This window comes from Corapipo altera, unplaced genomic scaffold, assembly GCF_003945725.1.
Source record: "Corapipo altera isolate COAL_440 unplaced genomic scaffold, ASM394572v1 69, whole genome shotgun sequence".
In the NCBI taxonomy this organism is placed as follows: Eukaryota; Metazoa; Chordata; class Aves; order Passeriformes; family Pipridae; genus Corapipo; species Corapipo altera.
In genome coordinates, this window is record NW_020884908.1 from 664823 (window position 1) to 736911 (window position 72089).

Consider the following 72089-nt stretch of genomic DNA (forward strand, 5'->3'; position numbering starts at 1 on the left):
ATACACACTATCATGTCTGCTGTCATAAGTAATATTAGCATATTGTTCTTAGTGGGCTAAGTTAAAAGACCACAATGAGTCAGAATGCTGTTTCCAGGATGCTTAAAAATCAGGACAAATTTTACACAAAGTATATTTGTTTTCCTCTCCTTCATGAAGAGGATAATTTCCTGGTGATCACTAGAGAATGAAACCATGACACCATCCATGAGCTCCTCTAGATGACTCTGATTGACCACAGTCAATTGGACCAGATGATCTTTAGAAGTCAATTCAATCTCAACCATAATGTGATTCCTAAAATGAAGATGAAGCCTTTACCTAAACGGAATGTAAAGACAAGGGTTTGATGTACTTGAACACTAGCAGACAAATATTTCATATTTTACATACTTTATTAAATAGACAGTGTCTTTACATGCTTCTCTATAGCCAAAAAAAGAAAAATACTCAAGACTGGGACTTACAGCTGCAGAACTATGAGGCTTGCATGTTGCTAAAAAACTCTTGCAACTAAATTGCCCGTCCATTACTACTGAAACCCCCCCTCTATTTTTATTAAATTTAATTAAAATTTTCCATAATAATTAAGATATAAAGGTTTTGATTACCTTAAATGAGTTTTCATTAGAACTTTGATCCAGCAAAAATCCAGTCTAGTAATGGAACTTCTTAAGTATACTTCTGCTAAGTACAGCACTGTGCATATATCTTTGGGATCAAGGATAATTTTGATCCCTTTTTGGAAATTCTCCATGTCCTCCCAACAATACACCTGCCTCCAAATCAACCTGGCATTCACGAACTGGCTACTTCGCAAGCTCACTAGAAAAAGTACTCTTGAAAGAGAGATCTTTATTACTCATTTCTTCAGTCCATTCTATTTCTAGATTAGGAACCCAGTCATGCCTTCTTGTTGTTTTGTTAGTGCTACTTCTTTTCCTTTTTTTTTTTTTGTTATACAGATCCTCTAATAATTGTTTCATTAATGTCTCAGATTTAAAGACAGACACTGTTACGATTTAGGCTAATAGTTATAAATTTATCATCTGCTGTCTGTTCCATGAAAGATGTTGCAGAATTGCATGCGTTTGAAGAAAGGGGTTTTTTTAAAAAATTTGGTATCTTTTGAGCACTTACAAAAAGAGATTATGCAGTTTACTGAGCTAGATTGTGATTCTGTTTACTGCAACTATTACTTTGACCTGTCCCTGATTTCCTAGAGGTTGTTTGGGAAATCCCCCAACACGTGAAGAGCCAGAATGCGGCAAAGATTTTCACTGTTGGTGGTTTTTTAACTGTTCAAAGAAAATATTAAACTCTGATGTGCAAATTAAACCTCCAACACTGTTGAGATCTAGAACAGACTAATCTTTCAGAGTAGGTTTCCTTTTGATAGTCTGAGGATATTCACAGCCATAATTAATTCGTGTTTTCTTCTGTAATAGTGTGACGACTCTGTAGGGAGGAAAGGACTACACACACTTGTTCATTAACCCTGGCTTAGGTAAGAAACCCTCTTTGGTACCATGTGCACATAGTAATGGGAGCACAGGTGAACCCATATTCAGTTTTTTAACCTAGTAGTCAAGCCTACAAATTACTTCTGGCCATATAGTTTGGATAGCTGTTAGAAAACATGCTTTGTCTACATGGAACTGCAGCACTGCTTAATTGGTATTTTCCCCTTGGTTACCTGGTTGAAAAGTTCAGTTTGTCACAGCTAATCATTAATCCACAGCAACTCCAAAATGTGTTTAGTGCACTGAATATATGGAGTAGTACACATTGAGGATGGAATAATAAATTGAAAGGTTATTTGTGTGTAGTGAAGTATGATTAGGGATCTCCGTAGTTTGCACACCTCTGAGCTCAGATACCACTGTCAGCTCTATAGTGACAGTGCATAGCATGGGGACAGTGGGTTGACCTCAGCTGAGGGCCAAACTCCTCCCATCTTTTCACTCACTCCCTCTCCTCAGCAGGACAGTTAAAAAGTGTTTACCTGAACCATGGGCATTTATCTAGCTCAGTGGCTGGTGACATTTTCTGTAGCGGGGGATAAAAGATGCTCAGTGGTTCCGTGTTGGTTGACTACAGTATGCAGCTGGCAAGAACTTGTAGTGTGTGCATTATCTGTTTTCTGCCTTTTAACATTGGATCTTCTGTGTGTTTACACAAATCATTGAGAAAGAATGTTACACCATTATCAATTCTGTGTTTGATGAAGGACTACTAGGATCAGTAGAGAGATTATACAGAGAGACATACAGAGATGACTAATTTTAACCTTTATAAATATCTTGGAGGTTAAATAGCAAAGAAAAAGGAACTATTTTAATTAGAGAAAGTTTTAGTTGTCCCTTCTGTTGATCCTGTGATCAAGAGGCTGACCATGAGTGAGTTTACCACTTTGCTGTAGTTGGGAACATCCTTTTAACTGAAAGTTGCATCTCAGTCTGCAATGTAGCCCTTACAGCATAAGAGTTGCTACCAGTGACTCTTTCTCATTTCCTTTTCTTCTTGCTTTGATAAAGTTCTTTCAAATTCCTAAAAAGAAGACACCTAAACAATACATCCATCAGTGATAGGTAACTGTCTTAATTTAAGCTGTCCACAGCAGCTGAAGGCTGGTGATGACAGCAAAAGAGCAGAGAGGCACAGCCTTGTGTAACTTCTGCTCCTCAGCCCAAGGCGTTGTCTCCTAACTGCTCTACAACTTCCTTGTTGGAATCCTAAGCAGGATTTTCCCATTCTCCCACATGCAAGTGAAAGTCTGTGTCCTGGAGAGAGGATCTAACCCTGAAGGTGTGATCATATGCTTTAAGAGATTTCTTTAAAAGCTTAATGCATAACTGAAAGAAATGCAGGAAGAGAAACTAGAAAGGAACAAAGGACAGAAAAAGTAATGTACAAAATGCAAGATAATAAAATTAATTATAGTAATCTGACTCGTGTTCAAATTGAGATATGATTAATATATTTTGCTTTTCAATTTTTTAAAATATTTCTTTTATTCTTTATTTAATCCTCTACCCTCACTCAGGGTATTTTAAAGCTTCTTCCCAGGAATATATTTGATTTCTAATCATTAAATGCTTACGGAGAAGTTATAAAAATTCAGACTTAAGTTTTACAGTAATCTTCCCCTGTTAGAATATGTTCTGAGAAAGATCTGAGTATTTTTAAATAGGGTAGAAATGGGGTTAAATCTCCCTTGATTCTAAAAGCACTTGTACATGTTTTGGACAACTCAGCTCTCTGATTTTAATTAGTAAAAGGCACTTTCAGATCTTTTCAGCAAGGAAAAATACAGGCAATTTCAAGCACAGGGTGGATTTTACCATTATATTTGCAAAAAAAAGAATGAGTTTGTACAATTCGTTGTACAAGTATTGCCAAAGGTACATATCTAACAGTATTTGAGCAATCTTGAGAAGAATCTACACAGAAACACTGCCTCATATTGAAAGGAGATTAATTAAGTTTTACCTTTGCACAAAGAATGTATTTTGGAAAATTCTTGATGTCTTTTGATGTAGCCAAGATTTTTCCTGTTGAGCTAGTTGTGCTGGATTAACTGAGAACTATTTTAAACTAACTTTAAGTTGGCTTTTCTTTTGTTGTTGTTTTGTTTATTTTAAGGTAGTGAAAATTGAAAATTCCAGTAATACTTTTTGGAGTACAGTATAAAAACTACTGTAAATTTCCCTGAATCCCTAAGGAATTTTGAGAAAGTAATCTATATACTCTTTATATGTGCTAGTATGCCACAGGGTATCTTCCTAGGAAATGAGAAAAATTAACTACTTCACTACACAATTTTTGACATATATTTGTTATTCTCTGTTCACAAGGACATCAATATGCTTATAATAAAGCTGCAGCTTTTGAAGTTGCTTAAAAGACTGTTTCTGAAGATGTAATAAGTTTCTGTTAGAAAATATTTTGAAGTAAAAAAATAATTTGCAACTGCTTGCAACCAGAAAATGGTCAATAATGATCTTAAGCATGAATAGATTTCTGAGCTCTCTTGATATGCTTTTGTTGTAGCAACAGCTGTGAGTGAATATTGTTTGAAGTAAACATCTTTTCCTTGCAGAAATGTTGTCCAGCTGCACTGTTCAAGTTACAACATATGTCCCAGTGTCCTAACTATTGTGCAAAAACTGGTCTGGAATATTTCCTGGCAGCATAGGAGGAGTTAAAATAACTTTTTCCTTGAGCATTGTTTTGTCTTTTTGGATGATAAAAGACATTTGTAAGGCTTTTTGTTTTGTTCCACTAACTCATTCTAAGACCTAGTTGCTATAGATATAGCTATAACTGAGCTATTTGACACACTGTAGTATGTTAACAGAAAACTTTCCTGCAGACTTAGAGTTGCCTGTAGGTATAATCATGCCCTTCTGGAATGCCTTGTTCAAAAACAGCTCACTCTGATGACCAGGAATGTAGAGACAATCTCGAGCTCTACAGATTTCATAGCCAAAGGTTATTTGCCTGCACTGAAGCTGTATCCACTGCCTTAGGAGCGGTTGCTGTGATAGTGAAGGGTTTAATTAAAGCAGTTTGACAGTGATAGAATGATGCACTCTGGAAGTGCTTCATAGTGATGGAATTGAGTGAAATGTTTTTCTTTCACAGGGATGCACATGACACAAAGAAAGGAGTGGATATGTATCTCAAAAGATTTAATATGTTTCCTGTACAGTACTGCTTCAGCTGCAGAACCTAGGGTGGTCTTGCTATTGACAGCAATTAGGTTGGAGATGAGTGTAACCTGGGTGCTTAATGAGAGGAAAGTAAAAGTGTAATTCTCTTCAGGAGCAGAGGTCTGTAAAAAGAAGCACATAAAACAATTTTTACCATGAAGCAAGGAAGTGTTTTAGTGTGGGAAGGGTAAAGGCGGTTCTTGTTTTATATCACTGATAAACAAAGGTACTCATGGCACAGGCTGGCATTGAAAACAGTGTCTGATGCATAAGCTACTTAATTCTTACTCCCTACTTCTCAGAACCTTGAGATGTGCTAGTCTTGGCATTCATGGGCATGACATTCAGCAGAGGAAATACTTGTGTATTATTTTTTCTCAATTTCTCAGAGGTTGGATAACTGTGGTGGTTACAGAGTGCCTTTAGGTGTTAGAGAACACCATTATTGAGACGATTTGCACTTGAAATGCTACTTGTAGCTGGGTGGGGAGAAAGGATGCTCTGGTTTCAACATACTTTAGTATATTGAGTATAGTACACCTTGAGTTGGCCATGGTTTGCAGGCTTGGAGGATGTAGATAACAGCTTAGTGAGAGGAGTCACAGGTATCTAAGTGTCCAAATTCCAAGTCTTGCCAACTTTAACATTCAGTGGTTACAATGACTTTAAGGACTAGAGAAAAAAAACCCAAATCTCTATATCTTCAACCCCTTCTTGTGACTCCTCGTAGCAAATTTGTCAGCAGTGCTATCATTTTTTTCTTCTCCCTTTATGTCACTGCAGCTTAAAAATATTCATTGATTTCTGGCACTAGATGCAGACTCATTAATTTGTGTGGCCAACCACAAATAAGCCGTGTTGTGCCTGTTGGCCCTGGGGCCAAGGAATAGTTCCTCACCCTTTCTTTTTACCTGCAGAGGCATAGAGGTCTCTGATAAAGTCATAAGAACACGACTTTGTAATTTTTATTTTAAGGCAGCTTGCCTAGAAAAACAATTACCTGCATGAACACCATGTTCTCTGATAGTCTCACCTCTGTCATCACCATCCTACTTGGTTGATAATGGGACTTCAAGAAGCTCCGCTGCACAGAGACAGAAATTAAAACTTCTGGAGAACTGTTTCCAAAGAGTCATTGGCTGTTGATGTCCTTTTCCTGTGCATTGAGGAGGACAAGGCATCATTTCCATAGCTTGGCCTTACTGTCAGTCACCAAATGACTGAAATCCTGTGCAAGCACATATCTGGAAAAAACCTATGTTCCACCTGCTGACGCAAGTGATACCTGCTTTGTGGAAGTTTATCTGTTTAAGATTCCTTCACCAATGCTGAAACAAACCATAGACTACCCAGAGTTATCAGTGCTTTCAGAAGATCCCAGAAGATCATGATGGGAAAAAAGGGGACATTAAACTGACAAAAAAATCCCCCTTTAGGTCTTTAAGCCAATGGTTAACATCTGCATCTTATATGTTATAGCTGGAGAACTTGAAGCTTACAAACAACTTCAGAAATTCAATGAATTCTGTCTAAGTTTTCCCAGGTAAATCTTCATAATTTATTAGTGACATAAAATACTAGAGGATGAGGTCCTAAAAAGGAATTATGTGGTGTGATAAAGCTACAATACAGCCAAGGGATTTTGGTTAAGTTATCTTATCCAAATGACTGATACCCACTGCTAGGAAGATTGTCTAGGGTAAAATAAAGCCCAGCCACTGTCCTACAGTAGGAAGTATAAAAGAGAGAAATGTTGTCTGAAGGCTTCAGTTAAAAATTTAAAATGTCAAATGATGCATGAAAGCAGGAAGCTTGTTACAGGGAAAAAAAAGTTGCAGAAATTATTCATAATGATCTAATTTTCTTTGAATTAGTTGTAGCAAGCTTGCCAAAGGAACAACCGAAGGAAATACAGTGTAATGTCTCATTTGTTATCTTGCAACTAATAGAAGAAAAAGAAGATTCTTGAAAAATGCGATGGAAAAAGTCACAATTAAGGTTAATGAGGAGAAGAAATTCCCAGCTGTTACAATGGATTATGATTAACACCTGCTATGCAGTATTGCTGCCTCAGAGGATTGGGGCGGTCCCTGTACTAACTGAATAAACTGATCTGAATGTGTTGAGATTGACCAAAAGCATGGACTGACTTCTCAGTGCTCCAGTGAAAAGGGGAGATTCTATCATTCATAAGAAATATCAGAATTTTTTTTTTTCTTTTTAGAGAGAAAATTTTGGCTCATTGGGAAACTAATGGCTCAAAAGACCCCAAGCTGGGATTACTCGTATGTTCTATATTACTGCAAGACTATAGATTTCGAGGTAACCGAAGGAAGTATGTGAGTCTTAGAAAAGCTGGGAAAGGTAACTTTTAAATGGAATGGTTTCTCAGTTTTATCTGTGGCACAGAGAGCACACTGCTCCAATGAATGTTATCATTGTTTGTGCCATGTTCTAATGACACAAGAGTATTTTAAATTTCTCTTTGATTGTCTTTTGTCATTTTAATGAGGTCTGTTATGTGTAGTAGAACAGCCATTAAGGCTTTTTAATGGTCACTGACATGCAATACTTCACTTTGAAAAGCCCAGTACAGTTGCTTCCTGAAAGGCATTAAATAAACAAAGCTGCAAACTGATGGCTACTATTCATCTCACAGTGAAATACCGTACTTGGGTCTGATGAAGTTTCCTTCAGCAATACTGTCACTGTATTTTAACATTTGATTTTGAGAAAGTATCTTGACATATAAAAAGCTAGTTGCAGTTCTTTGTTTTCCTTAACTAAAACTTGTGAAAAAAGGGCATTAGAAACTGTTCTATGTATAGTGAAGTGGAAAGCCCTTAGGAATACTGTGTCACTAGGAAAAGAAGAAAAGGGGCAAAGTTTGTACGACTGAGGACTTTATGGAATTACAGTCTGGAGGTGAAACCACACTGTTGTTTTTTCTTGCCTAGGGAATTCAAATACAACGAGAGACTAGCTGTGTTTCAAGATAAATCTTTAGTAAATAATTAGGTTTAGAAATCTGAAGGAACTGTGGAGACATCCCAGTAGAGTATAAAGCCATTTTTGTTCCCTATGAAAATCAGATTTTGAAGGAATAGGATGAAAGATTCAATCCTTTTTTTAGGTGACATAGCATTAGAGTCAGAGTTGGTAGGAACTCTGTCATGATCCATTCCTGTTGGACATAGGTTTTTACAAAGGCACTCTAATAAAATTGTTGAGGATGAAGGCATTTACCTCGATTCTTTTATTCTGGTCATGAGAACATTTCTTAAAGGTTATGTCTCACACTTTAGATAACTCCTGATATTTGTTCAGCTGCCTCCCTCCCTATCCACCATCTGCTTGAGACTTTACCAAAGTCAGTCACCATTCACCTCTGAAAAATCTGATTCAGACCTACAAGGAAGAGAACCAGTATAATATATTAATTTGTATGTTACAGTTAAAATAAACTTCTTTAGCCTTTGTTTTTTCCCAAGAAATTTCCAAGAAAACCGCCTGATTTCTGTTTATGTTGTAATTTCATTCTTTTTTTCCTCCTATATATTTTTAACTTTTAGAGATAGTGAGCTGCTTATGCCACAGATAAGTCAGTCATTAAAACAGATGTTTCATTCTTTATTGTATTGCCCCGTCTTCTCTCCTATTTTTACAGAACCAATTGATAGCTGGTTGGCTTGACTTGACCAAGAAAATACCACGTATAGTCATGTAAAAGAGGGTGAAGTTTTGAAAAATATTTCTTTTTGTCTTTATTTAAGGTTTTGATTATTGGCTTAATTAGGCCATTTGATAAGGAAAGGTGAATTCTCCAACATTTCCATGTTTTGAAGGAAAATGGTTGGAAGGAAACAGTTTCAAGATGCTGATTTGAATTAATTATTGCAAAATACATAACTTGCTCATTTTTGGCCTTCTTTTCCTCCTTCCATGTGTGTGAGTAAAATTCCATAGAGTTCATAATAGCAAAGTTTGTTTCTACTCTGCCTCTAGAGAAGGTATAACTCTGTACACACTGCAGAAGAGTCCCATTTTAAGCATGGCTTGGTGTCATGTTGATTAGTCTCCTGATACTGTACAGGAATTCCAGTATGTGATGCTGTTTCTATTGCTAGTAAGGTGTGTCTTAATATGTATAAGCAGCAAGTGAAGGACACTTTGGATGAAAACTAATGAAATTTGTGTTTCTTGCTTTGATTTCATCCATTCATTCTGAGCAATGGATACTGAATATTAGGAAAGGAAAAGTAGATTTTAATTTATTGCAAACTCAGGAACACAGAATTATGCAGTCCAAAACTTCTGTGCCAAAAGGTAGTTGTTTTTCATTCTGTAAATAGAAACACTCTACTGTGAGTCACCTTAGTCCCAAACTGAGTTGGATTAATTAGAGAAAATAGAGTATTAATCTATCTCTTACCATTTGCCCACAGCAGTTGGAAAATATTAGCTAGTAAATGCCATGCAAATGACTAGACCTCATGTAGAAGAAATACCTCCTTCAACCCAGGTATGTTTACTTCAAAAGTAGGCACCTTGGCTCAGTTTCTACTATTCTGCCTATTCTGCCTGCAGTACTAAAAAGTCAGATCAGATGCATCCACGCCTTAGTCATATTGAAACTTTTCCTCTGGTAGATATATGAATTCCTTCACTGGAAAAAAAAAAAAAACAACCAAAACAAACCACAAAACCAACCTGGCCCTAATTTACTCCATCCTTTATACCAATCAGATAATTTATTATAACCATAGGATTCAGAAGGCAGTAAAGCAGAAGTGAGAGCTGCTTAGCTCTCAGGAAGAAGTAAGCCCGAGGAGAAAGGCTAGACTGCTAGATTAGCAAATGGCCTTTTTTTATCTTAGGATATGCATCTGGAACAGGTGAAATAAAATAAAAGGGATATGGCCAGTGTCCAACAGAAAGTGGCTAACAGGGTGTCAAGCTCAGTGGTCACAAACTTAGCAATGTTCTTAGGAACAACAGATTCACAGTATTTAACCTACTTGCTACTGGTGAATGATTTAATGAAAAAAAATAAAATTAAGCAGGTGATTGATTTTCATAGTGGTCAAGATAAAGAAAACTCTGAGCAGCTATTTGTTTCTCCCATCGTAAATATACTGCTGGTCTGTGTCTGAAGCTCTCTTGAAGCTAGAAATAAAGAAATCTCTTTGATGAAAGACCAAAGTTATAACTTGGTATTACCTTGCCTGTGCATGTGACATTAGGTAAGAGAAAATCATATTCAGTGCTCAACACTGTTTTAAGGAAAATTTTAAGAGGTAGGACCAGTTTACTACATCCAAGCTATGTAATAAACACTTCTTTTGTTGATGTTTTGTGGTGGTAAATACTTTATTTCTTCTGTGATATCTCTATGGGTGATTAATCTTTATATCAATGTGCTTATGAATTTACAGATCTGTTTGTCTGTAAGTCCCCTGGAAGATGACAACCCGTGTGCTCACATTTATGTTCTTTCTCTTGCAGTTTACTAGAGATTCATCCGCCCAGAGTGCTAAAGATTGACTGTTGGGAGTAACCTAACAATAAGAGAGTACCAGGCAGTGTATTTGATGAGATTGAGACTTCCTTCTTGGTAAGTGGATGGCTGACTGACTCAGCCATTTATCAAATGAAGACAGAGAAATGGAGGTGCCTGGGGGAAAGAATTACTTATTATGGATAGCAGTTGGTACGACATGGATATGAATCATGAAGAAAGCAGTTAGTTTAGAAAGAGCTGAAAGAAGGCTCTGCAACATTTCAGAAGTACCAGAGGACAGGTGACTGAATTGAATCTTAGAAATACAGTTATCGTGATTTCAACTGGTCAAAAGTGATTCCTGTCTTCAAAGTTCTTTCCCACAAGGAGACCAAAGCTATAAACTCTACTACATAGGAAAGATTTCTACCACCTAGAATTTAGTATTAAGTAAGTATGTAAGACACTTGGTCAGCTCCATGATTTAGAGAATGATATTAACACTGTTTTGGTTGATATTTAGATTGAAATCTTTGGTATTTGCTAAAGGAACTGTAGTCATTACCATAATGACCCTGGTAGTGTCAGTGTCAGAGGTAATAAATGAAGTAAAAAAACATGTTGTCCTTGGACAGAGGAACCAAGCACCAGCTTTAGCTTCTGTAAGAAGACTGAAGAAAATTTTTAATACCCTTATACTACCACTGTACAAAAGGGGGAAAAGGCAAGGAAGAAATAAATATTCTAATTTTTGACTTTGAATTCTTTGGTAGAACAAGTAACTGGGTTTACCTGAAAACCACGATAGAAATAAATATATTAAAAGATAGCCATGAGTATTGTAAATGATGTTCTTTCTCCAGATTGTTGGTGATAATCTAATTTCTCTGAGAATGTTCATGGAAGAATCTTGTTTCCCAACTTGTGTCTTTTGGTCAGTGTTTGCAGTCCCTCTGTATAACCTTTTCAAAACTCTGTATAAATTCTGTAAAACTTTTTTCTTCGTATTCTTCACATTCTTTGCATTTTGCTGATGTTGTAGAATTCAACTGAAAGACAAAATGCAATAGTAAAGCAGGATACTGATCTATTGGTTCTGATAGAGAATTAAGTTGTTTGTCCTGTTTATACAGATAATTCCAATGCAGATAGTGGCTACAGAAAACATTGGTGGTACTTATGGTCTGTGCAGTTCTTGGCTTACTTTCTGAATAGGATCAGCTTTCAAAGATACATCACTTCAGTGAGAGATGCAAATGGTCGCTTTGAAAATTAGGACACTTCTCTTCATGTGTCTAACCATACCTGACTTTAGGAACTGAAGTTACAAACTGTTAATTATACATTCAGACATCCTGACATGTTTATGCATGCACAAAAGTATTTGCTTTGATGGGAATCCTGAAAGTATTTTTCTAAAAAACCACTGAACTCAGCTTATTCATTGTTACCTGTACAGGCTGCTGGATCTCATTTGTTTTCATCTGCACCATCCCACATTTTATAAAACAGAAAAGGTATTTCTGCTACTGAAGAAATATTTTTCATTTGCCTTTTTCCCACAGACTCTTGGTGCTACTTACCTTTTTATTTTCTAAGCTTGCATTTCCATTTTTCCATATGTTCACTACATCCTGTGTTTCACTACAATTTTTGATACGACATTCTTGAATAATCACTTCTGTCTCTAAGAAAAAGCATCTCATTACAGGTTCTTGGCATTCTTCCTGAAAAAAATGCAGTTGTAATAGTTTTACGAATAAAAAGGAATAAATGAATGTAGGACATAATTTATGATATAATTTATGATATAAGTAAGATACCATTTAAGATACAATCAGCCTGGAAGTGGCTGAGTTTTACTTACTAGACATCTTTTCTTATTATTGAAACACTTTTAAATATCAGCAGAGATGGGCTGTGAGACCTAAAAACAAAAAGGCCAGCCTGTTTGCCTAGATTAGTGAAATGTAGTGTTTTAGTGAATGATATAGGAAAATAATTAATTAGGATAGAAATTTGGCATATAATTCAACATAGAGGAATTAAATTAGTATTATCTTGAAAATTTTAACACTTTCATTCAGAGATCTGAATTCAGAATGGGTAGGGGAGAAAAGGAACCAGATATTACCTGTATTTAACGAGTTAAAGAAAAAGAGGCAGAGGTACTAATTTCTCCATCAAGTCAACAATAAAGCCAAGAATAAGTCCCAGGTTGCTCGTCTGACTTCCATATCATACTGTCCCAGTGTAAGAAAATTTTCCTGACATTACTAAGTATTAAATCAGCCATTTTAATGAATTAACCTTTCTAGCTTGCTTCAATTAAGAGAATGTGTGTGCAGGTGTGGACATGAGTGTTTTGTGAGCTTTTTCCATATCATGTACAGACACATCAGGTTCTGTGCTTTCTTGGACTTGCCAGTTCCACTGAAGACATCAATATTGCTGCACTCTGCAAGCGCTCTGACACTGTTCTGTGGTGAGGTAGTCAGTCCACCATTTCTAGGACATCCTTCCTCATTATGGAAAAAAAATCTTATCTAGGATATCTGGATTGTCTGTGTTTGTGACAGTCTACGTGTGAATGTTTATGTTGTCAGGAAAGCAATGTCTCTCAGGAGCAGGCTGCTACTACAGCAGTGAATCCAGACAATTCCTCCAGGGCTATGCCAAAGGCAACTCCTAGGAGTGGAGGATTGGTTGGCTTCATTTTCTTGGGACTCATGTGTCCCATGGAGCACAGACTGAACTCCACAGCAATAGATCATGAAAAATTCTCTTCAGCTATGAATTTATGGATACTGCACTTTTTTGGGTCATTTTTTCCCCCTCCTTTGAATTGCAAATGAATACCAATATTATTTTAGCAATGTTTCCTTGGAGAAAATAGTTTTGGATCAGAGAATCACTGAATGATTTGGGGTGGAAGAGACATTAAAGATGCTCTAGTTCCAACCCCACTGCTATGCACAGAGATTCCTTCTTGTAGACTAGGTTTGTCAAAGCCACATCCAACATGGCCTTTCAATTATTTAATTTTAATAGCAGGTGATTCAATAAAAGTAATCAATACCTGCTTATATAATTTATCATAAGTAATTTAATTATCAGAACTGTTTATTCTGAGGTGAAATATTTGATTTTAGAAACTTTTGTCAAATTAGGCCAAGACTGCTTTAGGAGAAAGTTGCTAGCAAAGAAATGGAGCCACCATATTAGACCAGTTGTGATCAAATTCAAAGTTTACTCACATCCTCATCTGTGTTTGCGGTATATAAACTGACATCAATGTCCTAAAAGAAAACAAGAGTTGGAATTGGGAGCATTAGCTAACAGATTTAGAAATAATAAAGCTTACTCTTCAATACATGGATTAGCTACCAAGTTCAAAGGCCAAATCTAGCCAGGTCTTAAAGTCAGCCAGTAACCTGCAGAATGGGCTTCACTGTGAGGGAGACTCTCAGAACTGAGTCTCAAAATACTTTGTCTGAAGGGGCTAACTCTCAAGTCCACTGTCCCTTTTCTTAGGAAAAGTGATGGAGAAAATTATATTTAATTCTAGAGTCTGCAGTATTTGGTGAATTCCAATTCCCTTTAACCCTCTGTTTCCACCCATGAAACAGCATTATACAAACACCATCCCTTTCCCTGCTTCCTCTCACTGACTCTTAAGACCTAGCTAAGTACAATGCTACATGTTTGTCTTCACCTATGATTATATAAAATGCTGACCTTTTTATGAACTTACTTTGGATGTCTTGATCTTCTCCAAGTCTTTCAGAACTTCTGCCCACTTGCAATGACCTGCTTCTGTCTTTGGTACATAAGCACTAGAACAGAAGAAAAAGTGATCATTAGGCTAAACAGCAGGTATATACAAGTTTTGTGCTGAAAAAAAGAGTCAGAAATTATAAGATACTATAGACACATTGTTTACATGTATATATATATATGATAAATGTGTGGGGCACACATATTTGACAAATCATAAAATCACATAGATACATAAAACTGTCACACACTGTATAAACAGGCAATGTGGGGTTTTTTTAAAGGCCAGATTTATAGAACTTAATGTAAGAGAAAGGTTCAATTACTTAATGTAACATACCTAAAATTCTTTTAAAGTATACAAATAGAATTCCAAATCCACTCTCTAAAGTGACTGGAGACAAGTAACAGCTGTAATAGTAAAAAATATGCATTTACTGTCTAATTAACATTGGCTTTGTAGTTACCATAAGATGATTAGTCCCATCTCATTCTTTAAAAGGCAAAAGAAATGGCTGTTCAGAAGAAGACACAGCTGATACTGCAGACAAATACTTTTCAGGTGTATTTTCTGAAAGACACAACCAAGGTGATACCTTGTCACAATCTGATTGCACAGAATTTTGCTGTAGTACTGACTTAATTAACCAATTTGCCAAGACATCCAATCAAGGCAGGACTACCTGTTGTGTGTAGCTGGAAAGACCAACTGATTTGTATCTTGCAGAAGTACATAATCACTTTACAGAACAGTTGGTAGGAAATCAGATGCTGAAGGCACACTGTGAAAACCAGAACTCATCCTGGGCTCCCTATTTATTTATCTGTTCATATTGCAAGCTGCAATTTAATGCAGAGACAATATTAAAGAGATTTTTTTTTGTTTACGATCTTTCCCCTGACTACCTTTTGTCACCCAAATTCAATTAGTTACCTACAACTAGAACATTAACTACAATATTGTGGTTGCATATATATGAAAATCTGAGTTGAATGCGTCAGATGCCACAGTTATGTGTATAAATGTTAAACATAGTATTTAGACTATATACTTTACGTAGTGTATGTCTGACTAATCATAAAATCACAAAATATTTTGACTTAGAAGGGACCCATCAGGATCATCAAGTCCGGCTCCTGGCCCTGTGCAGGACACCCAAGAGTCACACCATGTGACTGAGAGTAGTGTCCAAATGCTTCTTGAACTCTGTCAGGCTTGGTGCTGTGACCACTGCCCTGTGGAGCTTTTCCAGTCCTCTAGGTGAAAAACTTTTTCCTGATATCCAACGTAAACCTCGCCTGACTCAGCTTCATGTTGCTTCCTTAAGTCCTTTCTCTGGTCACAGGAGTGAAGAGATCAGTGCCTGCCCCTCCTCTTCCTCTCATGAGGAAGTTGAAGACCACAATGAGGTCCTCCCTCAGTCTCCTCTTCTCCAGGCTGAACAGACCAAGTGTGTTCAGCCGCTCCTCACACGGCTTCCCCTCAAGGCCCTTCACCATCCTCGTTGCCCTCCTTTGGACACTCTCTAATGGCTTAATGTCTTTTTTATATTGTGGTGCCCAAAACTGCCACAATATTCAAGGTGAGGCCACCCCAGTGCAGAGCAGAGTGGGACGATCCCCTCCCTCCTCCAGCTGGCGATGCTTTGCCTGATGCCCCCCAGGACACAGTCGGCCCTCCTGGCTGCCAGGGCACTGCTGACTCATATTCAACTTGCCATCGACCAGGACCCCCAGGTCCCTTTCTGTGGCACTGCTTTCCAGCCTCTCATTTCCCAGTCTGTCTATACATCCAGGGTTGCCCCATCCCAGGTGCAGAATCAGGCACTTTCCCTTGTTGAACTTTGTATGGTTGTTGATTGCCCAGTCCCCTAATTTATCAGGGTCTCTCTGCAGGGCGTCTGCCCTCAAGGGAGTCGACAGCTCCTCCGAGTTTAGTGTTGCTGGCAAACTTACTTAATATTCCTTTGAGTCCTGCACCCAGGTCATTAATGGATATGCTGAAGGGAACTGGGCTGAGGATGGAGCCCTGCAGAACCCCACTAGTGACAGGTCGCCAGTCTGATGTTACTCCTTTTAGTGTAACTCTTTGTGCCCAATCTGTGGTTATCCAGCTGCGCACTGGACATTTTGTCCGGAAGGATACTGTGCGAGACAGTATCAAAAACTTTGCTGAAGTCTGAAAAGATTGTATCTACTGGCTTTCCTAGATCAACTAGGTGGATTATCCTGTTGTAGAAGGAAATCAGGTATGATAAGGAGGACTTTCCCCTCATGAAGCCATGTTGACTGTGAGTGATGACTGCATTGTCCTCCAGGTGTTTTCTAATACTCCTCAGAATAATCTTTTCCATGATTTTCCCAGACACTGAAGTGAGACTGAGTGGCCTGTAGTTTCTGGGGTCCTTCTTCTTGCCTGTCTTGAAAATTGCCAGCTTCTAGTCAGCCAGAGGGAATACTCTCTGGATTCCCAAGACCACTTGAAAAATCATCGAGAGGCTTTGCGATGACATCAGTAGCTCTTTGAGGATTCTCAGATGAACCTGTCTGGTCATAGGTTTGTAGAGAATCCCACTGGAGCAGTAGATCATGCACAGTTTCAGAGTCAGCTCCGAGTTGATCATTCTTGTAGTCGTGGTCCTCCAGCTCAGGGCACTGAGACCCCCTTGGTCTGTCATCCGTATTGAAGACAGAGGCAAAGAAAGCATTAAACACCTCTGCCTTGTCTCTGTCCCTCTTTGTGAGGTGACCATCCTCATCCTGTAATGGGCTGATGTTATTTCTATACTGCCATTATTGTATTTGAAAAAACTTTTCTTATTGTCCCCCACATTTCTGGCAGCTACAACTCCAGTTGAGCTTCGACCAAACAAATTTTCTCTCTACAGTGGCAAGCGATATCTCTGAATTATTCCCATGTCACCTAACCTGGCTTCCACTGGGCATATGCCTTCCTTTATCATCTTACTTCCAAGAGAAGATCTCTGTTCAGCCAAGACAGCCTTCTACCTCATTTGCTTGACTTGTGACATTTGGGAATTGCCTACTCCTGTGTCCTTAGGAGGTGATGTTTAAAAAGTGACCAGCACTGATGAACCCCAATACCTACAAAAACATTTTTCCCTGGGTAATTTTCTACTGGGTAGTGATGCATTTAAGAATTTCCTCAGGGGAGTCTGGCAACTGCAAATAAGGAGGAGTTGTGAGCCTGGTAACCTTTGTAACAAAGTCACAAGCCCTTTGATTTAAGCTGATACAGTTCCTTCAAAGACCTAGGTTAATTATCTGCAGCAGTACAGTGCTTTTGATCCAAGGTTGTATCTCTTATCATACATGCAATACTTTTAATGTCAGTAACAAATTATGTTTCTTTAGCAGTGACTTATTTACAAACTTGCAAGTAAATATTTAAAAATAGACCAGAGAACATAACAAAACAAGCGCTAGCACTGTGCAGTGGTAAAAATTTCCAAATGGGAGATCAATCTATAAACTGTCAGGATTCCAGCTAACTTGCTGAAAGCCACCGTAATAAAGCAAAGCCAGGAGCATGATAATTATATGTGTCACAGGGGACTTCTGAAGAGTATTTGCAACAAATATTTGCTGCTCTCTTAAGTGGAGAATCCTTTAAATACTTTGCAATTATTTTGTTTCCAAACCCCGAAGATACAGCTGAAATATCCTAATAACCTAATCATACATAAATGTCTACATCCTGTAATGGAAAGCAGTGTCAGACCCTTTTATCCCCTTTGTTTGTCCAAAATCTGTTAAATAAGAATTATGTAAATGAATGATTCTCTGATAATCTAAATTTCTGTCTGGACAGAGCAAATAGCATCTCATCTGTCTTCTGAACAATTTCAGTATGGAGGGTGCTGTGTTATTAGCAGCCCAAGTAGGCCACAAAGCAAGGCTCAATCTGTCACTGTTTCCACAACAAAAAGAAATTGAAGATATGTAAGTATTAAACCCAAAATATTAAGTATATATACATAGGAATGCAATGGAAAAGATATACTGACTGCTTGGCTCTAATCAAAAGAGCTAAATCATTTTGTTATAGTATGACAGAAAGGCTTTAATCTTTTCACAGTTAATATTGTTTGGTCTCAAATTCTCATGTTATTTCTTTTAGTTTTGGGGTTTTCTTTGTTTTTGTTAAATATACATACCAACTTCTTTGATTCAATATGTCAGTCTCTAGAAAATGTCCTATTTTTATTGGGAGTTTTGTTTGGTTTTTATTATTATTATTTCACTGAAGATCAAAAGTAGCCTTATGGGGAAATTCCAAGTAAATGTAAAGAAATTTTAAATCTGTTTGGTGGATACAGATGAAGAACACATATTTTAATCTCATGTTTTAACAAAATTATTTAAAGTGTATTAGAAATATTTTATAATAGTTAAACATTTTTATCATTCCACAAGCCAGTTTTTATCAAATGAGATCAAGTGATGACAAATTAAAATATGAAAGACTTATGATGAGTCCATAAGCACGTACCAGCTTCCTGATTTATAATTAGTGTTATGGGGCCTTTTTAAAAAGGTGATTCGAGAGGAAGTTCCAATTTATGCTGGAGAACAAAGTGTTCAAGGTGAGGAAAATAATATATTATTATACCTACTGAATAATGGGCCAGAGTTATCATTAGTTTGTCATTTGTTTCCTATTTTTAATAATTGTTCACTGTGATGACACTGGAACACTGTGTTCTTAATGATCAATGTCTTTATCTGCATCTTTGGTTTTCTTAAATATGTGAGATAACGGGTTTACTATAATAAAATAATAATTGCTAATGTAAAATAAATGCTTAGTTTTCAGAAGTAATAGAAAACTTGTACTGATGGTAAAATATGTGAAAAGTATTCTACATGCATATTCCAAAGGGTACTCCATTTGTTCATAGAGAAAGAGGTTCTTGATGTCAACTAGATCACCCAACACATTCTTTTCAATTCAGGGCCATTTTCCACTTGAGTTTCTCAATTATTTCATCTGAATCATTATTCAACAGCAAAAGCACTGTTAGCTCATTTGGAAGCTTTGACAAATTATTCTCCTGCCTTGAACACACAGTGCTGTAATGCAAAAATTTTCTTTGGACAGTGTCTGTTTTTAATGTCTTACGCTGTTTAATCATTAACCAATTCCTCTCTGTCTTCATTATGTCTCTGATACCCTGTGACCGTTGGACAAGGGAGCAGCTCATATTTATGTAGGTAAATGATTCTATTTGTAGCCTGTATCCTAATAAACTCCTACTTTAAGCTGAGGATTAAAACCTTTGTAAGTGAATATATGCTTTCCAAAAATCAATGATATATACAATAAGCTTTGTAAAAGGAATGCCGTTTTTTAATAACGAAATTTAAATTAAGCATTTTAAGAGCAGTTACCACTGAGTGATATCTAAGATACAGTAGTACTGTTTCTTTTTAAAGAAGCAAACTTATGAGATAATGACAAAAATTTTCTTTAAGAAGTCTGAAACAGACAAAGATTTTACTGGTTTGGCTGTCACAGAAACAATAATCTAAGTTAGTCAAAAGAAAATATTCATAACTCTTTATGGTATTTAAGCTACATACGAAGCTAAAGTTACATGGCTTTGCCTATATACTATATGTCTAAACTCCTTTATTAATATTTGCTTATAAATTTCTCAGTGAATCCTTGAGATGTGATATTCGTAAGCAAGCAAGTTTATTTCCTGACTGTGCAAGTTGGTATTCTTGGCAAAAGTCCACTATTATTTTTTTCTTATTTTTTTATTCTTTATTTATATCTTTATTCCTCATCTGCTTCATTGTTCTTGAAAACAAGTGACCAGAAGCATACAACATACTCAGATCTTACGAATCATTTAGAAACTAGTGATAATATTTTCAGCTTCTATTGGAAATAGGGAAATGCCTACTGCCAGTGTTTTCTTCATGACTGTATCACACTAGTGGCTCATACTTCAATATGAACTTTATGCAAGAATTTTATGTCCTCTTCTTTCAGAATCCTGGAATGTCCTAAGAATTTTTCACTATTTGCAGAAAACACCTTCAAAAAAATAACCCCAAAACCTTGAAGTCTAAACTTCTTACTTTTTGGTTATGTTCAAATTTTCCCTAACTTCTTGACCTGTAGCACAGAGCTCTTTTTCTTGCTCAGCCCTTTTTCCCTTTGCCTCTGGGCTTTCCAGCTAGAAATGATGCTGACAGAAGTCACTAGTCCTCACATTCCTTGCTCCTGAGAGCAAATCACCCTGCTCAGACTGCTCTCTCCTGTAAGAACTTATTTTCCCATTTCTCATCTTCATTCTGTCACGCAATAGACTTCTTGTACATTATTTATCCTATTTTAGTCAGTCTCTTCTTCCACTCTGTTCTAAAAATATGTGTCCTCAGCACTTTCTCTTTGGCTTCTTGAGCAACAAAGTACTGTAAATCTTCTTTTCTCTGTTACTACTGCAAATGTCCCTCTAAAATCATACCATCACCTCCAGCTCTCTCAAGTCCTTGGACATTTTATTGAGCAACACCTCAGGAATAAAGTAGGCTTTTTAAAATTCGTATTCAAATACTGTCTACATCATACAGAGCTGAGTTTTACACTCTTTCATTTGCCTTGTTTCTACAATTCTTCTTCAGTGCCTCCTTTGCCACAATAATTATAGCCTCCTTAGAGAACTCTGCCTCCTCCCCCAACAAAATCTCATCCTGTGACTTTTGTTCTGCTGTTCTTTGTTGGCTCCCCTGATTAAATGTTCTTTCCTCTTGTTCTAGTGCAATTCCCTTCAAGGGGACAAAGTGCCAAGTAGCTGCACAACTAGAGCACTGCATCTATTTAGGGTTGTGTATTCTGCATGATATTGGAGCTCTTTCTCTACACTCAGAAGCAAAGACAACACTTTTAATGTCAGAATCTATAAGACTGGGGAGAAAATCAGGTGTTTTTCCCATTTGTAGCCTAGTCTTGTAACAAAAGAACTTCATCCTTTTTTTAAAAAACAGATTTTTTTTTTTCAGGGGGGAAGTCATGGAGAGTAAAGATTTCATAAACTAATGGAAGTGACTAAAAGAGGAATGGAGCCCATAAAGAAAGCAGTACTTCCGAACTAGATAGATGTTTCCATATTAAGGCCTTAAATAAGTAATTTTGAAATCAAATTTTCATGGATCACAAGTAAGTTTTAGAGGAAAGACATATTCTTAGTGCCTTGTCATGGAGTAAATGCTGGAAAACACTGAAAGTCAAAGGAGCATACTCACTGAAGGATCTCTCTGCTCTGTCATTCCTAAGTTCCTCTAGTCTGTTTAAGGAAAACAACCAAAGGGAAAAAACATCTGAATATGAATTAGTGTCAGAATGTAATTATTCACATCAGATAGAATTCAGAGAAAAAGAGAGAAAACCACATTAATGTTCTCTGAGACAATAAGAGACTCTGTAGCAGGTACAGAGGTACAGCCTCTAAAGGTACCTAGGTACAGCCCTCTAGACACAGTTTGAGAGTAATTTCATTTGCATATATGGAATTTTTTATATCAATATAAAAAAGTAATATTAGTAATATTAACTTATGAAGGGATCTAGTACCAGGGCCTTAAATTATTTACCAATTTCTAGAGGCTAGTCCTGTCTATCAAAGAAACATATTTTACATCTCTGGTAACTTACGAATACCATTTGATGCCACAACTATTAAAAAGTTGCTTCTTTGCTATCATGGTGCATGGTTCATCATAATGGAATCCGTTATGATTCCACAGCCTTTGTAGTTCCTCTTCTCCCTCCCCACCAATCTTTGCATAGAAGGCTAAGAAAATCAGCTCTCAAGCTCTACCAGGTGTTACCAGCAGCCCTCCTCGAGGTTTGAAGGCAAAGAGTGGGCTTTCTGTCTAGCTTGTACTTACTGATCCAGAAAGGAAGCCAGTGGAATTCCTAGGTGTTAAGCTGAATCACATGGCTGAATGCTTGTCTGGATGAGAGCCAAACCACGCCTTAGGCTGTTATGTCTTCAAGCTTTTATTTCATAAAACTAGAGTGCTTTCTTAGAAGTTTTGTATTTAGATAGAGTTGGGCTGACTAAAGATTTTTTGCAGCATTAAAACTGGGCATTCTTTAAACATGATTCCTATTTGGTTACTTCCCTCTGCCCAAGAAATACAGCTTTCCTTGTTTTTACTGTATGGTGGCGCCTCTCTTGTGGAGTACTATCCTAAAAAGCTTATTCTGCTTGTATTAGAGTGGTGTTGACGTTCAAAGGTGTGTTCTCAGTAATCAGCATGGCAAGAAACTCTCTCAGTTTAATCACATATGTTCTTGGTTTGCTTAAGTACTTGTTGGTTTGCTTTGACAGTTCTCCAGTAGGACTTCCTTCTCCTGTGTGCTCTCACTAATTGGCATTTATGCCAAAGTAAAGTTTGCAGTGCCTGTTTGAAAATTTTGCCAAAAGGTCACAGAGTCATTGCTATTCCACTCAATACCTTAAACATCAGAATTTGAAATGTAAGAAGGTAATTATTTCCTTTGACCTTTTTTTAGTGGGTTTTTTTTCATGTGTATGTGTGTGTGTGCTTTGTGGTTTTTTTTTTTTGTTTTGTTTGTTTGTTTTGGCCTTTTTTTGTTTGGTTGGTTTTTTTTGCAAAGCGTGTTTGAGGCCCTGGGCCTTATGAAGATGTGTCCTACACTTGTTTATAGACCTGAGAGGAAGTTTGTCCCTGGAGCAAAGAAAGATTTTATACCTTTCCAAAGAAACTTACAGTCACAGTAGCGGTGAAACCCAACAGAAGTGCTGCAATACTTAGGGCTAAATATTACTAGCTGAATATAAGTATGAACATATTTGAACTTATGAATATAAGTATGAACTAATTAAGAGCCTTCCTTTCAGTCTGTCTGTTTTCACTAATTTGAAAATCACAGTCTCAGAGAAATAAAACAACACCCCATGACCACAGGCTTCTTCCATCAGTAGCTCTGCTTGAAATACGGATGCCAGGTCCCTGTTTGTATAATTGAGAGACCAAGACATCAAACATGTTGCTTACCCCTTGCCTGTCAGTTCAGAATCTCTCTTAAGTAATATTTCCCAGGTGACAAAATCCAGCCAGGAAAGAAAGCTTCTTTCTCTTTACATCCTTCCGTGTAATGTTAGTCATTTCAAAGTATCAGTCACTCCCTAAATTGTGAAAGATCAACTTAATGTTGTCCTAATGCAAGGATACATGATATTAGTGCTAGATTAGCTTGACAAACACTGTGATTGACATATAGAAGCCCTAAGAAGTCAGTGCTGAAGTTTGTTCTACAAAATGTGGCCCAACCTGTATATATATATATATATATATATATATATATATATGCTGTAAGGCACTCCCTGTAAATATTATTTGTGGTATTTTTATCATAGCAACAAATATCCAACAGGGAATGAAAACACAATTTCTGTGCCTTTAGTGGTAGGATGTTAACATTTAAAACAGTATCAAACATGGAAACTTAAACTGCAAAATATTGTCATACTGATGCATAAAAGTTGGAAGTTCTGAGATGACAGAAATAGTTGTCACAGGAGCAACTGCTGGACAAATAATATCTCAGCCTTAGGAAAATACTCAGCTTAAAGACTGTGGATGATACCATATGCTAATAGAGATCTGTAACACACTTTTAATGGAAGACTAAAAATAGACAGTGCAGTTCTCAAAATGGTAAAGTAAGGCAGTATTTTCAGAGCTTTTTTTAAAAAGGAAAATTATGATCCATGACTCTCTTTAACAACCATACGTTTACTGGAATTTACTGGATCCTGAAGTAAAGAGGCAGAATGCATTTTGAAACACTGTAATTTTTCTCATGCTTTTAATCCTATTTAAAGAGCAGAATGAAATCCTAATATGTGTCAATTGCCATAGCTTTACTTAAACCAATAAACTTATTTTGATTTCCAAAATTGTTGAGAATTTGACCAAAATGTTAACCAGGGAAAAACAGATTTACTGACCAACTGAGGAAAGCAGCACACAAGCTGTTGTAAACAGACCAATAGGCAGAAAAAAAATAGAATCAGGATTCTAAGAAAGAAAAACAAAATATCTCTACTGTAGATTTATAAGATATGTATAAAAAAAGGTAAAAAACCTGGAAAATACATTATTTCTGCTTTATGTTACTCTAAATCATTTATAAATAATGATGCAGTAGGACTTAAAGCAGCAGCAACTGTCCTTAGTCTCTTGTCTTTGGATACAGAAGAAGTGATTACTGGAAAAGCTCTAGTGTTTGTGCTACAGAAACCTCCCCCTTTCATATAAATTTTGAATGTATTCTTGTGGAATGTAGCCGTTGTGAGAGTGCACACTGAACCACTTCTTTTCTATATGTGAGCAAGTGCTGAGTGCAATACAGTATTTATCATTCTTCGAGGTTTCTTCTATCTATTCATATGGATGATGGTTTTCCTTCATTTCTTGGCAACCAAACCCAAATTGAACAGAGGAATAGAAGAGGTTGTGTGTTTTTAAAAGAACGAGAATTAATGGAGTCAAAAAAGCGTAAGTGGTAGTCATAGTTCCTAACAGTGCAGCTCAGCACTCGTCCAGAAACCTTTAAATTTTCTTTCAGAAGGGGTAAGATGACTCTATGAGTGAGAACATTCATTTAGATAAAAGTATTTTTAAAAAAGATTGAAAAAAGTACTTTGCGGAGATGTTAAAAGTAGCTGTATCTTAAAATAATTCGCAGTACTGTAAAGAGTAAGTGATTCCCTGGGTGCCTTTATATTATAAAGCTGTGTAGACCAATTTTATTGAAATGGAGGAAGCTCTTGGCTAAAAGAGTTAGCACTGTAGGATTGCTTATTTTATTTATTTAACACACAAGTTGTCAAGTCAATAGCAACTTACTGCGTTGACAGTAATCAAGAGATTACAAATGATTCTGATATGCTCATACTAGAAGCAAGATAAATTGTAAGAGATGAAATAGATATTGTAAGATTAATCCATGACCACATTGCAAAAAGCCAATCAATTCTATTGAATGTGTATATATGTGTATAAATATCATTTACAGAATTATGATTTGTCTTGATAAGTAAAAGAAACGTTTGTGGAGATAATGTAGTCTGCCAGAAAAATTCATACTTCTTACAAATTGGGAAGTGCATATCTTCAGATCAACATCAATAATAAAAAAAAATGTAGTCTCATTTTCAAATCAGACTGCTTTCAGGAGCTCCCAGTGAAATAAATGCCTGATTCAGCTATAGGTAACTGCCACATCCACGTTGTGAGAAGGCATAAGAGGATGATAAGATAAAGATCAGATTTCCCCGTAGTATTTTTTTTCAAGCAAGATTTTTGTCACATTTGAATGGTAAAGCTAGAAATCAGTCTTGTCATTCTAAACAAGGATGCATACAGTGTTTTATCTGCCTCACAGCCATGGTCTTTCTTTAAGAATAAAAATTCACTGATGATATCAAAAGCTGCTTGTTATATTGTTTGCCTGAACACTACTCAGTTTGCTGAAGGCAATACAATCCTACTGTCCTATATAAGCTTTTCCTTGCTCTGCCATTAGCTTACTCCTTGCCTGCCACCAAAGGAAGGTACCTATTTGTCCTGAATGGAAGCACAGTGTTGCAAACTGCTTAACTGTGCTGTCTTTCAAAGAACAGCTGACAAAAATTGGTTTTGGCAAATATTCACCCAAATGCAGTGTAAGGTTGGTAAAGTTAGAGACAAATTTAGAAGTCACCAAAAATATATGGCCAGTCACATACAGCCTGGCACCTTTTGGTCTTAAAGCCAAAACAGGCATCATGCACATGGCAGAACACAACTGAAACTAAAGCAGTAAGGAAAAGTCACATGAACTATCACAGATGAATCCCAAGCTGCCACCTGGCTTCTGAAACTTCCCTGACTATACGTTTGAAGATGTTAAGACTTAGCTTTATAGTCAAGTCTTATGACTGCATTTTCTATGACATGCTACTAATGATAAATCCCTGGACATTTCAGTGTGGGACCTCGGGAGGCCAAGGAATCAGCTGCTTCTGTCCATGTGAGTATTCCTCTTCAGATTTGGTTGTTTTTCTTTTTAAACAGAACCGATAGCATCGGTTACCTATTTCCACAAAGGGAACAAAACCAGAACAAAATGAGGTTGTGTTACACCTGTCTCAGGTCAGAGTGAACACAGCAGCACACTCTTGCTACTTTCATAGACTACCCCAACTCTCAAACTAAAGCCAGAGTTGTCACCAGTGCAAACACTGATTCTGAGGATTAAGGTAGCACAATAGGCTCTTTCACCACTGTTCCTTGTGCCCTTTCCGTAGGACATGCAAACTGGATAATCAGCATAGCAGAGAGTTAAGGTGGAAATGTGTATGCTGAAGAATTTTACACTTTCCTACCCTAATACTCTCATTTGCCTCATACTTGGACATTGAGCCTGCAAGTTGCTGTGTCTGCTCCTTTCCCACTGGGTTTTCTATGACATTACTGATCTTTATCTTACACCTGTATAGGCAGCCAGCAACAGTTTCACCTCAGAGTGGCCACACAGCAGTCATCTTGTTGATGACCTGTTTTATATTAAAGCTTCTTTACACAGGTTCTGCGCACTCACAGGCCCGCAGAAAATCCTGTTGGAAGAACGGTGTCACGTACAATGACTTTTCATTAACCTGTGCTGGTCTCCTGTAGTATATACCTTTTAGTTGTAGTTCTTACAGGTTAAAAACTAGGTATGTGTCCCTGATAGGAACTAGAAAAGCAGACAAAACTTAGGAATACCAGCACAGACTGCAAGCAAAAGTCCTCTAGGACCTCTGCGACCAGTTGTGAATGCCAAGGGAAGAGCATATTGATTCCTCCCTGATATATCCTTGTTTTCCAGCAAAGGAGAATTCATACAAAGCTTGTCAGATTTGGGGCTAGTGTTTTCAAGTTTAGAACTTTATCCTCTCTTCCCTCGCTGTTTATCAGCATAGATAAATATTTGCTTTTTAATCAATTTTTTAGAATTTTATGTAAAAATTTCTTCTATGTAAATACATTTCAATTTTTGACAGGCACTGTTGAGTTCTAAAGGTAAAATGTGACAAAGTAATTTAAAAATGGAAAATATTACATTAATTAGGCCTCTTCATAATGTAATTTTCTGAATAGCACTGCTTTTACAAGCCTGTACAACCTAAGGGAACATACCTTTCTTTTTTTAGGTCAGCTTGAGTTTTCTAAAAGCCACAATGTCACTATCTTGAATACACATATGTGTTATTTTCAGACATTGCAATGTAGCAAATGCTGGCATTTACCCTTTTCATGAAAAAAAGTCTTTTCTGTCTTTCTGGTTTTGATCTATTTATTTTTGTTTCAGTTCACCAGGCACTGGGAGAACATTTTGATAATTTGTAATAGCTATTTCAAAACTGAGCCAGCTAGCTGAGAAAAAGAAAACAAACTTTCTTCTCTCTTACTTAAAAAAGCGTGGAAATGCTCTGTCATTTACTAGTTCTAAATGCCTGGAACAACGTAACATACTTTCAGAATTCCTTTTTAGACCAGGGCGGGAATATATGGAATTCTTCAGAGCACATAGGAAAATTGCATCCCATAGACCCCAGTTTGTGGTCAGCTGAAGGGAAGAAAAATACCGGTTTATTCTGTTGGTTTCAGGAAGAGTGAGGCATTTCTACTACTCAAATGCCGAGCATATTTTTCCCAAGGATGCTCCTTCAGAAAAATCTAAGGGATACTGAGCAAAAAGAATTACCTATTACTTTTAGAATGCTCCTTTTTTTCTTCTGTGTCAGAAATAGTTTAGCTAGTCATATTTAACTCACACAAAACAAGATTCAAATATTCTTTGCTCGTGGAACTTCTGTTTATCTTGCTGAGAGTGGTAGTCAAATTATCTATTAGTTTCTTGTTAAAAATTATCACATATGCACAGCACATAAATTGCATTATTGTCATTATAAGTCATTCATCTTTAGCCGGATGAAAACTACTAGAAAACTACTTTGTCCTCTCTATGACCTGTGTATCCTGAAATTGCACACAGTTTAAAATGAAATCTGAAATATTCATATATCATTTAAATTATGCAAAATAATCTACAGGCAACCATAAAATCTTATGAATCTGAGAGCTAGTTATATGAGGGCAGGAGATGAGTGGAGGTTTTGTCCTTAAAAAAAAGAAAAAAAAAGAAAAAAGGAAAGACTAAAAAAAAGAAGGAATTATTTCAAAAGCAGAACATGAGAAAAGTTAAATTTAAATGCTAGAAATGAGAACTAGACTTTGTGTGTTCCGATTGTCTAGAAAGAATGCAAATGGTAAGAGCAAGTCCCTATAACAGAATTTTCAACTGGGTTTTTGCTCATGCTCCTGAATGCCAGGGTATATTTTCAGGTAAAATATACCATCCTTCTCCTTAGAAGTTGAATTACTTTCTCCTCTGGGCTCACATAGTGTAATTGTTCTTGAGAGACTGGCTACTAAACCAAATACGTTGCATTTAGAATTTCAGTTGACACCCAAGGCAGGTTTCCATGGTCTTGAGACAGTGCATTGGTTGATTGAGCAGCATCATATTATTAATGTCGCAGACTAGAAGAGGCTTCTGGGAGTACCATTCCCCTTTCTAAAACAAAACAAAACGTCTTTTTTTTGAGAGAGATCTTTGCCTAGTCCCTAGACTTTTAGAGTGTTCAACATTCTGAGGGAGCTATTTGCCTCATAATACATATGCAACTGCATATGACAGCTTAATCTCTTGTAGTAACATCACGTGGACTCTTCTTAAAATGGAAAAGGATATGAAAAAGAAGGAAGACTTTCAGTGATATCTATGGTCTTTTGCCTCTGAGAGGGGAGCTGCTGGAGTCCAACCTTGCTACTGGTTGAATCAATTGTTTTCTGCAGACTAAACACAAATTTAGTCCTAATTTATTAGGTACTTTGATGATTTTTTTTTTTTAAAGACTTTTTTAAAAGTTTTAATTGGGGTATTCCCAAGCAGGACTAGCCATTTCTACAGTTACTTCAGTAGCTGTTTCTGGATGTTGCTGGGTTTCTCAGTACTGTTTTCTGACAAATTTCTATGCCTCTTTTTTCAGGCAGGTTTCTCTCCATGGTCTGAGCCTTGGATTGATCTTACTCTACAGGCACGGATGGTGAGCAAAGCAGCCAACAAAAGGAATATTTTTTTAATATTCCTTAATACATTCCTTTAATAATTTAAAAGGTTACTCTGAAAAGGAAAATGCTCCTCTCTATGAAAGAGACTTTTTTATCCTCACTCGGGAGCTAGGGAACAGAACATATTAATATTACATCCATTTCTCCTTGGCAACAATCATGAAAGTTGTATTTTTCATCAGGTTTGGAATGGCTGTTCCATGGTTTCCCTCTTTGTTGCCACCACAATCTGTAAAGCTTGGAGAGAGAACACATCTTCATTCAGCTTTGCAAAAAAGTCTAATTCAGGTTTAGACTGAGGATATCAGAGGATGGAAGACATTGGAGCAAGGACAAGAGAAGGCAAGTCTGCAGCCTACCATAGTACTGAAGGAAAGCTGTAACTTAAAGGCTTGACTTCAACAGGAAATTTTCTTCAGAAAGGAAACAGAACAAAACTCTCCCAAGTTGCTTCTGGTTTTCCTGGAAATTGCTCACGTAGCAATCATGTCCACCATGTCATAACCTAACTATTTCACTTCTCAAAATGATATAATTAAAAAATCGTTATGTAGTAATTCATAGAAATGCCCATTGAAGTTGCAACCTAATTTCTATGCTCACCTTTAGTTTCTTTCTTTTTAGGACTTTGATAAATTTTAACTATTACACTGAAGAGTTACATGGTTGGTGTTTGTCTTAAAAACAACTCCAAGCATGAATACGGAGAATGAATATGCCTGGAGGTTTCATTTTCCCAGCAATCTCAGTAGGTTTAAAGTACAGTAGAATAAATGTAGTTTACAACTGGCTAGATGGTTACAAAGGTGTAACAAAATACTTCATTTAAACATGACTACGAAATAGCTAATAAAAGCATTGGATTTTATTACAACTTTTTTATTACATCTTTCCAGTTGTAGACCTAAAGTTGACTGTGTTAAAAAAAAAAAAAAAGAATCCTTAATGTATTGATGATGGAAAGGGAGGTAGGAGAAAATGCACTCTCACTGGCATTGTGTCATCCTTCACAGAGCTGCAGATTCTGAACACCAGAAGTCAAAGACTGTGTGCAGTGAGTTTTATTCCTTCCACAGACAAGACAAATAGGCCTAACACTCAATTTGAACTGGTACAGAGTTTCATTGACTCAACTGAGTAATGAACAGGCATTTTAACACCTTTCAGAGAAAAGAAATTAACAACCAAGATTGGGGCTGATTTTTTAAATTTTCATGAGTGAATGAATGAATTATAGGTATTGGTGGCATTTCGGTGATCTTTTTAAAAGTAAATTTTGATATAACAAGAATGTGAAGAAAAGATGAAAGTAATGGAAATGTACATGTATCCCTGCAAATATACCTGCTAATATATTTTAGTGAAATGACAAAACCACTTTGTTTTCTGTGAAAGACATAAAAAATTAAAAAATATGACATTTTCTTCAGATCCCCTAATATGAGGAAGGAAATGCTCTAACCACATCTTTTAAACTTTCAAATTCAGCTGGAGAAACCTACATTAGGAATAACATGTAATTTAGTCTAAATTTGTAGTTTCAAATCATAAGGTAAACTATTCTAGAAACTTCCAAGAGAATGAAAAATCCTGCTAGTGCTAGTAGCTCTTAGAATCAGTGGAACCAGACACCAGGTGAAACATGCATCTCCCCAACCCCTTTATTTACTTTATTCTCATTTTTACACTAATTTAATGGTTTATATTAAGGATTAATGTCAGAAAAAAGCTTTTATTCAGTAACCTCCTAAACAATAACCTTCTACAACAGCACTTAAGAGTGTTGTAGAACACAGCCCATAAACTAGCACTGAACTGGAGCTAGTTCAGTGCACGCAGAAACACCAGTTGCTACCCTAAGGATAAGGGGTTATTTGTGAGTCTGTAGATTAATATTTTCTTTGCCTGCTTCCCTGTCAAGTTCCCAAGGACCAGCTACTTTCTAACTTTTTGTTTATGGCACCTCTTCTTCTAGTGTATGGAGATAACATAGCAAAGTGACCAACAGAGATTCAGTTACCAAAAATCACTTTGATAATGAAAAGCCGATCTGATCTCTGGAAAACTGACTGGGAACCTTAATTCCTAATTTTCTGGTAATGTTGTAACTAACTCTCTGTTCCAGTGAGTGATACCTTTTTGAGCTGATCCCTGGAAACTGTTCTGACACTTCTGACATTATGAGAATGTGCTTAGTTAGCTTTTGTGCAGTAGTTTCTAAGAAAGTATTTTACGTATAAATACCCTGTTAAAAACAAGTGAAAAGATAGCTTATTTAAAAAAGCATCATCAAGTTCAAATCCTCATTGATCACTAAAGATTTAAAGAAAAAAAATCCATACAAAACTATGACAGAGTGCACAACAATGTATTCTTAGTGGTTGGAATCTCCTCAGCTTTTTTCCTCATAGAAGATTATTCTACCATGACTTAATATTTTCAACTTATTTGCATTTTTTTATTCTCTTAAGAGGCACAACATAGATGTTACACCTAGATGTTACACCTGGCTATATGTTATACCAGTTTTTAGATACTAAGCTTTATTGGGAAGGATGTTGTCTTTTTGTTTGCACCTTCAGAGCTACATCATTCACTGTATACAAATAAGAGAAACAGCATAAAATGACTAATTTAAGAGATGATAAAGTAACAGTAAAAATCCCAGATGAATAAACTTGCATAAACCTTTTAAAAGGGGTAGTGGGAGAGTTGTACTTAAAAATGTTCACTGGCTTTGGAAGCAAACAGAATTGCTCCCAGAAGACATGACTTTTAAGTTATCATGAAGGATGAAGGTGTTTAAATAGATAAGTCATAATAGAAGCCCCATTAGTGTGACCAGGGGGCAAAGTAAGCTTGCTTACTGAGATAGTCACACAATCCTGTGTCGGCATCTTGCTACATGAGTAATGTCTTTTTATATTCTTTAAGAGCAGTTGGGGAAATATTGAAGTCAAAACAACACTGGCTGTATTTGTGTTTGAAATGCTCAGCATAAATAGAGACTTGAGATGCATTTAATTTTTTTACAAGCTTAGAAGTGTAGATAACCTTAACTTGACTCATGTGTGCTACAGGCAATCACTGTGGAAGAACTGGCATGCAGTAACTTGTACCTGCTCAAGACAGTGACTCATGACCTGCTCTACCATTAACAAATATCACATTTAACATCTTCAGTGCCATCTGAGAAGTGCCAGGACCTGCTTCTCTATATGAGAACACGGGCAGAAGGCTGAAAATACAGGGACAAAGGTTCGGGGAGTTATTGTCCAGTGTGGAGAGACAGAATATAACGCAGAAGATGGTAGAAGTGTAGGCCAGAAAGAAGGATATGTAGAAGTGGGAACACTATAACAAGGCCTGTGACAAGTAGGTCCGTGCAGCTCTCTAGGTCACAGTACTTGCAGATACCTGAAGCCAACAACAAGCAGAAATTACCATGATTTTCTAATAGTGATCTTTTGTGTTTTACCCCATTCTCACAACAGAATACAAACAACAAAATGGTAAGGAATTGAACAGAGACAAGAAGCAAATCTTATGACAACTGACTCAATACGGGCTGCATTCTTCATCTGTGCCATAAACTGCTGCCCTCTGCTTCAATCCTCCCAACTTTCCATAGGCTGCATTGGTGGTACTGGATTTCCAAATTTTTCTTCATAATGAGGAGGTCTGTATTTTTCTTTCTTTTAATAAAAACTAAGAGTCTGATATAATCCCTCTGGCTATTGGGTAATCAAGGGCTAACTGAGTTTTGAGCTGATTAATTGGTTCCATGACTTCTGCAGAAAAGCAACTGGAAAGCCAGCGGAAAGGATGAATTCTATTTTCAATTATTAGCAAATACACTCTTAGGAGTGAAGAAGCTAAAGAAACTTTGATCAAAATTCACTGTAAATAGAATACAACCTGTCCTAAGCAACAACTTCACTTTTCCCTTATATTAAGGCAGACTGGCTTTGCACAGGGACCTATTCATCCATATTGGAGCACGTTGGCAGGGAAGGCCGGGCAGGATGAGGCTGTGGAGGCATTGCTGCACTCAGCACACACAGTGCTTTGGAGCCCTGCTGCACTCTGTTTTTTCCTTCATGGTAAGGTACCATGCAGGCAGCCCTCTGTTCTGCTGGCTGTCATGGGACAATCAAGTGTTTGGAAATGAGTGAATCCCATCTCAGACTGCCAGGTCCCTCAGCAATAGGTCTCACTGCTGACCTAGAGGAAAGTAAGGAGCAGCCTTCCAGTGCAGGCAGGGGTCTACTGGGTGTCATCAATGTCCTAATGTTCAAAAGATAAGTTACTTGTTTGTAGAATTGTCTTGTTAAAGTTTAGGGCTGGACATGCTTCGGTGATCTTGGGGAGAAGGATGCACTACTGATAGTGGACACAAAGAATGCAGAACTTATGGACCACAAGGCAGAACTCCCAAGACAAGGAAGAAACTAAAAAAGCCCACTTGGCAACTGTGCTGAAATGAGCTCCGAACAGGTAAAACTTAGTTCCATTGGGGGAGATCATGACCACTGACCCACCAACTCAAGATTGAGCATGCAGACTAATTAGCATAAAAAGTGAGGGGAATTATAGAATAGTAATTAACAAGAGAACTATGTAACTTGTAGCCCATGAACATTAATGCCTTTGTTTGATAATTAGAGAAAAGCTTTGACAGTTCTTGTGCTGGCTTTGTGGATTTGCCACCCAGCCCCCATTTCTGAGCAGAACTGTAAATAAATCAAACACCTCAACTGTGTGCATGGAAGCCTCTTGCAGAACCTGTTTTGGAACACTACCATATGCTAATGTCTTTAGGGCTATAACAAGGTCACCTAGCCACACTGCCTTCTGGAAATGCAACTGATACATAAACCTCAAGAAGATGGGTTGGGGAGCTCTGAAGAGTGCTAACAAAGCTGAACACTTGCAAGGATTTTCCTCCTGTATTAAACACCCTTGTGGGTAAAGGGTTTTGGCCTCAATTTGTGAGGCCAGTCAGACATAGTCATTAGGTACAAGCATGAGGGAGGGTCTGCTAGAACTTACTGTGCCACAAATTAATTTGTGAAAAATACAAATGTGAAAAAAATCAAACCAATTTACTATGTAATTCTGGTATAAGTGAACAACAACAAGTGGAAAAACCAAAGCAGAAAATTATCTAAAATACTGGAAAAGTTTCCAAGCCTTAAATTTGCTCTGTTACCTGGTTTTCTTGTTGGGTTGCAAAACAACATGAAAAGCTTTGCTGAAATTTCCTAAAATACCACGTTGTTTAAGTGACACCTACCTGAGTCTCCAGCCTGCTCAGTGCTCCAGTAGAGTTTTGTATGGGCCGTGCCGTCCCCAGCATCCTGCCTGCTGGATCATCACTCAGAAGAGAAGCATAGAATCTGGATCAGGAAATTACATTGTGGAACCTAGACATGGAAAAAAAAAAAGTACATACAATGTTGCAATAGATTTCTGAGTGGCTTTCAGCCCATCTTTTAAGTTCATTCAAAGCAGGAAGCTGCTGAGATTTCGCAAGTAACTTCTGCAAGTTGCCTTTACATCTTCTGAATCAATGGAAAACACGAGACACAAACTTTTTAAAAGGGTTATTTTTACTTAGATAATATAATCTGATTTTTGAATGCTGCAGTATAAGAGGGGTTCTCCCTGGAAAATGAATATTGTCAGCAAAGGATAATTTTTTGTGACTTCTTATAACAATCACGGTGACTGTCTAGCCAGCTCATTCCCCTCTTTATTACTGTTCTGCAGATGACACAATAAAACCTGTGGAATGGTTCCAAAAAATTGGAATGTTTCCCTTTGCTTTTATAAATTTTTTTCCCGATTTGATTCGCTTTCAAATCTTGCAAGTGTTGAGGTTGGAGAAACAAGAAAATTTTTGTTCAAGTAACTGGTTTGTACTCATAGCAAGACCTTGAAGACATACAGCAGAAAATGAAAACATGTTGGCAGAACAGTTTATTTGGACATTATATTAGTAATTTTTATAAAAGCAGTCCCAGCATAATCTGCAAGAAAATAAATTGGTGAAGGAGGCTGCCAACAGAAGCTGTAGAAGCTCCACCCTCAGAGGTGTTGAGAAATCAACCAAGCCTGGAGCAATCTGCTGTAATGTTGAAGTTAGCCCTGCTTTAGGTGGAAGGCTAGAAGAAGGGTCCTGTAGATGCCTCTTCCAGTGTAAACTATACAATAGAAATAGGCCTTGAATTAAAAAAAAATATTTGATGGAGGAAGAGGTAGAAATATGCAAACACACACACGTGAGATTGCATAAACATTTTCTTCAAAAATTAAATTAAACATTGAGAATTTCAAAGATATGGGCTGAGAGCACAGTCCTGTTTCTATATGTGTAAAGGCACTATTGCCTACAGTTTTGTTAGGGCCTTCTGCAGCTGGGTATCAAACAACAAGGCCCAGTTTCAGTTACCTTTAATTTGGTCAAGATGAACTTTTTAGAGCTGGAATTTCCTACACTGAATTACTTACTCAGGCTTGCGGTTTTCTTTTAAGTCCCTTTAAGAGTAGTTCAGTCATTTCCAAAAGCAAATTAGCAGAAAATATGCATTTCTTTGGTATAAAGAAAATGTTTACAAGTATTTAATTAAAGCTGTGCTTCTTAGTAGTGTGTTTCAAGTTTGGCAGTCTAGAAAACCAGCATAAACTTGGCCAAGTCGTGAGTGGCTTAGTTGATTTACATAATTGCAGAAGAGATTTGTTGGCACTGTGTAGGTGGTCTCCAACAGTCTCTTCACTGACAAGAACATATTCCATCTCAGAGCTTCCAAAGCAAGTGGAACTCTTTGTATGTGTAATGGTAAAGGGTGAGGAACAGAAATCACTGATGCTGCTGGTGCACAGCAGTGGAATTCAAGTAGCATGACAGGATGGAGAGCACAGCAAAGAATTAAGACATGGTGGAGGTGAAAGGAAGTAGGAAAGGCTGAGTGTAGCAGAAGTAGAAGGATTTATGAACACTAAAGCATATTCTACTTAAGAACCTGAAACTCAATCCTGTGCTCACTGCCTTCCCATGAATGCATAACTTTAGAAAGGTATTAAATCTTTAATCACGGTACGATGTAATGATTTCCTTTTTCTCTTACAGGATTTATGAACCAAATGGGTTGTGTTCACTGAATGGACCAAGCTCCTGGAAGAAAAAAAAAAACCAAACTTGTATAAATGTCCTTGTTTGAAGAAGGAAGATGTGTAGAAAAGGAGAAAGGAGCTCACAGAAAGAAAACATGGGTTCAATGACAAAAGACAGTTAGATGCTGCCCTGAGGAAAAGAGTCCTGTCCCTGCCTTCATCTCACCCTCTCCCTGTGATTTGGGTAAGCTTAACACAGATTTTTCACAAGCAACAATAATTTTCTGAGGTCCCTCATACAAGAAATGCTACAAGCAGTGAGGCAGCATATGGGAACGCCAATCTGATAACTTTGGCCGCTACCAGAATTCAGTGTTGGACACTGGAGAACAGGTTTACCTTTGGAATCCCCAGGCTGAGAACAGGACCCAGTGCAATCCCAGGTGGGCTCCCACTGCCACCTTCCTTCCCATCCCCTCTTCTGCCCAGCCTCTACACTGCATGTGACAGCCCTGAGTACAACTGATCATGTAGTATCAGAATTAATCAAACCTCAGGAACATGAAACACCATTTGACCTATTTACCCTGCCAAGAAGCAGCATAAAGAAAAACTCTACCAACTGTACCATTACCAAAATACAGTGCAAGTGAACGAAACCATACTCCTTGGTTTTCTGCCACAGGCTACAATAGATGAGCCTGTGAGAGCTACTCTGACTCTTCATTTCCATGTTCTTACAAGCACACTACACACCCTTGGTTTTAACAGGTGTGCCTGTCATGTGTCTGTTATTTTCACAACATTCAACCTGAGGTTAAAATGACATTCAGCCTGAGGCTTCACGACTGCATGGCTTATACAAACAGATATAATTTGTTATTTTTGAATAAGTGTGCTCATGTTGATATCTTTTGTTCTTAGATGTAGGTTGGCAGCAGTAACCATCTGCAGGTGCCTAGATTTCCACATACCTGCAAAACCTCTCCTCAGTTCTGAAGGGCAGGTAAGGTTCCTACTTTCCCTTACAGGAAGACAGACGATGACACTGTCACTTGCCAGAGATACACGCAGGCACGACTGGTAGAAGTGGCATAATTCTTAATTAGCCAGTGCTGCATCAAAAGAGGCCACAGAGCTCAGGTCTAACTTTCTATCATGTTGCTTACCAACCAACAGGAACCAATGTCAATAGTATGTTAACAACATATTCGCAGTTAAAATTTTATTTAAGATATGTGGAGTAAAACCTTGTCACTAGTGTTATTCTTTTACAAAAAATGGGTCTTCTACTGCATAGTGGTTTATAAGATCCTTAGCTCAACAACTCCATTGTCAAATTTGTACCTGCACAAACAAAATCTGTGGCAGACAGTGACGTGACACCGTCAATGAACCAAACCCTTTCTCCTGCAGGCACAATAAGATTTTCCACGCTGCCCTTATTTATAGCTTAAATTCTAGGGAAGGAAATTACCAAGCACTTGATATTCGCAGCCTTCTGGCAGAGACTGCAACCAGGAAAAGGTGCAATGGGAACTATTTCTGGCTAGTATTTTAGAATATAGTGATCTGTCTACTCAAAAATAAATTACAGCCAGTAAATATTTTTCTCCTGTATTTTTATTTACAAAAACACACCCTATTACATTTGATAAATTCTAGTCATGGGTGGGCTGGTTTAGCAACTTTGGTGTAAGATTTTTTAACTATCACAGAGTACAACCTTTCTTGTCTACATGTATTTATTTTTATAAAACAGGCTTTTAAAAACAGTTTATTGGTGGGAAAAAAACCAAACCAGCCACTTTTTTGATAAAGAATTTTTAATCATTGGCACTAGAGTCAATTGGTAAACTATTAAACTGTTAAGTTGTAATTTATAACAGCTATAATGACAACAATGTCTGAATGATCACCCTATGCTGCCACTAAGGATATACCTCATCTGTTATAGCACAAAGTACTATAAGATGGTTTGTAATGATGCATATATCTTGTTGTCTGCTAATAATAACTTATCATCAAGGACAACAGTTTAATTATATAGTACATCTCCTGCTGGCTTCCCAATATTTCTGCTACTGTTCACTAACTTCTTAGCTGAAAAGGAATCCGTCTCCTTATTTTACACTAGTACATTAATTTATAAATGAGAGACAGAAAGCTTTTATTAGTTGCCCAGGTGCCTGAATTCTTTGTGTTCTCATCATGATATAAAAATCTAGCCCAGGCTGCCCATAAATCCTGATGGAAGACGGAGAACAGGCCCCAGATCAGTCAAAGAATGTGGAGAAAATCCCAGACTAGAGTTCCCAGAGAGTTGTGCAGCACATTAATCCAAAGGTGGCACTCAGCCCAGGCCAAGTGGGATATCTGTTTACACTGATACAGTACGGTGAGCTTGAATAAAATATCTTTCTCTTCTAGTCCTTCCTTCAGGTTCATTCTGAGCGTGGGATCAGAGCACCCTTCTTGGGAACAGCACTGGCCCAGCAAGAGCAGAGAAACCTTCGGTGTTCAGGAACTTTTGAGGTGGGCACGAGCAGCTAAGGTTCAGTGTTTGGCACAGAAGCAGTGAGAAGGTAAGTTGATCTGGGGTTAATGATACAAAATCAGAACTCCTTTCGTCTTTGAAAGAATAATCTGTCTGTGTAGGTACCAGGGACCTCCAACATTGTCCTACCCCATTAAACTTCTGCTCAAAAAGGAGTTTTGAGCACACGTTCCCATGAGGACCTATTAAAAGTGCTACCTACTAGAGTTTGCACTTTGCAGACACAAACTATCAGCATGTTTGTTAATATGATAGCGTTCATTCCTGGAGTGAATTTCTGTTCCATCAAAATGTGTAAAATGGGAATCAGAAACCTGAGTTGAGTGAGAAGAATGTCTTTAAACTGGGAAACTGTTCAGAGAGATGAGATTTTGCTTCATACACATTTCTCTGAGAAATAACTAGCTGATAATAAGTAATGGATAGTAGGGTTTTCCTCCCTCCATTTCTGAGCAATTATTTTTTAAATGCTCTTGAAAATTAGAAATATTTTAGTGTGCATACAAGCAAATGGACATCTTTGTGATGTTCTTGCTTTGCCTAACACACTATAATTTGGTGTAGAGAATTGGAAATGTATTATAATAATGAAAATTGGCAGTGAATTACAGTCCTGTGGTAAAAATAAAGTTATTAAACTGACTATCTTCCATTATGAGTTTTTAAGCGCACAGAAAGACCTCATAAAAAAACAGGAATCCATGGGTATTACTGTCCTGGGGTTTAGCTCCTAGTGATGGTGCAGTGATGAAATAGAGAACATAGCAACAAGACTGTGTCATGTGAAAAACAAGAAGAATAAAATCTGTACTTTTGTGCAGACTAACAAGTTTGTTCCAACAACTGAGTTTGGGCTGCTGTGCTTTACTGATCCCTGCAAGCAGCAACACTGTGGTGTCCCGCAGAACAGTGGTCTTCTGTACATCACAAACCACGTTACTCTGATAGAACAGCATGTCTCACAGTGGGCTGTTCCAGATTGCCTTTCTCTCTGTTGTGCTGGCTGAACCCTGAACCTGACATTTGAAGGTTTCTGTCAAATGTATTACTGTCCATGGCCTGAAAGGCATTGCTCTTAAGAAAAAATCTAGCATTATGTTATCAATACTACACAATTACTCCACATCAGCCTCTACCTCTGGCCCCTAGGATCCCTCTCTATTTTCAATTAACTTCTAAGAAGCCTTAGAACAGATCTGACTGTAGTGTTCAAACATTCATAATTACAGCAAAGTATCAGAATTGTTTAGGTTGGAAAAGACCTTTAAGATCATTGAGTCCAGCCATTAACCTGAGCACCGCAGCTACATGTCTTTCAAATGTCTTCAGGGTTGGTGACTATCACTTCCGAGGACAGCCTGCTCCAATGCTTGACCACCCTTTCAGTGAAAAAATTTTTCAGAATATGCATCCTAAACCTCCCCTGGCACAACTTGAATCTATTTTATCTTGTCTTGTCACTTGTTACTTGGGGAAAAAAATGGGCACCCACCTCACTACAACCTCCTTTCAGGTAGTTGTAGACAGCAATAAGGTCTCCCCTGAGCCTCCTTTCTTCATGCTACACAACCACAGCTCCCTCATCTGCTTCTCATCAGACTTGTGCTCCAGACCCTCCACCAGCTCTGTCGCCCTTCTCTGGACACATTCCAACATGTCAATGTCTTTCTTGAAGTGAGGGGCTCAAAACTAAATGCAGGATTTGAGGTGCACCCTTACCATTGCCGAGTACAGTGGGACAACGGCTGCCCTGGCCCTACCGGCCACACTATTTCTGATCCAGGCCAGGGTGCTGTTCAGCCTTCTTGGCCACCTAGGCACATTGCTGGCTCGTGTTCATCTAGCTGTTGACCAACACCTCCAGGCAGGCAGGTTGCCAGTCCCTCTTTCCCAAGTCTGTAGCTTTGGCACGTGGCATTGTTGAAATTCATACTGTTGGCTTCAGCTCCTCGATCCAACCCGTCTCTGCAGGGCCTTCCTACTCTCCAGGAGACCAGCACTTCTACTCAACTTGTTGTCATCCACAAACTGCTGAGAGTGCACTCGATCCCCTCATTCAGATCATTAATAAAGTTACTAAACAGGGCTGGCTCCAACACTGAGCCCTGGGGAACACCACTTGCAACAGGCTACCAGCTGGATTTAACTCCATTCACCACCACTCTTTGGGCTTGGCTGACGTACACCAGTGCAGCCCATGACCAGCTAGTTTCTCCAGAAGAACGTTGTGGAGGGGGATCAGGTAAGACAACCAGAACTTGCCTTATACCCGTGCTGACTGGGCCTGATCATCTGGATGTTCTGTACTTGCCATGGAATGGAACTCAAGATGATCTGCTCCATGACCTTCTCCAGCACCTTGGTCAGGCTGACAGGCCTGTAGTAGTTCCCTGGATCCTCCTCTCGGCCCTTTGTGTAGATGGACATCACATTTGATAAGCAGTCAACTGGGACCTTCTCAGTTAGCCAGGACTGCTGATAAATGACGGAAAGTGGTTTGATGAGCACTTCTACCATCTCCCTCAGTAACCCTGGGTGGATCCCATCAGCCCTATAGACTTGTGTGTTTAAGTGGTGTAGCAGGTAGCTGACCATTTCCCCTTGGATTATGGGGGCTCCATTCTGCTCCCTGGCTTTTTCTTCCAGTTCAGGGGCTTGGGTACCCAGAGAAAAACTGGTCTTACTATTAAAGACTGAGGCAAAAAAGGCATTAAATACGTTAGAGTATTTCTCCTTCAAATTCTCTGAGTATTTCTCCCTTGTCATCATTTAGGAAGGGTATTTCCCAATTTAGTGTCCTTGCTGAAACACTCTACGCACTGCTCACTCACTCCCTGTCCCACTCTCCGGCCCCCCTGCAGTGGGATGGAGAGGAGACCTGGAGGCACAAAAGGTAAAGATCATGGAATGAGATAAGAACAATTTACTAGAAGAGGCAATGAGATAAGAAAAGGAACCAGAACATTAATAACATACTGTACAAGAGAGGGGAACAATTCACAAGCAGAACCCAGCACCACCCAGTGCTTCCAGCCTGGCTGGAAGGGGCCCATCCTCCCATGTTTCCCCTGCATCCAACAAAGGATGGAGGGGCCTCCTTAGCCTTTCCTTTGCTGCTGATGCATTCATAGAAACACTTTCTAGTGTCATTTATGGCAGTAGCCAGGTAAAGTTTTGTTTGGACTCTGGCCCTTCTAATTTTCTTCCTGCATAACCTGCTGTTTGTTGCTCATGCTGTGTGCATTGGTGCAGAGGCTGCAATGAGCTGTCAATCCCATCACCTTTTTGGGGGGGAGAAGCCCTAATTCCTACATGACCATTCTCAGGCACTTCCATGGTTTCTAACACATCATTAACCCTTGTGTCTTTGCTTCCACGTGGATCTCCATTCCCTACCTCCAGTGGCAGACAGAAGGAATTCACTAGTACATAGTAACTAAAAACCTGGCGTGCCACCCCCAGGTTTTCCTCTAGTAAGCCTGGTTTTACCCCTTTCCCCCCTTCAAGTCTAGTTTAAAGTTATTGCAATGAGCCCTGTTAACTCCTGCGTGAAGATCCTTTTCCTCCTTTGAGTCAGGTGTACCCCATCTGTTGCCATCAGGTCCAGTGTTCTGTAGACCAAATGATGATCAAAACCCCTAAATTCTGCTGGTGTCACTAGGCTCAAGAGCCAGGTATTGGTCTGCTGGCTCATCCCACTTCTTCCTTTATCATTCCCTGCAATTGGAAGGATAGAGGAGAACACCACTTATGTTCCTGATCCCTTAACACAACTCGTCCCAAGGCCCTGAAATATTTTGATTGCCTTTGGACTTCCTGTTGCAACTGAAAAAAACAGTAACGGATAATAATTGGAAGGCTGTACCAAACACTTCACGTCTTTAATCCAGGCCCCAGGAAGGAAGCAGACTTCCTGAAGAAGCGGGTCTTATCAGATATGGGGATTTCTGTTCCCTTCAGAAGGGATCGTCTATGACATCAAGCTGTCTTTCCTTTTTTTTCTTTATGGAAGCAGTTTTGGCACAGGCACATGGGTTGACTCAACCTCAGCGACATCCCCAAGCCAGACGGACCATCGTCCTCGTTATCCTTCCGTTCCACTTGCAGAACCACACACCTCATGTGCCCGGTCACCGGGGGAGCTGGGCCGGTCACAGAGACGAGCCTACTAGCGTCCTCCGGGATCTCTGACACCAAGCGGAGTCGTCCCTGTACCTGGAGCAGGGCACAGCATATTCCCACCGCTGCTCTGCCGGGTGGATCCCACCGCTCCCCGGCCGCGCTGGCGCGCCCGCCCCGCGCTCTCGTCGGCGCGAGTGCCGCACCCTCCGGGGCAGTGTCCTGGTCACTCCCTTTCCCTCAGGGATTTTTATACGTGTGAGGGGCTTGGCCGTCTGGCTCCCAGGTCCCGCCAGCCGCTGTCGCGGCGTCTGCAGCTCCTGGCGCCTCTCTCGCTCGCCCCGAGGTTCCTCCAGCCCAGGAAACCCCCCCTTTGCACGGCAGCGATGTGCTGCGGGTCCTGCCGGCACCGGGGCTGCTGGCTCTCTCTGTGTTACACTCCAAAGAACTGGCAAAGGCAGACCTTTATTGTTCATGTTTGTGAAATGGCTATAAAGTCATACTACATGTTCTCAAAGTTTAGAACAATCCACTAGAGACTCACAGAATGATATTTGATACCTCTATTGGTCTCTAAATATTTTTTGTTTATCCTATATTAATCTATAGCTATCTCCTTCCAAGATAAATTAAACAAATGATAGATTTCCTTTTAACTGGTACATGTCAAATAAATTGGTAACTGTAAGCAGAAATAAACACAATCCAAACAGACAAAGGAAATGCTGCACTACAGACTATTTGGAAAGTACAGCAAACCATGCTGCGATAATTATCAACAGGAGTTTGTTCTGCAGTACCAGACTCTCTTAAAAGTAAGCCACACAAATATACCTGCTGTATGCAGAAGGAATCACAAGGCAGGGTTTGTGCACAGGAAGGAGAACTTATTACTGGCTTTTACAGATATAATCTTGCAGGTTTAGACAGTACAATACTTGACAAGTTTCTGTCCCACACATCTTTCCCCTCTTTTCCAACCTAAGTGAACCTACGATTCTATGATTAGAGAGAAAGTGGTATTTTTCACAAGCCTCATAAATGCATTTGTTTACTCTTGTTTACTACCGACTAAAACCTCCCTATTACTCTGCTATCATCTACAGGATCTCAGTGTCATTGCTATCAGGAGGATTCCACTTGACTGCTGATTTTCGGTTTCCTGCCTGCATTTAATGCTCTTTCAAGTGTATACACTAAAATGTAAATAACTTTCCTCCCAGATTTTTGTCTCAGTCCTCCCTATGTTAACTATGCTCACAGCAGTAGCTTTGTTTTCTCCTCATTTTTGCTGGGTGAATTCATTAGCAAACAATGACAAATTTTCATGGGCTAGCACCAATTCTCTGCACTTACTGATGTCTCTCACACAGCAGAAACAGAGAAACAGGTGCCAGGTACAAACAAGATTAAATACAATACTTAAACTATGTCTTCTGTATTTATAACAAATCTTATAAGACAATTTACAAAAAACATTAAATAATTGGAAGTTAAGCTGTATGAGTTCCCTCACCTTTTTAATACAATGAAGCAAGAAAGAAAAAACAAGAGGATGTCAAAAGTTGTGAAGTACTCACAAGTCTCGTTATGCTGTGCAGCAAGTTGACAGAGAAGTTAGGATAAGGTTTGCACTAGTGACAGCAGCAAATGCTCCACCCTCTCCTCCGTTCTGTTTTACTTTCAGTTGCTATATAATAATATTGTACTAGATTTGTACCTAACATAAGGTGGAAATTATTCCTATGACAAAGAGTAGATAGTAGGGAATTCCTGCTGCCATTTCTGAGCAATTTGCAAACTTGGAAAAAAAAAAACCCACACAGAAAACACTCTGTGGGGAAATACATATGCCTGTGATTTAGAAGGCAGGCAAGTGACACAAACACGACAGGCAGCTCGCTGTTTGCTGTCCCAGTGACGTTTGTGCAACTCCCTCTTATCATTCCTTATAGGGAAGAGAGTTTATGGTTTGTGCTCCTGTTGCTGCACAGTCCCTTCCCCGCTTGCAGTTTAAGTGTATTCTCCCGAGCAGGACTCGGAAGAGTTGCTTACCTTGGAATTGAATACTGTAGCTTTATGCCGTGACCACTCCTCTTATCTGCAGCCCGAACAGTGTTTTGCTGGGGCAGCCACCACAGGAGGGAAAGAGAAGTGGCCTTTCAGGGCAGTGCCAGGAAGGCACGGAAGAGGGTTGTGAGGACAGAAAAGAGCTTCTCCCAAAGGTACAGCGTCTGGCTTGCCGTGGAACACCAGGGCAGAGAGGTGTCAGAGGCCTGGGTGACAGCAGAAGAGGATCCTTATAAATGAGCTAAAAAATATAATCTGAAAATTGTACTGAGCTCAGACGTTGTGGATTTTAACTGTTAAGAAAAGTGAGGGTTTAGTGCCTTTGATAATGACAGGGAATGGCAGCTGTAATCCCAAAGTCCTGCTTAGACAGGATTGGCATCATGAAAAACTTTTCTACTTTGAGATAAACTTTAATGTCTTGAAGAGGAGTCTCAGCAGCTCCCTAGGAGGACTGTCAGGTTTCCAGGAACCGTCGCTTACCTCCATAAGGTTCATGCACTTGAAAGGCGACAGTGAAAATGGTACTTAATCTCTGTGCAGTCTTCTTTATGTTACCGTCTGTGTTATTCTGGGCACTGGTTGTTATTCCGTGCATGTTGCACTGTGAGGTGGTAAAAGTATTCTGCAGCAAAATGACAGGGTTTTAGAAATGACCCTGTCTCCTTACTGAAGAAGAGATGAGTTTCTAGGGTTGGACACTTCCTTCTTGTTTCTCAGTGAAGTAGCATTTTTTCAGGAACACTACAATACCAGTTAGTTCACTGTGCTGTCATAGTCTATTAAAGCCAGATTCAGAAAATCTGTTTGTGAAGCTAAATAAGACTTCTGTATCTTCAATAGTTGTCATACAAGTGAGAGAAACAAGGACTGGAACTGAACATTTCCAGGGAGTAGTTTTAGACAGCTGCATGACAAATTCATTAAATGGGCTAGCTTGCTGCCATTTCTCAGAACCCCAGTGAACTGTATCCTGTGGTCCAACTTTCAGGTCCAGCATCCGCAGCACAGAGAAGGCATCAGAATTAAATACAGCCATGCATTCCTCTATGGAATCAGGTTGACAATCACTACCACTGCAAAGAACCTCCCAGCATTTAACATAAGACAAGAAAAGAAAAAACAGAACTCACAATTTCGTGCTCTCCAGGGACTCTTCGTTCTCTCACATGACTCTGTATCGGTGCCTCCAGAAAAGCAGCCACTCGCACTCCTTATACTCTGTGTCAATGCAGGGCGAGAATGTCCCTTTTTAAGCAGTTGGGCAGACATGAGAGGTGTTATGTGCTTCAACTGGCAGCTGATAGAAAGCTAGGTAGGATATGAAAGTGAAAACAAAAGTATAGACTTGGCTGGAATTCTTGCCGTGACAGACTACAAAAATGCAAGTGAAAACGAGGTACTGGCATGACAGGAAAAAACACCTCCCTGGAAAAATATTTAAAGCAAAGGAACATATTCATTTATTGACTGTCTTATTATAAGGGCACTTTTTTTGCAAACAAAAGTGGTCATAAACATCTCTGTTTCTTCAGCTCACTCCAGCTCAAAGAATGAGAGTAAATGATTTCAAGCATACATGTGAGTTGTACGTATTTGGACTTGTAGCCCAAAGTCTCTCATATTTGTAACTGTTTAAAACTGGAGTGTTTTCCATTTGTTTTTACTTTTTGATGTGATACCTTTGCTAGCCTATAATTTGACAGATTTTTCTAAACTAGGACAAATTTATAACCAAACAGCCAAAAGCAAGCACAAAAAGCTTTAGGTATTAATTAATTATATTATGTGAGAGAAGGGAAAGAATCACTTATTTATTTTTATTTTTTTAAAATCACTTTCCAAACAGTTCCCTTTGAACACAGCAAAATGGAATCACTGTATATAGGGTGGATTTTTTTTTTAAACTATCCCTCTTTGTGTGATATTTTTTTAAGAGCTGTGTTTTGCTGGCATTTCTGAAGTTAAAATCTATCAATTGCTAGCTTAATATAAAAACTGTTCCTAAACATTACAGTAGTTGTATATAAAAGTAATGCAAGTGTCAGTATGTATTACATTGCAATAGGGTGGCAATACCACCTGCACTACCTCAAAATATAATTCTTGTTCATTTTCTTAATTAGACAAAAATGTGTTCCCTAATTACACAAGGGACATCTAAATGCTACTAGCCACATCAAGGTGTTTATTTATATCATAAATTACTCTCATATTCTCTTACAATCAAAATGGCCCTTTCTAATTTATACAAGTTTCATTTATAGTGGACACAGGCTGTTTGGCAAGATATTGGCAATTACTCTCTCTGAAGAGCAACTAAATTGTAATTTAGTGTTTTAAATGCAGTGACAAAGAAAGTGAATGCAAACAGTAAAGTGAAAACAGATGCATGACTGTAATTTTGAAAATAAAACGGGATAACTGAAAATTCAAACATGACCGTCCTGATATGAAGCAACATTTGAACACCAGGAGAGGAAGTATTGCCACAGGAGCAAGAGTGAAGAAATGGGAGGAAAGAAGGCCTTTCCAGAGCACTGTATGTGATGTGAGGATGTATACAAAAAACCAGCAGTTCTAGCAAACACAGATCCCTTTAGGATGTCCCCAACCAACCCAGCTCAGAGCCAACTTTTTTTGCTAAATTTTTGAATGCTAAAAGATGGGACTGCACTGCACTCTTCTCACTTACTGTCTCAGTATTCGTCCTTTATAAAAAAAAAAAAGTTGATAAGTTGTCAGCTCTGATAAGGCATTATGCTCTAATAAGCGTAATGATTTTAATTTTCTTTAAATGAATTTCAAAATTTTTAAAGAACCTGAACCCAAATATACAGGCAGATGGGGAAGATAGTAATTGAAATTTGAAATGTGTCTCTTCCTGAGTACATTTTTTTTATTATAGTGTTCCTGCTGTCTTTGAATTTTTGCCTGTAGGACTGAACTACTACATCCTCAATTATCAACCCCACGAATTCCTGCATAGGAAAATGAAAGAGCTGTTGTTTTCTCCCTCTAGGTGACAGAGTGGATATAAAGAGCTGATAAGGACATACAACTTTGGCTCTCTTCTTCCCCAGTGTGGCATCCAGAGGAGCCAGCTCGGGGGAAGCAGCCTGCTGCCTCTGAGAAGTCACATCCCAGTCATCCCCTCAGCATTTACCATTACTCCTCGATGTTCAGCAAAGGTGAGCCTTGATTCTAGTGACCGGTGGCTTAGTATCTTACTACTGAGCTGGAGAGGACAGAGGTGAAGTTGTATGATAAGGGTCTTCTATAAATCTGTCTGATATATGGTAAGAAGGTGCATTTCTGGAAATTATCATCTTCAGCAAATCATATGCTTATTTGAATTTGGGAACTGTCCTGCACCAGGGCTGTAACTACACAAAACCCAATATTCAAGAGTGAATTACTTCAATGGAGGAGTTGTTGCTGTAATAGAACATGTAATATACCAAACATGTTACTAAGGGGGAACGTGGGCCTCCTGAAAATCCAGGCAACTTTTGCATGGCTGGTATAGCATTGTAATCTCTCTCTTTTTTTCATACTAAATTATACTGTTTCCCAAATTATAAACTCTTCAGATTGCTTATTAAAAACTGGCTTTGCAAAACTACTATTTAATTTCTAGGCACATCTGGAGAGACATTAATGTTCTGCCTTTCAGAAGCATGTACAATATTTCTGGCATGTTATAATTTATCAACTATTGCCATTAAGAATGAGCTATTCCTATTTAAAGAGATAGTGTTTCCAAGCAAAAGCATATCAACTGCTAAGTTAGCAAAAACAAAACAAAGGGAAAGGCATTTGATGCATAAAATGGGCAGAAATATGTTTCTGAATCTGTGAAAGAAGTTAACACAGAGAAATGTGCAGCTCTTAGTTGGAGTCATGTGAGGAACATATAATCTTAAATGTTTTGTCTAGTATCTTGTGAACAAATACTACCCTATTTAGGCAAAATATTTGCAGTATTGCAGCCTAAAAGCTTTCCTAAGAGTATTGATCTTTAAATTGCATGATAGGAAAATCTTATACATTTTGTGAATGAAAAAGCTACCTAACATCCCAGAAGGAATGTCTTCACTACAATGGTTCTTTCAAAATATACCTGTGTTATTTCTCTCTGTCTAATCAACCCTGAGTGGAGTGACCAGACCACAAAGCTCTTGTGGTCTACGCTCTCTCAGAGGTCTCTGAGGTAAAGACCTACAAGCCAAATCCACAAAACTGCTACTGAATCTAATCCTGACATAGTTCCAGTAGGAATAGTTCTCTGCTCAAGTGCCTCTTTGAAATTAGGTGCTGTGCTACTGGACCTTGGGTGATTGGACACTTTCCAAACTGCATAGCTGGAGGCCGGTGACGTGCCTTGGGGAATGAGGCCCATTTTGCTGTTAAGTTGGACAAGTTGAACAGAGCACTGCCAAGCAGCAGGACTGGGAGAAGCCTTTTGAGGGTTTAACTGCCTCCAACCAGGATCCTTAGCGCAGGATCCTCCCCTGAAAGCAGTGCCTTCCTTCAGTGTAAAACACAGCATCCAAAATATGTGTCAGTCTGTTATGATTTTTTTACTACATAAGGATTTTCCATGTGTTTCTCAACAGAAATTCCAAAACAGTGAGTTCAAGAAACTAAATTTTACGTCATAATAATGAAACTGAATCCTTGGGGGAGGGGGGTGGATTTCTTTCCTCGAAGCTAACTATTCGTTAAAACATTTTATCAAGATCTCAGTCTCAGACCATGTAGACAACCCTCTCTGAGGTTAACAGACTGCTTTGTGGCTCACTTTGCCATTTGTAGTTGAAGCTTTCAGGAGAATTAGATCCTAACACATATGACAATGAAAATAAGTTTTACTAGAAAGAAATAATATGCAAATGAGAGAGATGAAAGAGGAAAGAACACAATTGAGTAATGATGAGTACATTCCATCAAGATTATTTCCCTGTTTTTTCTCTTTAATACTAAAATACAATAACTATGACATATTTATCAACTTTCCCATCTGATACAACTGTTTTGTAGTTTCATTATGCTGTAATACAGCTGGTCTCTTTAATGCTCAGAGCTTTTTTGACAAAAGTATAAAACACTTAGTGGAAAGTAATTTCTGTATAAATAGAGAAAACAAAATACTTAGCTACCACGTGGACAGAACGTATTCTACATACTTAAAATTTAAGAGGCTCTGCAGAACATATTGTATTTAGCTAAAAGGAAGGAAATGTCTTTCTCCAATTAGTTTAAATTACGAGTCCTACCAAACTCAAAGTTTTCTTTAGTTTTTTCACATTGCTTTCAGGCTTCTAGGATATATAAAGAACCTTTTCATATATTGTGACACTTGTGGAATATTAAACTCCCACACCACTCTGCAATATAACTCCTTTACATGAAAAAATCTATGCGCTTTCTGTAGGGAATCTTATTACGTGGCATACTATGTACAGAAAGGATGGATGCTGTGGGAGTTGGCAAAATTTTGATTAGTTGATGAAAAGATGGTGGTTTGAAATTTACTATCAATAAGTGGCCATTTTTCATTTCAGTCCTGGGTTTTTTGATAGCTTATTGTCCTCGGACCAGCAATTTTTCCCATTTGTTGTTTCTTACCTTTCCCCAGAGCACCTGTTACTCAGAAGCAGCAGCTTCCCCTGAATGGTGTGCCATTGCTTTTGCTGGTGCCTCGTGGGACACAGAACTGTTCAACATGCATAAGAATAGAGATTCCCCATTTTTGACCTCCACTGCTCACTCTGAGTTCTTCTATCCTCCACCTCATGACTGCTCAGGCTAAGTGACTGAAATTCCTTGTAGGAAATCATGCAGTGGCACGTAACAGCAGAAATGTCCAGCACATTTCTGGTCCTCTATCTTTCCCTGATAATTTAGCCACGTGTACTTCATGTACCACCAAAACAGCCAAAGTGTTTATAGACAGGCTTTCCAGTATCAGGCCAATGAACTCTACTTGTCTAGTGAGGAGTTTCCATGAATTGTCTATAGCAAGGTCCAAAATAGGGTTGGCTTGCGTATGCTGTGTTTCCTAATGTTGGCATGTCTAGCTATCCCTGATATATGACTTGCTGTTCTTGTTTCTCCTCAGTGGGGTTTTGAAATCTTCTCAAGATTGTTCAAAATAGAGAAACACCAAAGACAAACTTCTGAACTGTGTCCTAGTGTGGGGGGGTAAAGCAGCAGCAGTCCTTTAAATTGCCGCTGCAATATTGTCCAAACTGGGGAAATACAATAAGCCAAAATCTTTTGTTAGTATGGTTGGATCAAAGTTTGAGTGCATGAAGATAGAAGATGAAAGGTGCTCAAAAGATTATTCAATGCTTTGCAGAATTGGAAATGTAGGAGAAAAAAAGTGCAGCTTTTTGTAAAAAAGCATCACTGAAGAGTTGAGACTCAGAGTACCCATTGTTGCTAGCTTTGCCTTTTTTGGTGTGATTCCAGAAGCTACTTGCACAGTACTTTGTTGAATATAACCAAAGATAAGCATCTGGAAATATTTGAAATATAAATAAAAATCACATACAGTGAACTTTACTCGAAAGATGTTTTTTCACAGGAACAGCATTGAGACTTGAGTCCTATGAAAGGGAGTTAGACTCTAGGGGACAAGGCAAATAAGAATACAAGTACTGGTATGGGGCCATTGTATGTGTTTAATAAGCAAATCAAGTTTAAACTCAGGAAAATACATTGCCTCAGAAAGATTTCAGTTTGTGAGAGTGCAACTACACAGAGTAATGCTAGTCTGTAAAACCTATGTAATGAAGATACCCAAGTAGTGAACTTGCAAGACATGGACATGTAGTCAGTGTGGGCATGCTCCAGAAGAACAGTGGACTTGATGTCACCTGAGAAAGGCTAATAAAATATCTCCAAGATCTCAGATATGAAAAACTATGACATTTCTTGTCACTTCCCAGGTACCTTTGTTACCAGCAACATCTTGTCACTTGCTTTATTTAACCACAGGATTCCTTCTGAAGTGACTCCCACTGAATTTACCAGAGAGCACCTATCTTGTGCAGCTCCCAGCACAGTTTCCTGTCTTTAAAATCAGCATTGTGTGGCTTAGGGGAGGGATAGAATTGAGTTCCTGCTGATATAACACTTTCTTGCAAACCCTTCCATGTATTTATACCAGTGGAGACTCCGTGATTTCCAAGATTTATATTACATGCAGGTGGTCCATAAAATTACATGTTTTACCTGTATCATTGATGGGTATGACTGTATGAAATCACTTCTAACCTACTTTCAAGAAGCTTAGACCTAAGAATCTGATAAACACAGTCTTCTAGATCTCTTCTAGAGGAGCAACAGATAATTTCATCTTTGGCTAAGTCTTTGCACTGAACTTATGTGAAAAAGTGAATTGAAATTGGTGATGTTGCAAACTCATTCCTAAACCACAAGGTCTTGGAGGCTTTTTTTATTGACAGTCACCCTAGTTAGCAATAGCAATATTCAGCAACTTCGGATAAAATCCTGCGTGCTCTGGCTGAAGTAGGAAGTTTATCTTAAAATAATGGGGTTTTCCTAATTTGTACATTTCTCAGAAGCAGGGTGAATGTATTAAATTGGTAAACTTCTCAAGGCTGCTTAGAATCCTAAATGGCCCCTGTGTGATTGCTGAGGCACAGATAGTGTAACTTGAGGTTTTAACAGTACTAGAAACATTAATGTATTACATCTGATAATTTAAAAACAATTACTTCCTCAGCTGAGAAAGAGAAAAGTTGATTTTCTTGTCATCATTTACATTGTTTGGTTGTTTGGGTGTTTATATGAAATCTTCTTCATTTGTGTTTATAATACAGTTTGAGAGTTATCTTTGTTAAAATAATTTTAAAAATTAGTTGTAAAGGTTTTGTAACAGTGTTTAGTCCATCTTTCTGCCCTAAGGTGTGAGCATGTCTGCCTAAACCATACCTAGCAGATATTTTATTGAGGTTCTCTTCAAAATGTCCAGTGTGCTGAAGAACTTTACAGGGATGTGGCACAATAGAACATGCAAGAAAGGTGCACAGCAAAGGTAGGATCCTTTGGCAAATACAGGAAAACTGAGGGGGTGACAAAATGAAGAGCAGATAAGCTGGTTTTTAGAGGTGGGCAAAAAGACCTGTTAGGGTAGCAGAGTAACGTGGCTCTAACTCAGGACCAGAAGTAGTGTTCCTCTGTGCAACAATGTGTGGGCAGGGAGGGAGTTGTGTTTAAAATATCCATTCTGTCTGACCTGGTGACCCTGAGTTAATTGAAAATGTGGGTATGTTTATGCCTTGGGTATTTTTCTGCTGTTCAGGATTTCATGGTGTTGTTTATGATTTGTTAACTGCCCTCCAGCCTCTAGTTAAGCAGTGGATTTCCTTCCTGCCTTGTGTGTAGGCTACTCTTGATTTCCCTTTTTTCCCTCCTTTGCAGGCCTCTTCCAGGGCATGGCTGAATGTGACTGGCTGCCTTCTCCTGAGGTGTGCCATGGCTGGTTATCCTCATGCCATTTCCCAACATCTGATTATGCAGGTTCTGCACTGGGTGTGTTGCAGTTTGGACCACTTCTCCAGATTTTTATTATTTTGCAGTCTACTTTTTGCTTCCAAAACATTTTGTTTCCTCTGTTTAGTACTGTCTGAGGTTTTGTCAGCAGAGCTTTCATTTGATAACTGCATCACAAGTGAAAGTGCTTGAATAATATTGGATGACCTACCCATTTCCCTTCCTTTCAATTACACTAGTTCCTCTGTGAGCCTCACTCCTCAATCCACCTTTCCAGCAGGTTGTGCCCCCTCATGCTAACAGATTCCTTGCTTCCTTATATTAATTTCACATGACAGGGTGTCAAAAGTCTTACTGAAGTCAAGACATGTGGCAGCTACTGTTCCTCCTGTATCACTTAGATTTGTTATCCTGTCACAAAAGGAATAATTTGTCATAATTTGTCCATAACAAAATGTGTGGGCTTCTTCCTCCTCCAGTTTCCATTTTCTCTGAGTGCCTCTTCTGTTAGGTTTGCAAGCACGGGAGACTATGTGCCTGCACTCTAGTGCCCTCACTCTTTCTACCCCCATCCTGAGGGCAGTCATTCTACACCTGTTTTTTACCAACCTGGAGCCTAACACATCAGTCAGACCGAGTTAGGGAAGGAGATAAAAGGGAAGGAGATAGGAAGCTCCCCCTCAGTCAAACCAAAGGTCTGTTAGCCCAGAATGCAGATTGCCTGCACCTGGCAGTGTGAGAGCAGAGCCAGGGTGCAGGGACCCTTCCCCAGGGATACCCCTGTGTCCTCCAGAGATCTCTCAGACCTTTTGTCTCTTTCAGGCAGCAAAAAGCTCAGCAAGCTGCCACAGTCACTCACATCAAATCAGAAACAGGAGTCCCCTTTTGTCCATAGCACTACTTGTTCACTAGTTGTTCTCTACCCTTTTCCTGCTAAAGGCAATTCTTATTTTTGGTGACATGATCAGTCACAAACAAAGTTAAACATTTAAATTTCGTCACTGAAGATCCAAGTGATTGGCAGCTGTGTTGTGTCCTGGTAAGTGAAATATTATATATTATTCTTAAAATAGTCATGTATCTAAAATTTATGATAACATCACCCTTTGCATCTGATGGTAAATGCAGCATGTCCTTTGACAACGTTTCCAGAGACATGGAAAGGTTGACTCTTTCATTATACAAATGTTTGGCCCTGAGTGCATATTTGGTTCATGAATGCTGACCTAGGTGTATCTGTGCTGCACTTTCAGAATCAATTAAGCCTTTCTATATAAATATATGGACATTTGGGGCATTAGATTTTTAATACAGTGTAGGACATTGCATGGCAGACTGAGTAGTTGAATCTTATAAACCTATAAACCATTGCAGTAAATGCCTATGTTTTATTTATGTTCATGTCTTCAATCACTTGTTGCAATCACTTATTGCTCTATTACCACTAGCTTGTGGATGATACATCTAGAAAAAATTTAAGCATGGGCAAATTAAAAAAAATTTCTAACACTGAAGTGTATACTTCATTTATAAACATATCCCAAAAAGAGGATCTGAAAAAAACAGTAGGACAGCAGGTCCAGAGGGGTGACTTCCCTAGTTAGCTCACTCATCAGCTGAGTCAGGAAGTTCTCTTATACACCCTCCAGAAACCTCCCAGACTGTTTTCTCTCTGCGATGTTATATTTCCAGCAGACATCTGGTAAGACAACCTCCTTTTTTGTGGGGAGAAGCCCTATTTCCTATGTGACCATTGTCAGGTGCTTCCATGGTTTCTAATTCATCACTGACCCTTGTGTCTTTGCTGCCACGTGGATCTCCATCCCCTGTTTCCACTAAGACAGCAGATCAAAGGACCTTGTTAGCACACTGACCATCAAGCATTGGCATGCTGACCCCAGGCTTATCTTATTTATTTCTATACTTATCTGAGTGTGTACTGGACACTGTTAAGTGATAAGTACTGCAACTTCAGTAGGTCCTTTTTTAAATTAAGTTTTCAAAAAAGTTCCATACATTTATTCTTCTACCATATAAGCTCTCTTATGTGACTTAAAGCTTTATAGTAACTCTTAATGTACTTTTCAAATTGTGACTTAAGTGTTTGCAGTGGAAGGTATCCCACAAAATATTTAAAAAGAACTGAAAAGAAATAATTTTGCTTTGATCCAACCTTTCAGTATTAACATGTTTCCCAGAAAATTGCTGATCTTTAGAGATAAAGGCAGATTTGAACCACATGTCAGGTAAGGAAATATATGCTGGTATAAATTGGTGTAGTCTGTTGTATGCTATTCCATGATAATTTTCTACCATTATGGAGAATTTTGAAATTTTCACTTCTAGGGAAACTGCTTTTCTGTCTGAAAAAAATATTATATTACTTCTTTCTCTGTTTTCATAATAGCTCATGCTGTTATGACAAATAAACAAAAGGATGCTACTTAGCATGTATGGATTATATATTTATAGGAAAGAGTCAGTTTTTTAAGATGATTTTTCATTTGGAAAAAGTTCACTTTTGCATTACTGTCATGTAGAAAAATGAAGGTACTTTTAAAGTGTGAATATCAAGACTAACGATGATAATCCCGTGGGTGAAAACATTAACATGGGCTTCTTGATGAGGATTTATGGAAGATCTTCACATCTGGGAATCACAAGGACAGGAGAGAGTGGTGCCTTTAAAGAACAGACAATTCTATACAGCAGATCAGTTAGCAGATATGCAGATGATATCTTTGAAGCTTTAAAAAGATTTGTGTTCCAAGAGACACAACCAATTTAATTGGTTTTATAGAGCCTATGACTCTCTTCTGTGTGGGACAGTGTAAAATAATAGACCATTCTAGTAAAATATATGAGCATTATTACAAGAAGAAAGAGAGGTCAAAAGGACAGATTGAAAGGAAATGGGAAAATATTATTTCCTAGTTGAAAAAAAAGGGTAAAAATTGAGAGCAGTTTGGTGATTTAATGTGTCAGGACAATTCACTAAAGTTTGTAAGTTTTTAAACAATCTCCAGTTCAGTAAAAGTATCTTAACTTCTCTTAGCCCAGTGAAGAGATAAAATGGATTTTTAGGTTGTATGCTGGTTAAGATTTGTAGCAATTTAGATAGCAGTTTATTTTTCCTACAGTTTTTTTTTTTCCCTTCACCCACCTTAGAAGATAAATAGATGGAGCAACTCCAGTTTCTTAACCTTTTGAATGAAAAATTAGTTTATAATGGCTATGGAAGACCTGCATCATAAATCAAGTTATCCTGCAATTTGTGAATGAATTTGAGTTTGTTAAGAGTACTCTCTTTTATGTGTTTGAAATTAGCACTGTGAATTCATGTATTAGCTTTGTTTCATGTGCAACTTAAAAGTGCTACATAAAATCTAGGAATTCCTATTTATTTACTGTATGCTTTCATAGTGAGCAGAATGTGAAAATATGTGGTAATATGTCTCTTCTTTCTTTACATGACCTGACCTTTTTAAGCTTCCTCTTCTTGACTAAATAAATCTTACAATTCAGTTCTCCCTCACACACTGTTGAATGGGGAATATTAATGAATACTAAACCGAAAAAGTGTGTACTTGAAGAATTCACTGCTTGCTCAGCTCACTGTGGATTTTTTCTGCAGTCAATGGAGGTTTATTCTACAGAATTGAAGCTTTTATTTCTTCCAGGCTTTTATAGCCAAAAGAGTCGTGAGAAGAACTTTTCATTAGTAGATGTAACTGATGGGAGATTGTCCAGGAACTGAAGTGTTTACAACAATAAGGAAAATAATTGTGTAAACTCTACTTTTTTATTACTGATTTTTCAAGCCAACAATGTGAAGAAAATGTAACTTAAACTATCGTGCTGGTAGCTCCAGCAGACAGAACTAGTACTGTGTCTATCTCTTGACACATACTAGGGAAAAGTTTCTCTCTGGGGAGCTCCATTTCCCCTTGACCCTTCCCACCATGCTTAAAAAACAGGGACTTTACGCACAAGAGGCATAGAAACAGAAGCTGCATGGGGCAGTTGCCAGCTAGTCACCCTTTGGAAGTGCTCAGTTTCTTGACATATTGCTGTCTTCACTACCAAGGCAAACACTGCCAACAGTACTGGGGCATACCGTGACTTAAAAATCAGGACCACCCCATGCCTGTGGATATGTGATGTAATGCTTATGGCCCTGTGTAGCCATAAATTTGCTGAGAAGTGTCTTGTCTGCCAGAAAGCCAGCTGGACTACAGCAACTGCTGTAGCTAAACCAGGGTGAGCGTGTGTCTTCTGGACCGTACGAAAGGCAAACTCTTACAGACAACGAGAGCAATCTGCAGCAGAGCAGAAAGAGGATGGATTACTTCAAATAAAACCACATCTTGTTTCCAACAATAGAATGATTATGCTGGTGCTCTACTCTGAGGTAAAGATAGGAAGTATTTGGTTTATAGTCAGTTGAACCAAGTAGTGGCTTTTTCTCCCTGCTGGTTTTGAGGAGCTTCAAGATTCAGTAACAAAGCAATAGTTGTTTCAGTGAGGAGTTGTGCTTTTGCTGCCAGTTTTAGGAAGATTCCTTTAGGACGTAATTCACCCTAGCATGATTGTGAGTTTTCTAATATTTCCATCAACAACCAAAGAGTGTGTTATGTAAGTCTGAATATTGTAACAACTTATATGCTAACCCATGTAAGAGCTTCTCCACCCAGAGCTATTCAGAAAAACTCAGGCAAAGCAGAGTGAGTGATATGCATAAATTAAAGGTTTAGTATCTGTGTTCTGTTACCTTCATTTGGCAATAAAGTGACTTTAGCTGAGATCATTTCAATAGTAACCTAAAAGTAAAGGTATACCTTTCCCTTCCAAGGGATTACAGGTGAGAAATGTATGTGCCAGCCAAAGATTTTAATCTTCTGATCGGATGTCATTTTGGTAACTGCTGAAATAATCTCCTTCTTATCCTGCAAGATGCAGTTTCTTTCAGGGCTCAATATGATCCGTTTTACTGATGTTTTAAGAGTTTCATTCTGTCCACATAACTGGCTCCACCAAATACCACGAGGCAAGGATTATGTAAAAAGATTTGTGTTTAAAGGATTTGAACTAATTCAATCTTGGCAAAAGAGTAGTTGCTGAACATTTTCTTTGGGTCACAATGGTGAGGAAAATAATCTTGACTTTGAAGCAATCTCAATTTTTGAGTCAAGGGATATGAGATAAACCTCGGGTTATCTAGACCATCTTTTCCTACAAATTGTCATTGAACTTGTTTCTCATGCTGTCTCCTCCAGGTGTTTTTAGTTTTCCACAAAATAGTTTGGAGTTGAATTTGTTCAATGCACTTCATTTTGTTTGGATACTCTAAGTGAGGATGAAATATATGTTTATCGAGATACGTTTATTTGTAAAGGCAGAGGAAATTGCACAACTTTTCATGTACATATTCAATAGTTTGCTTGTTGTTTATGATACTGTTTAATATTCCAGCTTAGAAGTCTGCATCTCCAGATTGGAGCACTCAAAATTCTTTTTCACAACAAAAGTCGAATCTTTCTGACCTGTAAAAATGCTTATAAACTGAAATTTACAAAGTCTTCTAAGAATCAGGCTAGTACAATTGCAGAAAAGCACTTATTATTTTCTTCTTTCCTTCTTTTACTCACATCTTTACTCTTGTATTGCATTTTCTCACCTAGTATTTGCTAGTTAAGTAAAATCTTTCTTTGAAATTCTGGCCTTAAGTTTTTAATCAGCACTTCACTTTTTCCCTCCCAGATTTCTTTTAAAATACCAAAATTTTGGCATATAGTTCAAATAAATAGTTTAAATCCAGCAATTTTTGTTGTTCTGTGAAACACTCTATATTCTTTTCAGGTCTATGTGTTTACCCTTTTGCAGCCTCTGGGAAAATTAACTTACTTGAACATGCTAAGCCATTTGAGGTTATATTTGTCTTTCTTTTTTTTCTGAAAGACAATTCTTCTTACTTGGTCCTTCACATTAACAAATTTCACAGAAGATAAACCCATCCTGCTACAAGTGTAGTTGTAAAATGCATACACAAGTATCCATGTTTCAGAAACCAACCAGAGGCAAAGATCTGTCACAAGTCTGCTTAATTACTGTCTTACCAATTCTCTTTGCATTATTGAAAAGCCTGTAAAATCAAAGCACTGCTTTCTAGATCCTTTGTTCCTGATTAGAAGTAATAATGGCAGTTGTTAACAATTAGATCAGGACAAGCAGGTCTTATTACATGCCTAAACCCAAACCTGCAAACATGGTTTTCATGTGCAAAAACTTGTGATACATTCTTCAGCAACAGAACAAAACCTAAACCATGCCCAGTGAGAAGGGCAGGTTGTGATATTACTTGCTCAAGTGTAATACCTTCCAGCTAGACTATCTCAAGCCAGTAAGAATCCTGGGATCCTTACGGCACTGTGAACTCAGCCAAGCTCGTTTGGAGCAAAAAATCTTAAGCCACTGTCAGGCTCTCTTGTAATTCATTCACTTTGTCATCTTTTATGTTGTTTATTATGGTCTCCTCCTCACTGAGAGCTCTTATTCTTCCTGCCCTGTCCTTGAAGTTTCACTTCAAGCACTGAAACCGTGACTAACTGCCCCACAAGGGACAGCGTCCTAGATCTGAGCCAGCACTGTCCCATCTGCTGTTTAGGAGGGGCTCATGGAAAAGTAGCCAGCCTAAATACTCCTAGTGAAAGTGGAAATAATTTCATTTATGCATAAAACTACATTAGTCTAATTTAGCAGAAGAATTTAGCTGTTCCTCAGCTGTGTGGAGTATTTGTCCAGCGGTGTATCCCAAGGGTGGCTTGTTTTCAGCCTCAGAGCATAGGCTGCATGTAATCAAAGGCCTTCCTCTGGCTTTGATCATTACCTTATCAAAAAATGTTACTTCAGTGAGCTCTGTGCAGAATTTTAGGATGGCAGAATTTCTCAAAGCACACATTTTATAGGTAATTTTTGATAATTATAACTTAATTTGGAGAAGAGGGGTGTGAGAGGGCAAAGGGTTTAATTGCTGCTATGTGGCTGGAGCACTGTGTCATCATCAGATTAAGTGCTGTATAATCTCTTTGTAGATTTTTACCTTGTAATATCTCTAATGGTGTGATATCCCTAACTATTTTTCCATGTATGTTCACAAATTTCATTGTTAATAACAATCTTAATCTGGTACTCATTAGCCTGTTAATTATACTGTCATTTAGAAACCCTGGCTTCCAATTAGCTTTAATGACAATATCGGAATAATTTTTCTGTGCTGCCATTTTTGTACAACACTTTCCCATTTAAACTGCCTGCTGTCCTATCTTAATTAAATTTAATAACAATAGTGGTAGTTTATAGGGGACTTTTTAACCTCATTTAATGTCAGACCATTTATAGTAGTTGCAAGTAGGTACTGAAAGTGTTTGCATTTATCCAATTACTTTGAAAAGAAGCAAACTTCACTTGTTTCAGATTATTTTAATTAAGGTAAAATACCATGAAAGATCAAACTCCCTACCTGTGCAAATATGTAGAAACATTAAGGTTTTTTTCTAGTTACACTCAAGATGCAGTAAAAAATCAACAACATAAAGAAGCGCTAAAGCGCTAATATAAAGAAGGAAGCCATAACTGGTTTTTGTTTTGTTTTGTTGGGTTTTTTTAACAGCAGGAGAAAAGGATGAAAAAGCTGTCAGTGTCATTAGTGACTGAATACTGCCATTCAGATAGAACTTCAGGTAAGGAATGGTTGCAGCATTTTTTAACTTGAGAAAACTCCACAGGACCTTAATAATATACTTAGCATTACTGCAGCACCCTTGAAGTTACACTGTGAGACTAGAATCCTGGTACTCATTAAAAATAATTATCTTTTTAGCCCATGAAAATTTAACGTCTTTTGTAGAATCTCTCTGTGAGATCACAGAAAATCAGAGAAAAGTAAGATTGAAAGAGACACTAGAGGTCACCTAGTCCATCTTCTTCCTCGAGCAGGCTGTCTAAACCAATACCATTTCTGAAGAAAAATTTGTTAGACCTTGGAGTCCTACTGTGACAAGGATTTCACAGGTTCTTTGGTGGGCTCCAAACGATAAGGTCAAGTTGCAATTATGGAGATTGCTCTAATACTGACTGTCTCTCTGAATTTGGAGATGATTGCAGACATGCTTATCCTAGACTATTTATTTGTCTCTAGAGAGACAGTCAGCTTGACTGCTCTAGAAAATCCTATGGCTCTCTTTAGGTGTTGCCTAGAGCTCAGATATGGTTTTGTATGCAGAGACTGATGAAGGAAAAAATTTGAGGTATTCCAGTGAGCTGACAAAGAAGGTAGCTGGCAGGATGGCATGCTGAACTTGGGAGATGCAGCAAAGTAAAGGAGAGGTAAGAAGGGATGCAATTTCACAGTTGGAGGTGAAAGGGAAAAGCCAACTGTAAGTACAAGACAAGCCACAGGCAGCCATGGGGGGGAAATCAGTTGTTGCGAAGAAGAAGTGGGAGCTGTAGGAGCAAAATCCTTGACCCCTTCAGAGGGTCCCATGAGTAAAGTCAGATAATTCCAAACTGGTAAAAAACTGAGGCAAGAAAAGTCTCTAAGTACTTTCTTCTCTGTAGTGGATGCAAATCTTGGGAGATTTCAGGAGAGGCAAAAGGAAGACAGTTTTCCTTCCAGAGCACTGCTTGGATCTTGCTTACCTCTACTTATTGTACACTTACAAAAGTGTAACAGGAAGCTTCTACTCAGCTTACTGACTTCTTGCTGTTACAAATCTTGCTGTTAGGCTCACAAGTCACCCTTAGATATGGTCAAGAGTTTCATAGAATAATGGAATCATTTAGGTTGGAAAAGACCTTTAAAGTCATGGAGTCCAACCATTCCGCAGCACTGCAAAGCCTGCCACTAAACCATGTCCCCAGGTGCCACATCTACACGTCTTTTAAATACCTCCAGGGATGGTGGTATGGTATGGTAACCACTTCCCTGGGCAGCCTGTTCCAGTGCTTGATAATCCTTTCTATGAAAAAATTTTTCCCAATATCCAGTCTAAATCTCCCCTGGTGCAACTTGAGGCTATGTCCACTTCTTTTGGTTGTTACCTGGGAGAAGAGACCAACCCCCACCTTGCTACGAGCTCTTTTCAGGTAGTTGTAGAGAGCATTAAAGTCTCCCCTGAGCCTCCTTTTCTCCAGGCTAGGCAGCCCCAGCTCCCTCAGCTGTTCCTAATAAGACTTGTACTCCAGCTCCATTGCCCTTCTCTGGACATGCTCCAGCACCCCAATGTCCTCCTTCCAGTGAGTGACCCAAAACTGAAAATGGAATTAGAGATGCAGCCTCACCACTGCAAGAGTATACAGGGATAATCACTTCCCTGGTCCTGCTGGTCACACTGTTTCTGATACAGGTCAGGATGCTATTTTCAAGGATTTTGAGGTCCTAGTTGTGTCTCATTACTAGGCACAAATAACACAATGGGTAGTGTATGTTTTATACCTCTAGAAGGTAAGTTAAAGTAACTTCAGTGTGCTGTATACAACAATATGTAGTTGCTTTCCTTTGACCTAAGTGTTTAATATGTATGACCTCTTATGATTGAAGATGAAAACTGATGAAAAATGTAGACTTTACCTGGGCATACTTGTGTTAGATAAAGAAATTTGCAAAAAGGTCCTGTTTTTCTGAATGTACACAACAACAATTTTTGTTTTCCTAAGATATCGTGCCACAAATCCTCTGTCTTACAAATATTTCCACATGTTTGGCTTCTTTTCATCTTCACACAATTATTTTCGTGCTTGGCTGAAAACTGTTAGCTTACCCTTGTGTTTGTAACTTGAGTATCTCAGCTGTGATGGGTTAAGTTCTTCGCACCCACTGCTTCTGTTGCTGAAAGGACCCTGCTCTTTGCACTCCCAGAATTGGGAAGAGTGCTTTGTGTTACTCTGGTTTCAGCTAGAACTATGATTCTCTTCAAGAACATGAAGCATTCCCACTAATAGTAGAAGCAACTTAGTGGGGGTAACAAGAATTTTTCATCATGCAGATCTGAATGCAGAATGTATCATTTCTCTTCATGTGAAATTCTCCCCTCTGAATTTTTGTAAGTAACTTGCTGAAAATCACAGGAAGATGGATTACTGCTTTCTGCCCTCTGTAAAATTGAAGCTACAGGAGTAACTTGTCTGTGTAAATACAGTATTTTGAACTGTGCAGGGCTGGTTGGTATGCCAGAAATCTCAGGAGAAGCTCCCTTACACTGAAGGAGCAGAGCCTTGGCAGGGCCAGATTTTTTCTGGTCCATATTTAACATTAAACTTTGTTTTCACATGGACCAAAAGACCTGTAATATTCAAATACAAAGCCTCTTGTCTTCAACAACTGTGACCGCTTTAGAATGAACCAGTTCACTGCATGCTGAAGCAACATTGTTGGTCAAGAAACGAGTTTTTGGCATAATGCTATTTGTAGTTACTTTTGCTTTCTCTGAGAGACTGCAAATAATAAGATGTAGACATTAACACCTCTTGAATACATTTAACTTTCCATTTAGTTATAGCTTTATTCAGCATGACTGTAGATAAGGATAGCAGCAAACAATCATTGAAGCTTAAAGAACAATTTTAAAATAAGTACCTCATATTTGTTCTGAAACTGTTTGTTTGTTTTATATTCAGGGAATACTGTTTAATTTAATTTAATATAGCATCATATAGAGTAGGGGTAGGATGCAGAACAGGAGATGCTGTTACAGTACTAGGTTATACACGAGTGACCATAGGAGAAGACATTATTCTGTGACAACCAACAGGACTTTTTGTGTATATGCTCCACCAGTAATTTCAGTGGATATCCCTGTGTACCCTGTTTCATCTGTTTGGTCACCAGCAATTCATCTAATGCTGATAGACAATGATTCCATTTTTAGATCACGTAATTTTTGAAGTAGGAACCGCTTATCTCATTTTTATAGAGTACATATAACAACTGAGATAATTTGGATGACCGCAAGAAAAAACAATGACTAATTTTTGACTATTGAAGTAATAGGAATAATGCAAAATTATGTTACCTGAAAGTAAAATGGAATGGGTGGATAATGAGGAGAACATCTCATAAGTCTGATACCTTGTAGTCCAAGTATGAAATTATTACATTTTCCTTTTTATCTACCTGAAAATAGGTAAAAGGAAAAGACAAAGGGGTGAAAGAGGAGAGAAGTCCTAGGTAGTAGTGTACTGGCTGTTATACAAAGGGGGCTGTCTATTAACTTTCGTGGCTGTGTGGCACAAACATGGGTCCCTCCACTAAGTGGGTTCACAGAATCACAGATTACCAAGTTGGAAGAGACCCACAAGGATCATTGAGTCCATCCCCTGGCTCTGCACAGGACCATCCCCAACATGGTGTGAGAAATCCCCTGTCACACCATGTGCCTGAGAGCATTGTACAAATGCTTCTTGAACTCTGTCAGCCTTGGTGCTGTGACCAGTGCCCTGGGGACCCTGTTTCAGTGCCCAACCACCCTCTGGGTGAAGAATCTTTTTCTAATATCCAACCTAAACCTCCCCTGACACAACTTCAGCCCATTTCCTCAGGTCCTGTCCCTGGTCATGACAGAGATCAGTGCCTGCCCCTCCTCTTCTCCTTTCCGTTCACAAGGAAGTTGTAACTTCAGTGAGGTCTCCCCTCAGTCTCCTCTTCTCCAGTCTGAACAGACCCAGTGATCTCAGCTGCTCCTCACACAGCTCCCCCTCAAGGCCCTTCAGCATCCTCATGGCCCTCCTTTGGACACTGTCTATAAGCTTAATATCTTTCTTATATTGTGGCACCCAAAACTGCCACAATATTCAAGGTGAGGCCGCCCCAGTGCAGAGCAGAGTGGGGCAATCCCCTTCCTCTACCAGCTGGTGATGCTTTGCCTGATGCCCCCCAGGACACGGTTGGCCCTCCTGGCTGCCAGGGCACTGCTGACTCATATTCAGCTTGCTGTCAACAAGGACCCCCAGGTCCAGCATCTCATTCCCCAGTCTGTATGAACATTCAGGGCTGCCCCATCCCCGCTGCAGAATCCAGAAATTTCCCTTGTTGAACTTCACATGGTTAGTGATTGCCCAGCCCTTTAATTTGTCCAGGTCTCTCTGCAGGATGTCCCTGCCTTCCAGGGAGTCGACAGCTCCTCCGAGTTTTGTGTTGTCTGCACACTTGCTTAGTATCCCTTCACTATTGACTATTCCCCTCTGTGCTCAACCCGTGAGCCAATTGCTCACCCACCCCAGGATGTGTTTATCCAGCTGTGTCCTGGACATTTTGTCCAGAAAGATGCTGTGAGAGAGTTGACTCATGTACCAGACACAATCATTCCGCAGCTCTCCCTGGGCTCACTTTATCTGTCTGGGAAACTAGCAGAGCTGCATCACTCCTGTTACCTTGTGAAGGGAAGCTGAAGTATCACTGCTCTGTTGTCTGCAGGGACTGTTCACATCAATTCTGTCTACTAAAACCCAAGCTAAGCATTCATCTGTGTCCTTATCCTGCACTGTGTAGGAATCTGGGAGGGTGAAATTTATGAGTCAGAGTTCCACTTAACACAGCTGCCCAGAATTAACTGTGTGAATATCTTTTCTGTGCTGGCCTGTGCAGCTGCAGCAGGACATCAGCATTAAAAAGCAGATATATTACTCCCCTGCACTTCCAGTCCCACCCTTAAACAGGCTTTCCTGTTCTTTCTGCTCACTCTGTGTTTTCTGTTAGTTCAGTAGTAATTTCCATTTCAATACATTTTTCTTCCTAGACTCAAAAATTTACTAATTTTTGATCTAATATTTATTTTAAATATTAATTTTAATTCTATGTTTTCTTCACAGAAATATTCATCTTACTCCAGGGCCTCTTCCCAGTAGGTCTTTCATGTTACAGCACTGAGGAATTTTTCTTAGCCTCAGGTATTGTAATAAAGAATAGACATCTCTGCAGTAGACCCTGTGAGTAATCATAGAAAAATTCAGGTTGGAAAAGATCTTTAAGATCATCGTGTCCAACTGGTAAAAGGAGCAAATTTAAGGCATGGGAAAGAGTTAACTTGTGCATTGCCTAGCAAAGGCTCATGGGGTACAGCTTTGTGACTGCAGCAGTTTCTCAGTGTACTTGTACCTGCTGTTGGTATCTTGCAAATTTGAGTGGCAGATGGGATTGCAGAAGCCTTTCCTGGGATCAGGAGACCAAAATGGCTTTTAGACACATTGAAGTGAAAATTAGCTGTGAAAGTTAAAGGCAGATAGAAGCTAGGGTGAGGATTAAATAATCCTCGATGCAACTCAGAAGCAAATAAAAAGGACATTTCAGGATTACAGATGAAAGGAGGAAAGATGAATTGGGGATTGGTAAAAATGCAGGCAGGAAAGAAACTCCTACAATATGATGTCAGTTTGATATATAAGTATCTGTTAAGTTTGCCTGAACTCAATAGCAAGTAATAGAATAGTTTGAGCCATAGTAGTTTTATAAACAAGTTTTATTGCTCAAAACTTCAAACTCAAAATGTGAAGATGGATCACTGTTTCTTGTGTATCATGTAAGAATTTTTTTTTTTTGTCCAGCTTGTCCTCTGGCATTTTTTACCCAGCTTTCAGAATAACTTTTCAAGATAGTTGTGGGGCTTTTTTCTATTTCCAAAAAAAAATGAAAATGTGGATGAAGCGTAGCTTGACAGTGAGCAGAGTTAAAGGACTTGTGACAGCTTGCGGCAAAAAAATGAATATTATTTAGTTGGGGTTCAGTCCACAGAACACAAGTGTAAAACTGCTGCAGCCACAGAAGGCAAGTAAACAAAGGACTGGACAGTAAATGTTTCATGTGGGAAATCCTTCCTGAACAGTGTCTCTTTCTGAAATTTATTACAGGATCCATTCCCTTTCGTTTCTTAAGGTGGAGTGTGCCTAGAAGTAGCATTACTTAATAGATCATTTAACTGAGTATTTAGAGTGTAATTCGGAGGTGATATAGATTGTATGTTGTCTTTCAGACAGATCATTAAGAGAACTGACACTTTGAAAAACTGATATTTCAAGGTTTTAAGTGCCCTAAATTCCAGTTAATGCTGTGGTAGCCAAGAACACCGAGGACCATGCAATGCAGGATCTCTTTCCCTCTCTTAATGATGCAGTGCGCCTGTGCAGACATTATAACACACTGGGAACCTAAAAGTAGAATTCTCTGCATCTCTGTGTCTCTCATGGAGAGCTTCCTTGGTTACCAAGAGCAGTACTGAGGACATCGAAATGGCTTGAATCTAGAATTTATAAATGAACACGAGTAAAGACAGGCCTACATCAGAGCTTCTCAAATGCACAGCTTGTATGTGGCCTCACCTGTTCTCTCTCCTGAATGTGAATGTTGACATGGAGAAATGCCACTGATCAGGAATGTGTTTTCTATGTGAGTTCTCGTTGCTACTACAGAGGCAACTCTTTCAACACAAAACTAGAGGAGAAGTTTTTTATGCTCCTTTTGACTTCTAAATTTAAATAACAGAATAAATGGTCAGAAACGTTCCTCTCCAAAATCTTTTTAACAGAGATTTTACTAGAATGCTATAACTTGCAGCTTCTAACTTGCAGCTGAATGGATAAGAGAAATTGTGTGAGAGTAGTTAATTATCCTGTGACTAGGGCATCATTTTTTCTAAACTCTGCTTTTTTTGGGAGCACAGAGCAAGGTTGTTCTCAAGGATTTGATGCTGGTTGCGGGGGAATGAGTGTACCTAAATTCCTACTGGCATTCTCTGCAGATATTCAGTACCATTCAACTTTCAGCTAATAACTTCTCTTTGATTCTTTAAGTATAAATGAGATTGTACATGTTTCTATAACATTTGAAAATGAGAGGTACATTTTTTTTGTATCTATGTCATTCTTTTTCTGTTTCTTGGGCATGAATATATTCTGAGGTGCTAAGTGGTGATTTTAAACTCCCGGCCTTTTTGGCCATTTGATTTCCTCTTCCTAACACCTCTCTCTGTTCAAATCCACAACCTCAAGGCTGCCAGAGTTTGATTAATTACATGCTTGCTTTCAATGAAAACCACAGTGTCACACTTTTCTGTTAAAAGTCTATTGTTTGGCATTCCTGTAATACTGTAGCTCCGGGTGCAGAGTACAGTGTGAGCCCTCAGCTGAGCTCCTGGGCCTCTGTTTCACTGTGCCTAACACTTTGTGTTAGGACTGCTTCAGAACCAAGGTGACACTTTTCTTTGTGATACTGTTACTACATGATTGTATCCGTTCTAGGAGGTGATATAACTAGAAGCAGGCGTGATATCCTTAATTGAATGTTTTAATTAGTAAAGTAGGTACAATGTTGGTTTTTGACTCTTGTCTGAAGGAGGAAAATAAAACCTGTCTGAAATACAACAGGCTGCTCCCAATTCCATGCCTGTGCTGCCTACAGCTCTTGACATACAGTGAGGAAAGGGTGTGTGCTTAAATAACCTGTCTGCTACTGGCCAGAGGAAGCACAGCAAAGAAAACCTGAGCTTCTCGAAACTGGGAGGCTCAAATGTACAATTTCAAAAGAACAAGGTTAACACAATCTCTTGCAGAGACCTGGGTTTTGTGGTGTAGGAATGTACTGTGAGAACATCTATTAGATGGAGACTTTCCATCTTGCTTTTGAAATCCAGCCCGACTCAGATAGTGAACTAGGACAGACAATTTTTGGGTATGCCTGGAAATCTAATTGCAGATGCGTGGAGAAATGTGAAGTTTAGTCTAGTCAAGAAAAGAGGGAGGTGTGAAGTTTAGTGCGTAAAATACTGGTGAGCAGCAACATGCCTGCAGGGGGAAAGAAGTGTGGGGGATGTATTAATTACACCTTTGGGCATAAACATTTCCATTGCAGTTTAATTCTTGGTCATGTTAGCCTTTTCTTGACTCTAGCTTCATAAACACAGGAGCAGCAGAAAGAAAATGACAACCCAGCTCAAGGAGAGATGCTGACAATTCTTAGTTCAGAGGAAAAACCTAGAGACAAGAGTAGAGATACAATAAAATGCCAGGGTTTGGAGGTTCTTTTAAAATGCTGGTTGGCTTGTTTAGACTTTGCCAAAAAAACCCAAACCCCAGTGACAGTTAAAATCCAATAATTCTGGAACTTTCCAGTGCAGAAATAATAACATTGATTTTTGGATTCAGCAGGAGAAATTGTCCAGTAACACTGACTGCAGTACTTTTATCACTGCATTTAATGCTACTGTTGTTTGATGTGCAGCGGAAACCTTTTAAATGAACTCTCTTTCCTATTCCTTTAATTATTTGAGGTTGTTCACAACACGTATTCCTGCTACCTTTGAAACTGTTTTAAAGCCATATGCTACAAAGCCAAAGCAATAAGACATATGGAGACAACTTTGGGCAAAATACACAGCTGGTTGAAAAGATTTTAGCAGTTACATCTTCATGCTCGAAAAAGAAAGAAAAAAGAAACACGGAAGAAGAAATAAAAAAGGAAAAGCTTAGTGCAAGTATATTTGAAAGTTTTTAAAACATCTCTGTGTAGGAAAAAACAAAACTGTTGCTTATCATAAAATCATAGAATAGTTTGGGTTGGAAGGGACTTTTAAAGGTCATCTAGTCCAACCCTCTTGCCATGGGCAGAGATCAGATCACTCTCTGTAAATCCCAGCTCAGTACTTGATTCCCAATACCCTCTTTTAATACTAATCAAGTGCAGGTGTCTTGTGAATGATCTTGGAGTCACTGAAGTTAATAGGTCGGGTTTTTTCTTTCCCACTGTCTTCCATGATCTTGCTATGAAATCTATTTTCTGTCTTGCTTAATATTCCTTCATTACTTGGACATTCAAAGAGAAATTTTTTCTTGCACAATGTTTACTCAATGCAGCAATAGAAAGTGTGGGCTTTTTTTTTTTTGGTGAGATAAATTATTTTTTACTGCTTATAGATCCTTTTTTAGGATTATAGCAATATCTTTGTGTATTTTTTGATAAAATGCAAAATCAGAAGAACTCTTCTGTCTAAATGCAGGCACAGAAACTGGCTGTCACTGATAAGCTGCTTGTTATCTTCTAGCTACAACAAATGTTCCTTAATTTTTTTTTCCTGTAGTCTTTCCAGATGATTGGTTCTAAATTTCTATGCAATGACACTCCATGATCAACTGCCAGACTACTGGTTTGAAACAGGATACTGCTAGCACAGATTTCTCAACAAATTTTGACTTTTTTTTCCTGCTGTCTCCCTTATCTAGCTTAATAACTTCTGTGCTTTAAGATTATATTTATATTTATATTTATATTTATATTTATATTTATATTTATTTATATTTAGGAAGCATAGAACTGCTACTGTTGCAGATTAATGCCCCGAGCAGTCCTTTGCAATGCAACCTTCACCTAGCAGTCCTTAGATGGGGTTTTAACAATGCAAACAAAATATATTACTGCTTCAGAATAAGCTTCCTGTAGGAAATATTCCTCCTGCTCTCTCAAAGGGGATGCTAATTTAATGGTTTTAAATGATAGCTGTCAAGCACTCACCAAAATCTTGACAATATTTTTATCTTTCATGGTTTCTATGCAATTCCAGCCTGCCTTGTGCTGACCCTTATATAAGGCAATTGTTCTACAGGTTTTTCAGAAAATCAGATTTTCAGAGAAGTATGAATACTGACCTACTTAGTTATCCTCTTAAAAAAACTCTGTAAGACTTTTTGCAATTTGTGCTGTTTCATAGGAAATATTTAGTAATTTGAAAACTTTTCTCCTGTATTCTCATCTTAAAAAACCCAAAAGCGAAACTATATATAACTATATATAACAAGTTCACTACTCTTGGAAATACTTTCTGAAAACACTACAGAAACATGGATATACAAAAAAGGACGTTAGTAAAGACGTTTTAAAGGTGGTCTATTCTTAGCATATTTGTTCAGGCTTCAATACCACTTTCCTGGTATTGAGAATGGGAGTTTTTTTATTTACCTGGCTAGATCAGAAGTGCCTCTCTGATTTTGTCCTCATGACCTTTTGAAAGAGAACATAATTAGAAACTGCATAACAGGTTTGCTTTCTTTGTTGACCAGTAGCAGTCTTTGATTTTACTGCATAACTGCTACCAAAAGACTTTAAAAAGTCTCAAAGTTTGCACATATCAATCATTAATGTCCAATAGTCAATCTATAATAATTTTCTAGGGATGGTGTGTAATATGCCTTGTCTTAGCTTTTTCCCTAGGTGTTTCTGTTTGAAACTCTCAGAATGAAAGCAGGAAGGTTTGCATGGAGGAGCAGTATCTCCTCGTAGATCAGCTGGTAAAAGGATGGGGCAAGTTTCCAGGCACTTTCTTCTGAAGCAGAGGCAGCAAACACAATCCAGCAGAGATAAGGAACAAGTGTCAAGAGTCAAACAGCTCTCCTGGGTTGCCAGAGGAAGTAATTTATGAGAAAAATGCACTTTACACTTGCA

The 72089-nt window shown here is 38.5% G+C and overlaps 1 protein-coding gene across 7 annotated transcripts; it reads right to left on the minus strand.

Annotated features, from left to right (window-relative positions):
• Positions 1-11061: 11061 nt before the first annotated feature.
• IL15 (interleukin 15) lies at positions 11062-45178 on the minus strand. 7 transcript variants are annotated; one of them, XM_027652895.1, is made up of 9 exons: positions 34520-34623; positions 26564-26660; positions 23053-23214; positions 21271-21311; positions 14460-14563; positions 13970-14051; positions 13473-13514; positions 11799-11942; positions 11062-11264 (listed from the first exon to the last, which is right to left on the minus strand). In XM_027652895.1, exons 4-9 carry the CDS (start codon positions 21292-21294, stop codon positions 11151-11153), a joined length of 510 nt encoding a protein of 169 aa, XP_027508696.1. In that variant the 5' UTR covers positions 21295-21311; positions 23053-23214; positions 26564-26660; positions 34520-34623; the 3' UTR covers positions 11062-11150. The 7 variants fall into 7 exon arrangements, with proteins under 7 accessions (XP_027508696.1, XP_027508694.1, XP_027508697.1 ...); XM_027652893.1 differs by lacking the exon at positions 26564-26660 and having other exon boundaries at positions 34520-34632; XM_027652896.1 differs by lacking the exon at positions 23053-23214.
• Positions 45179-72089: the final 26911 nt, after the last annotated feature.

Bases quoted from the DNA above. Each gene is read 5' to 3' on its own strand.
- IL15 (XM_027652892.1), bottom strand. From the start codon at position 34,582: ATGCTGGGGACGGCACGGCCCATACAAAACTCTACTGGAGCACTGAGC. The intron at 14,564-34,519 runs GTAGGTGTCACT...TGTGTCTTTCAG, and splicing joins TGAGCAGGCTGGAGACTCAG to AAAATACACCTGAAAAGTAT. The intron at 13,515-13,969 runs GTAAGTTCATAA...GTTTTCTTTTAG, and splicing joins AGAAGATCAAGACATCCAAA to GACATTGATGTCAGTTTATA.